At 46.3% G+C, this 72,089-nt stretch overlaps 1 long non-coding RNA gene across 1 annotated transcript; it reads right to left on the reverse strand.

The window, feature by feature from the left end:
- Positions 1-14,812: 14,812 nt before the first annotated feature.
- On the reverse strand, positions 14,813-52,340 carry LOC142803396 (uncharacterized). The gene is made up of 3 exons (XR_012894092.1): positions 52,241-52,340; positions 52,070-52,171; positions 14,813-15,665 (listed from the first exon to the last, which is right to left on the reverse strand). It is a non-coding gene; the product is annotated as an uncharacterized LOC142803396 (long non-coding RNA).
- Positions 52,341-72,089: the final 19,749 nt, after the last annotated feature.

The following is a 72,089-nucleotide window of genomic DNA, read 5'->3' on the forward strand; positions in this document are numbered from 1 at the left end:
AGGATAGTGGTCACTTCCAAAAGAATTATTGCGACATTGCAGTAGAGTAGGGGAAGGAGTGATGGAGATATAACTTAATTTGATTGACGTATAGGTATTGTTAGCGAGGCCATAATATGTTGCCTCTTTCCCATTGAGGAGGCAGGCGCCAGAGGAGAAAAGGAACTGTTCAATCACACGATCAAGCGCATCGCAGCGCAAGTCACCCCACAGACTGCTATGTGCATTAAAATCTCTAAGAAGAAGATACGGTTCTGAAAGTTCGTCAATTATTGCCCGAATTTCTCGTTCATTCGGTTGGTGCTTATGAGGTACCGTATGTACTCATGTAATCCTCGCACTCGCATGTTTCTCACACCCCCGACATGGCCTGACAAAAATATGTTTTCTTTTTTTTTCCTCGAGTAATTATCACACCCCCGAAAATTGGCGCAATAATGTCGTCTGCTTGTTCCAGCCACTGATGATGATAGCGTGCACCGTCTGCCGCCATGTTGTAAGCATAAAGCGTAGTACTATTGCACCAAAATTCAATCCAATCCAATGCAAGCCAAAGTGGCAAGTGTGCATTGCGGCGCGATTTGTATGTTGTGGACAACATGAAAGTGTGCACGGGATGCAGCTGTCGTTCATTTCCTTCTATTTTTGGTGGCAACAAGTGCTGTAAAGACACAGGACGTGTGGAAGCACGTAAATTGTTGTGGGCTGTCCCAGCGAAGCCTGTGCCCACAATGCAAGAGCACAAGAAAAAATCTTCGCCTTCGAGAAAAACGAAGCAGAGCAAAGAATGCAAACGGACAAACCAAGCCTCACCGATTGGTTCGGTCAAGAGCACAAAATTTAAGAAATAAGGTTATCAGAGCCACAGTTTTCCGGAAAAGAACGAAGAAAGAAATTCGTGCTTTGAAGGAGACCTGTCAAAGTTGACTCGTGGCGAAGTAGATAAAGCCATAGAGGTGCTTCCTGAAGCACAACAGCTCACATTCCCTGCAGCGCTGAAAGCTTCAAAAGCAAAGTCAGCAAGAGGAAAGCGCTATGAAGCCGAATGGTCAATGACGTGCCTCCTTTTAAAGATATCAAGCCCTTCTGCATATAGGCTAATGTCCAAGATGAACCTGTTGTTACTGCCCACCCCTTCATGGCAGAAGCAAATTATCAAGCCTTGCGAGTTCGGCTTTAATAAGGTTTCGCTTGCAAGCATTGGTGCATTCATGCAACAAGAGCAAGGGGTCCGCTGCTATGGAACACTCATACTAGATGAGATGAAAGTGCGCCGGACTGTCAAACTTAACAAACAAACCTATAAGGTTGACGGTTTTGTTGATTATGGGGATGATCAAGAGTCAACCACTGTTACAGATCATGCCCTTGTCCTTATGTTTGTTCCCCTCTTTCATCCATGGGTGCAACCGATTGCCAGTTTTGCTACAAAGAATGCTGCTCCAAGTAGAGTCCTGGCAAGAATGGTTCTGGAAGCCATCATACAGCTCCATAAGCAAATTGCAATTTTTTTTATTGAAACATGTTATCAAACGATCTTTTCTTTTCTGTGTGATGTAGCATTTTAACTAGTAGAAGGTGGCATCTTTTTCACTGCCTGTGGAGCTGCTAGTTTAAATGCCATTATTTTCTTACTTGAAATGTATTACTAAATGGTTTTCTGTGATGTTTTATGTATGTGTGTGTGTTGTAGGTTTCTTATCTGCGTAGAAGGGAGTATCTTCTACAACTAGTCTATATACATACAAATTTTTTACTGGCTAAGGTATGTTATTACAGGATTATCTGTGATTCCTTTATATGTTGCAACCTCAACAATAAAGAATTTTTGTGTAAACCAACATTGAACTGCTCAGTTTTGTTCTTCGGACACCTGACAACTATTCAAATTCACTTCGAAATTATTCAACCCCAAAGACTATTCGCTTCGAATCCGTTTCGAACCAAAATATTACTATTCGCACATGTCTAGTTTCTGACATTGGAGGAAGAATTCAAGGAGGGATGCCTCAATTTTCCATCACGGGAGCTTTCCAACATGTCTAGAGTCGTTGAAAGCAAGATCTCTTCTCTGCTGCAAGAAAACAGCCTCTGCATGGACACCTTCTGGGACATCCTGGATTCGCTCAAGTGCTGTGGTGTGCAAGGAGTTGGATGCTGTACACACAAAGACACTCTGACTGCTGAACTTCTGCAGACGTACATAGTGTTGCGCATGCATTTTGCAGCAAAAGACGCATGCAAACAGTTCACTGCTCGTGGCTGCATTGCATCTGTTCGAAAGAAGGTGAAGCTGATGTAGAGTGAAGGGGAATTGACGCCATTAGTAAACAAACGCTGCCATGGCGCCTTAAAGGATGCTGCATGTAAATAAAGTTTGCAAGCAGAAAATGTAATTGTACTGGCTATGCATTATACTTGTACATGTTTGTTTGTGCCTTCTCCTTCACCACTACAATCCTTTTTTTGCAGCGGTAAAGAACGTCTTATTTTAAAGCCAAGATAACTCCCTTCGTGAGGAAAATCTCAAGTAAATGCGGAGATAAAGTTATGCAAGCTTGTTATGAGTTAAATGGTGTATATAAAGCACGACCGGCTTTATAAGTAGCCGGTTGTGATGTAAAACAAGGCATCATGTAAAGCCCATTATCTAATCACATGCGGCATTGATGGACGGCGGCGGTGAATCTGATTCGACCAATATAAAAAGGGTTATATCCTCTGCCACATGGGAATAGCCAGAAAAGGAGCCCCCGAAATAATGAACACAAAAATGCATAATTGACGGTTATCATTATTATTGTAAATTGATATAATTATTTGAGAAACAAATAAAAACATATAAAAGCGCAACGAAAGGTCTCCACATGATCGCAACCCCAACTAAAAGCCACGAAATCTACTCCGATTTGGCTCCTCAAAGCCAAATATCGGGTTGTAAAAAAATTCAAAATTAATATAAGCAGGAGAATATTGCTTAGATATGAGTAGAACGGTATCAGAACTGCTGCACAACTTTTTACTAGTCGACAGTGATGAAATATTCTTTTTAACTTGCCTTAACGGCTTCGCGTTGATTCAGATATGATTTCCTTACACCGTTCAACGCGGAGCAGTAGCAGACGAACCTCGGAGAACCAATCCTAACGCCACCGCCGTACCGCCGCTTCGCGTGATACGGGCTGAGGCCGTTTCCGTGGCGTGGCGAGTGCGCGTTCTTTCCCAACCGACCTAGTGTTGAATTCCAATGGCGGAGTCGGTGCAGCCGACCGACTTCGCGAGCGAGCACTCGACTCTGGCGTAGAGCAAATCCTCCAAATCCGCCATCGGAACACAACCCGCCCTGCTGGAGCAAGGCGGAAGCTGCCGCGTTACCCAGGATACCTTGCGCGTTGTCTCTTCCGCTGTCTGTTTCCAAGGTGGTTTACCAGCATCGCTGCGTCGTTCGTTTGCTTGTTCAGCGCTATTCACCTGTGTGGAATGGATATCACGCCAAGCGTGCAACAGCTATTGTCCACGATGTCTGCGATGGTGACCACACAGTATGCGGAGCAACATGGTAAGTGTCTCCTCAACTTCAACACTGTGCTGTAATTGTAAGTTGAATGCAATACACGTGTTGCGTGGAGCGATTGTCTGCACGCGCTATGTTCATGTTGCAACGTTGCTTTACTGCTGATGCGATCGTGTCACTGAAACGCATCGCATGCATCATACCGTTGTTCATTTGCCTGTGTCCGTGGAGAACGAAAACCTTGGCTGCATTGATTGCACAAACACCGCTGTAAATATACAGCCAAAAGTAAACGTGCGCGCGACGCCGCTGTTCTTGCACGGAACGGCGTCATTAGTAAGAAGCGACTTCCTATCACTTTAGAATGTAGCCACACGAATAGAAACGAACTACGTTGGTGACAAGCGTGTTTGGTATAAGGACGATTTGACCCATCGTCCAAAACAATTTTTTTCTGCCCCCTACTCTGCTCGCGCGGCGAATCTCCTGATTTCAGAAGTCCCTAGGTTGGCAAGTACGCATTTGCGGCGAGAAACCTCCAAATTAACGCTTTTACCGTACAAGCACAATGCAGCGCAAGCGTTTCAGTACTGCACTATTATGTGGCAAGTTCCAGTGCACTCGCCTTTCAGTGGAAGCGGCGCAGAACCAGTTGTCTGCCTTTATATGTCTCAAAGAAACTATAAGCCAGTGTTACGCACCCGAGAATTTGACTCCCAGGAAATTTTAGCTGCAGAGGTAGCAGCGTAAGTGCATGTTCTGCTATCTAATGGGTTGGCAATGTTACGAAGGTCAGGACATTAAGCACATCCAAATTAGGAATCAGTCTCAGTCCACAGAAATTAAGTTGCTTTTCCTGGAGTGTCACTACCTGTTTCAGGCCTGAAAAATCGTGCTTCATTTTGATTAACAGTCAGCTGATCAGAAACTCTGTGCATCATGATGAGAGTGTGTAATTAAATCGAGAATGTGCACAATGTGTTGAGCTACTGTTGAAGAACTTGCATGTCACCATGTATGCTTACGTGAAGTTGTTATTCAAAATTTTGTGTTGTGATGAGATAGCATAGCAAACATAGAGTTACTGTTTTGTGAAGCTGTGTTAGGAAGCCTCACATGGCTTAGCTTAATTGTATACATAGTTGCATGAAATTCACATGGTGCTTTAATGTACAGCAATTTGTGTCACAGAAGACAAATCGTTGGTCGTTATGTCGCTTCATGTATGCCAGTTGTATAAATAACAATGCATTTCGTTTTTCCATTCACAGTGCCAGAACACAGCCAAAAGAGCGAGCAACGCAGTGAGTCCATTTATTTATTTATTTAGAGAATACTAAAGGCCCATTTAGAGGCCCTAGCAGGAGAAGATACAAATGCATGATATATAGAGTTATATCAGTGCAAAGAACACCAAGCACTGTAACGACAAAAATCAAAGTAGATAAATCGATATCAAGACAAACTAAAACAGGTTGGTGTTTATATATGCCTATAAGCTCTACAATTAATACCAACACAGCAGAATACCACAACTCTCTAACACCTGTGTCGGGAGACGTGCAACTGGTAACGTATGGTACAAATGTCTTAAGCGCTTTTTTTTTCAGGTACAGGCTGTGAGTGGACGGAGGGAGAAACAAAGCTGTTGCTCGACTACTACCAACAGTATTTTTCCCAAATAGGGCCAATGAAGAAATTTAAAAACAAAAAGGCAATGTTTGCCAAAATAGCGGCCAACATCACAGAGGCTGTCGGGGTCCCTAAAACAGGGGACCAGTGCTGCAGCCGCTACAAAACAGTCATGCGATGAAAAAGAAGCGCTGCAGCACATAACAACAAATCGGAGAATTCTCCTTGCGACGTTCCCTTTGAAGACGACATAGCCAAAATACGTTGGCTAGATGATAGCCTTGAGCCAGAAGAGCTCGGGGACACCTCTGGAATAATTTCTATTAAAAGACCGCCCAGCCAAGGGTCGACGAGCCAGTCGTTGACAAGCCAAGAATCGAGGAGCCAGGAGCTGACCAGCCAAGGTTCAACTAGCCAGGAGTTGACCAGCCCAACGAAGGAACCTGAGCCCAAAACGCCGAAACTCTCGGCATCTAGAATGCTGGAAATTAATCACTTCTTTGACGAAATGAGCAAAATTCGGGAAGAAAAAAAAAATGAACTGAACGCGAGAATGAAAGAAGGAAGCGTCATGAAGAGAGGCAAGAACAAAAGGAGCGCATTCGGCAAGAAAAAGCAAAACAGCATGAAGAAAAAATGAAGCTTTTGAGCCGCTTTCTTCGCTTAGACACTGAATGATTCCAATGGCCTAACATACAATTAGCATGTTGAAATAAAATGTACAGTGCAAAACATGTGCTTCTGTATATAAAGGGGGCTGCGCATTAGTGCACACACACAGCCTCCCAACTACTGTGCGGAACTAAAGGGCTAGTTCAGACAAAACAGAGAATTATGGTGTTATTTCCCACAATCACTTCGCAGGACCTTAGTCAAGACCTTTGCACGCTTAATTTCGCCAAGCTTGTGCAAAGCTCCCTCCTCATCAGTTTTATCACTGTGGTTATCAGTGCAGTTCTCCCACTGAATAGCATTGGGTGCTCCATCATCATCATTATCATCATCTGGCTCTTCATCACTGTAATCGATGCATAAGTTATGAAGGATACAGCAGCTTATGATAAACTTATTGAGCCAATGGATAGTGTGCAACTCCAGGTACATGAGCTGCCTGAAGCGCTTCTTGAGTGTGCTGAATGCATTTTCAATGAGCACTCGTGTGCCTGAAAACTTAAAATTGAAGCCTTTTCGTTGCTTAATCATTGCATCGTAATCCCTGTATGGTGTCAACAGGTACTCCCGCAGCGGATATGTTGCGTCCCCTAATATATGATAACGGCCCTGACATACTGAAGCTATGTTCTTTGAAAGAAGCGATAAGCTAAACACATGAGAATCGTGCATTTTGCTGGAGGTTCCAATGAACGCATGGAGGAAGGGCCTCTTGTGGTCCTCCAGGTCTGCGGGAAACTTGATCACCGATGGTCCCAGTGTCATCAGGAACTGCGCTACTCTCTGAAGAACTCTGTACACGGTGCTTTCTGACATGTCGAAATGGCTTGCCACGTCTCGCATGCAGGTTTTTTTGGCCGCGTACCTGTGCAGGGGGATTTCAGGTACCCGAAAGAAAAAAAAAACAGCTTCAGATCACACTGAGATTGGCTGCTAGGGGGCCACGGTGTGCGGACGCGCGTCGCATCGGCTCCGCAGATTTTCTATGGTTTTCGGCGATTTCTTTCCAGCCATTCAGTTCAGAGTATTCCCAAGTGACTGCGAAAGTCCTGCGGTCTTTCCCGATACCATTTGTGCAGGTGAGCCCGTGTTTCGGTCACTTTTCGAAGATTGCCCGTACCGCCACGCTGGCACGACAGTCAAGCCAGTAGACAAGGCACGGTAGGCCTGACAAGTCGTCGGAGCAAGCGGGTGCCCATCCGCTGCGCCGGCGCCCGAAATGGAATTCGTGCAAGTCGAAGGGGAAAAGATATCGCCGACGGAGTTCGGAAAAGAGCAGGGATGGTGCGAGATCAAACGAAACACCAAGAAGGCGGGTGGAGACGCCGACCCGGCGAAGAACCAGCAAGCAACGCCAGCGTCTACCGAGAAGGCGGCATTTATACAGAAAGCGACGCAGTACGTGCGGAATATCACCATAACGAGCCGAATGCCCAACCTGCCGACGGATGACTACAAGATCATCGTGCGACCCCAGGATGGCTTCAACGTATCCCACTACCAGAAGGACCGCGTCCACTGCTGCATACGCAACGCTGCAGGGATGGGGCGCGAGGTAGCCGAGGAAGACAGCGTCTGTCTCAATGAGCGACAAAACGTTATTGTGGTAAGCACGCCGTCAGAAGATCGCGCTAGACGATATTGAGGCATTTGCAAGCTGCGAATTGTCGACCGCGAGTTCGAAGCAAGTGCCTACAGAGCGGCTCCGGAGAACACGTCCAAAGGCCTCATCAGGGGCATATCGCTAGACGAAAAGCCAGCGGACGTCGTGAGAAGTCTGGTTAACCACCGCAACCCGAACATCCTGCATGCCAAGCGCATGGGAAACACGACCAACGCGATAATCCTTTTCGACGGCTACTACGTGCCTCGTTACGTGAACTACGGCGGGATGGTGATAAGGTGCACTCTTTACAAGAAACATATCGATATATGCTACGAGTGTGGTCGTCTGGGACACAGGGCCGACGTGTGCCCCAACCCGAACGACAAGAAGTGCCGTGGGTGCGGATGCGGCAACCCGCCCGACGATCATCGGTGCGAGCCGGTGTGCCAACTGTGCGGAAAGGGTCACCTCACCGGAGACCGCAAGTGCAAAGCTAAGTACAAGACACCCTACCTAGTCAAGCGCCGACAGTGGGAGCGCAGAATGCGCGAGAAGGCTGAGGCCGCCTGCAGCAGTAGCAGCACCGTCAACGACGAGGAGGAGGGCTACGGACGACGCGACGCACCGAGACGACGTCGCGACAACAGTCGATCGGCCTCAAGGGAGACCCGCGCGCGGAGCCGCACTCGCTCCCGTACTCGTTCTCGAGCCCGCTCTCGCAGCGTCTCCCGACCCCGTTCAGCGAAGCCTCGCAGCACGTTGACGGCCCGAGCCAACCACACAGCTGCAGCGAAAGGCGGAGGAGAGGTTGACCGCCATAAATTGAGGTGGGTGGACGTCGCCTCCGGACGCGCGCCCAGCACACCGCTAACGCGAACCGAGACTGCCATTGATAGCAACCCAGATGTAGACAGACGCGGCAGCTCTCCTTACAAACGCAACAGCGACCCAGAAAGTCTAGTGCAGAAATGATTGGATCAATTCGAATCAATAATCCAAAAACTACAGCAGGAAAATGCAAGGTTAAGAAACGAAATTGCCACGTTGAAGGGGGAAGCCCCGACAGTTCCCTTTCCTCCTCCTCCTCCAATTAAACCCGTCACAGCCGACGCGGCATCTAGTACAGCCGAGAGTGTGGAGGAAGTCATGGAGGTTCAAGACGCACACCCCGCACCCACCAAACGTAAGGCACTTGACCCGGGACAATTCGACGTCAAATCGCAGAAACGCGAGGAGAAACTCCGCGAACGAGTCGCTAGACTCGACGACAAGGTAGACCCGATGATGACCCAACATGCGCAGCAAAGCGCGCAACTTAACAACGCGATTGCTCAGCAAACCGCACAAACCGAACAGTTGAGCATTGCAATATCTCAGCTCACAAAAATGGTCGCGACGCTGCAAACGCGTATAGACAATATCGAAATGCGACTTCCGGGCGCAGTGGGTCGCCCAGTACGAACGACTGGGAAGTCGTACTTTAGGCCGTTACCCGACGAAGAGGCGCAGGATCAGCTGGACGACAAACCATAACACGTACAGTCACCATGGCTCGACACGAAACCACACAAACACAACGCCCACAACAGCATAACACACGGAACACGTTCACTATCTGGCAGTGGAACTGCAGGGGGTACAGGAGGAAATGGGGGCTTCTCAAACAATTCTTACATAGCCGGCAACGACCGGACGTAATACTATTGCAGGAAACCAATGACCCGGTCAAGCTGGCGGGGTACAGATCTATAGACGAAGCTGTGACCGCGGGAGCCCCACCGGCCGCTGCAACGCTGGTGCGGCGCAACCTCACCGTGGCGCAACGCGAACTTATAAACGTTAGCATACCGCATGTATTCATAAACTCATCTCGACAAAAGGGCGCGACCCCGGCCTGTTTGTGCTAAACGTGTATAGCACACCCAAAGCCAGACACCGCTTTAGCACGTTACTGAGAGAGGCGCGCGAGGCAGCTGCCGACGGGCCCTTGCTCATCGCGGGCGACTTCAACGCGCCCCACGCGGCATGGGGGTACGGCTACGAAACGCCAAAAGGTAAGCGCCTTTGGGACGATGCGCAGAATGAGGGCCTCGAGCTCATCACAGACCTTTCCGCGCCTACGCGCAGGGGCAACAGCGTATGTGCAGACACCTCACCCGACCTCACATTTACCAAGAACGTTGCTAGCGCATAATGGCACAATACACTGGAGGACCTGGGTAGCAATCACTCAGTGATCGAGATCCAGGTCGACGCTGAACCTCACCACCGCGTTCATCGGGAAGGTACCAAGGCAAGAACCACCGGCTGGTAGATTGGAACGCGTTTCGCAAAGTCCGGAAAGAGCAGAATCGTGGCAGTGCGGCTATAGAGGATATAGATAGTTGGACTGCGACGCTCAAGGGGGATTTAGAAACGGCGACGCGGGAGGTTCCGCCAGAAGCACAGCTTGAAGTGGTAGACAGCAAACTCCTACACATGTGGCAAGCCAAGCGCAGCCTGCAAGACAGGTGGAAACGTCAACGCCGCAATCGAACGCTGCGCAGACGCATAGCACGGCTGCGCAGACGGCTAAGCAGGGACATGGAAGAGCACGCGTTACAGGTATGCAAAACGCAATGGGAAGAGATATGCAATGGGATGGAGAACCAGCTGGGACGGGCCAAGACGTGGCATCTCCTCCGGCACCTCTTGGATCCGGAGGAGACAAAAACATCGCACGCACATAAGCTTAACAAGTTGCTGCACGACTACAAAGGCACCCACGTGGACTTTCTAGATGACGTGCGAAGCCATTACTTTCACTCACGTAGCCCCCTCGCACACTCGGCATACGCCTGCGAGGGTGACGGTAACGCGGAGCTAGACGAGGACTTCAGCGTTGCAGAGGTGAGGGCGGTGCTGCACAGGCTCAACACAAAGTCGGCGCCAGGCCCGGACGGGATAACCAACAAAGCGCTACGTAACTTGGACGATGAGTCAATAGAACAACTGACGGCTTACATGAACGAGTGCTGGAATGCGGGCGCTATACCGAACTCATGGAAAACGGCGCGCACAATTACGATCCCCAAACCGGGCAAACAAACGAGTACAGGTTGACAACCTTTGACCGATATCCCTGACGTCCTGCGTTGGTAAGGTCATGGAACATGTGGCCTTGCTAACTACCTCGAGGACCGAAACATGCTCCCACACACAATGCTGTGGTTCCGTCGTAACCTTTACACGCAGGACGTTATGCTTCAACTCAAGCACGATATCGTAGACAATCCCACACGATCCACCAAAGCAATACTCAGGCTTGACCTCAAAAAGGCGATCGACAACGTTAGCCATGCTGCGATACTTGAAAGTATACGAGTGTTGGGACTGGGCGAGAGAACGTACCACTACGTACGGGATTTTCTTAGGGGCCGCCGGGCCCGATTAGCGATCGGCGGACTAGAATCGCAGGACATATACATGGGTAGTACGGGCACGCCGCAGGGCTCTGTAATCTCGCCCATGCTCTTTAACCTTGTGCTTGCCGGATTGCCACGAAAACTCGCTGAGATAGAAGGCCTCCACCATAGCTTGTACGCCGATGATATTATCCTCTGGGTTGCCAAGGAAAATGACGGCCACGTAGAGCAATTGCTGCAGGAAGCCGTCGACGTAGTGCAGGACTACCTTCGTGACACTGGCCTCGAACGTTCCGCCGCTAAATCGAAGCTCCTGCTCTATAGACCCTCGCGCAGGGGCCGTAAACCCAAGAACGCCGATTCCGCATTCGAGTGCGCATATAGAGAAATTAATGTACGCACATCAGACGGCGCTGTCATCTCACAAGTCAATACCATTAGGGTACTGGGCTTGCGCCTGTCCGCCAATGGCCACAACGGCGAAATCGTTCGCAGACTAGAGGGCGCGGTCAATGAAACAATGCGGTTGCTGAAACTAATAACAAATCGGCATAGCGGAATGAAGGAAAGCAATACCATTCGCCTGGTACATGCTTTCGTTATGAACCATATAACGTACGTCGCCTCCTACCTCAAGTGGCAGGCGACTGAACGCACCAAACTAGATTGTCTCATCCGCAAGGCGTACAAACGCGCAATCGAATTACCGGCCAATACCAGCACGAAAAAATTTCTCGAGCTGGAGTTGCACAATACTCTAGATGAGATAATCGAAGCACACAACATCGCCCAGTACGAACGTCTGGCGAAGACCAGAACTGGTGGACCCATCCTCGAGACACTGGGTATCAACTACCGTATGCAGCGCGGCGATAAGGTCGGGATACCCAGACGTATTCGCGAGCGCATCGTCGTTCTGCCGTTGCCTAAGAACATGCACCCGACACATCACATCGGTCGGCGCAACAGGCGCGCCCAAGACCTTGAAAAGAAATTTGGCAATAGCAAAGACACAGTTTACGTGGACGCGGCCCGTTACGACTGCCACCGCGGCTTCGCTGTCGCGATCACGGATCATGTAGGAACTTGCGTCCAGAGTGCGACGATAGGCACGGAAGAGACGGAGGCGGCTGAAGAAGCTGCCATAGCTCTCGCGATAGCCACCACGGACGCCGAGGTGATAATAGGCGACTCGCAGGCGGCGATACACAACTACGCCAGCGGCCGGATCTCCCGCGAAGCGGCCCGCATTCTCCAAATTCACGAACGCAACATCTGCCGCAAAAACGACAGTTTCCTCATATGAACGCCCGCCCACACGGACCCTCCGCTTGCGGGCAACGCAACTGCTCACGCCGCGGCTCGAGGACTTACACGCCGAGCTGCGACGCCTGCCGACAGTCCCGATGTCTCGCACACTTCGACAGCGATGCGGGAATGGACGTGGGGGGATCGCATGACCACTTTCAGAGACATCACGCAACACTACGGACTGAACAGATGCAAATATCCACCACCCCACGCCAAACTAAACAAGAAACAGCAGGTTGCCTGGAGACAACTACAGACACACACGTACCCGAATCCGGTTATCCTTCGTCTCTGCTACCCAGACATTTATACGTCCGACGCGTGTAAGGGGTTCGGAGCCAGAGCGACGCTGCAGCACATGCTGTGGAAGTGTACCGGTAACGCGCAGCAGTCCCCTACGAACCCGGTAGACATGGCAGTCTCGAACCGCGAGGCGCGATGGGAGGCGGCTCTGCTCAGCCACGACCTTGCCGATCAACTGTGGGCCGTCCGGCAAGCCCAGAATGCCGCCTGGGTCCAAGGACTCGAGGCCGTCACCTAGGCCGGGGTGCTTGTAGCCCCACCCCGCTCAATGACGCCGGACATGTTCAAAGTTTTTACTCACTCACTCAGATCACACTGCATTGTAAGCAACGGGCTCATAGTCAAATGCGTTCTTGGAAAGGCATCGTACAAAGAAAAAAAAGGGGTGAAAGTGGGGAGGTGCAATTAACCAGATAAATATCAAGACATGCGTTTCCGTGCATTTCCCTTGAACTCCTCCGTGTGTGCTTGAAGGGCACATTGACGAGACAGCAAACTCCGCGACCAACTTTCAGCCACAGGTTGAGCCAGCCTAAAGTGCCCCCGAAACTGCTCAAGAAAAGAAACAAACGAAAACACCACAACGTGTTAAGCCTTGAGCATAATACTTTCCTTCTTTTTTTCTATTTCTCTACCGCATGGTCAGAGTACTGCCGAACGACGTCCTCGATGAAACCGACGATTTTGGGCCTCTTCGCGGGAATGCGGCATAACTTGTTGAATTCCCGCTCGTAAGCGCAAGCTTTAGCATCGCTGTCACTGTCTGACGAATCACTCCTGTCGGTACTTGAGCTTTCCGACTCAGAGCTGTCGCTACCGAGTAGCGGAAGCATTGCCGCACGCTTTGCCGAGGTAGCCAAGCCGTCCAAGCCGTCCGCCATTATCAACACAACTCGCGCCGCGCCAGCCGCGCCCCCAAGCAGGCAAACGTATTAAACGAAATGCGTCACGATGAGTTCCGGTCCACTCCACCGATTTCGGCGGAGCAGTTTTTCCTGCTCCACGGAGCGACTCCCGCCCTGAATCCCCTCCGGTTCTCTCTTTGAAGCTTTTGACTCCCGCTCTCACTCTGTCATTGGAACACACTTGCTCTGAAAGAAGCAGAAAAACTTGCTCTGACTCTGCCATTGGAATTCAACATAATCTAAAAACGTTGGAGAAAACTAACACTCTACGGCAGTTTTTTTTTTTCGCTTTCTTCGTGCGCGTCATTGAAAGGAGAAGGGTTACGTCGCAGGGAAGGAAGGAAAGGGGGAAGCGCGGCAACGGTGCGTGAGAGACCCTCCCACCGCACTATCTTCGGCAAGGGATGCCGAAGATTGTGCCTTTTTCCTTTCCTTCAACCACACATTCATTCAACCCAGCGATAGCTTTCTTTTTTTCCCTCTCTCTCTTTGCCCACGTTGTTGGAAGGAGAAGGGTCTTTACATGGCAGGGACAGAAAAGGAAGAAGTGTGACACGGGTGCGTCGCAGATCGGCATTTGAGAGAGAGCAAACATTCCACCACAGCCTTTTCTTTCTTTTTCATTTCCTTCGCGGGCAGCGTCGAGGTGTCGGAGGTGCCGCGGCACGATTGGGCGGGGTGCTGAGAGCATTTTCGGAGCATGGTATGTTTGAACTAACCGTCAGAAGTGTTTGGGCGTTCGAATTATCGGGCGTTTTTGCCCATTGGAATACAAATAGCTTTAATGGGACGTCATCGTGAGTTTGGATTAACCAGAAGTTTGAATTAAGCGTGTTCGAAATAATGAGATTAGACTGTACCAAATTTGCTGATATCTAATGTGAGAGGATGACGAAGGTATAGGACTGGTGCAAACATGATAATAATGATATACATGTAATTTAAAAACATGGCTACATACCACGCTCATAATGCGCTCGCAGCTGTTTGACTAGCTTCACATACACCAAACATATTATGTGATGTGGATAGACATTGATGATAGATGACAAGTCCAAACATGATAATCATGACATGCATGTCACCTAAAACATGGCTGCATGCTAGGCTCCTAGCACACTCGCGACCTTTTCGCTAGCTTCACACATACAAAACTTGCTATTACGTTATGTGAATGAACGACTCGGCACAAATGCCTGGCCTCAACATAATAATCATTACATGGAACTCACGTACGGCATAATTTACGTTCGCCTTGAAACATTGGGCCAATTTTAATGTGACAATGCAACTTTCCCGACTCGTGCTTCGCATATCACCGATTTGTGGGATCTACCAATTTTTTATAAATCACTTTTTCATTCAAGCAGTGAATTGTACGGAAAGCCATTCGATTCATAATTAAAAATTTTCAAATATTCACAAATTCATACAACAATGAGATTCACACCCAATTCATCACAGATCTGTGGTAAATAGTGAGACGCCTAACTTTATAAGTCTCAACCAGCCAAGTTTATTGCTGTACACCTCATGAAAGTACATCCATATGCGTAGGCCAACATACCAGCTATCGGCAGTTTTTTGTCAGTATTATATACTACAGTTGGGCCTCTTTATAAGAGACACTGATGTAGGAGACAAATGGGTATAAAAGACACCAGTATGCCTACTTCCAAATAGGTGTTAGCTAAAAAACGCATACAAGGTACGCTGCTTAAAGAGACCTCTTATATAAAAGACAAAAGGTGCTACATTGTGCACGTCTTTTATAAAGGGGTTCTACTCTACCTGTTTAAGCCTCCATTGATTTAACACACTAAAGCAGTGTACTTGTGTTGAAACCCATCTGTACTATTGATCATTCAAACTAACAACGTACACTAGGAAGCTCACCTCCACCTTGAACTTCGTTGAACTTGGACTTTCTCGAGGGGAAAGTACAAACTTTGTGCAATCATCCCCGTAGTAGAAGTCAGCCAAAAATGGTTGTTTCCGCTTCCGGCTTTCGCAACGTGTCGTTGGCGCAGTCAGGGTTGCTTTGCATGATGGCCTGCCAGCGGATTGTTTGGAACACGCAGTGCCTGCTGATTCTTTCGATGGTGATTAAAGAGACTCTGGGGATTTGCGCCCTTTTGCAGCAAAGTCTCTTTACAAAAGTCTTTTGCGGCCAACTTACTGATGCGGGCTCTGCGACCTGGTTCAGTGAAGGCTGTGGCGAGCTCCTCTTCTTGTTGGTATTGGCCCTGTGCCAAGAATGTGTGCTTGTGAGTGGTTGCTTCAGCATCTTCACTTGTGCTTTCATTCTCGTCCGTCATCTGGTAAGAGCCATAAAATCAAACCATCAACATATTGAGTGCCTTCGAATTATGATATGTGAATTTGAAAAGTTCGTAGACAATGCATCATAATTCACACCTGAAAGGGATATTAAGACGCTAGTGGGCGAATCCATGACAGCACCAACAAAAAATGACGAGCACACTCAGTGTTGCCACAGCACCAAGCAGTATGAATATCTTCTATTGGCGCGAAGGAGACAAATTTCGCAATCAAACAGGACTATAAAAAAATGTGATAGCTCAGCTCATGTGGATTCGGAAAGAAGAGCAGTCGCAGGAGTAATAGGGAAAGTGTGCACCCATGCAGAGGCTTTACTTCAAAAGTGAGCAGGCAAGCACTGTTATACTGTCAAATCCCGCTACAACAAAACTGACAGGGCGCGGAAAATTTTCGTTGTAGTGAAATCGAAAAAATATAACTGATCTGAGCAAGCAAAACAAAGGAACTTTATTCTCAAAATTCAAATAATGTCCGCTGCTTCCTATTCTTCCCAGCAGCGTCATGACGTCATTCTCAGTCATGCATAGAGAGCCCATGGTGAAAAGCACGCTGGAACAAGGCCTAAAACCACCTTCGTGAACTAACCAAACAGTTGCATTAACACGTTAACACCACCAGCTGTCCACCGTCAAAACTATCTGACAACGCCGAGATGGAGGCAGAGTATCGTCGAGCGGCGACTTTTGCATTGTTCTACGCCATTCGTATCATCCATCACTCTCGGCTAGCTTATTTTATTGATAATGCGGACAAACAGCCGCTCTGATTACTTACCAAACTGGCCAAGCGTGAACATAATGATAAGCATCAGAATCGCAAAAGGCATCGTTCCGCGGTTGCACCCAGCAGGTGCTGAGCTTCAGCTTCGGATCATCTGCGGCTCAAAGGCAAGCCAGTGGCAAAAGAAGGGCCAGGACAGTCTCAATGCCATCACTATCGAGCAATAGCAGTGCCCATGCTTGCTGAAAAGGGGTGGTATAGCGGTGGTTTCTGGTGGTGCCAACGGGTCGTCAAGGTCTATATTACCTTGACGACGTTATCGTCTTTTCTCCGACCTTTGAGACCCGCATCGACCGCCTATCCTCAATACTGGCTGTTTTTAGCAACGCCGGTCTCAACCTGAACTCGTCAAAGTGCCACTTCGGACGCCAGCAACTAACCATGTTGGGCCACCTTGTAGACTCCTCTGGTGTGTGCCCTGATCTCGATAAAGTGCGAACCGTGCGGAACTTCCCTATTCCCACCTGCACTAAGAAAGTCCGCAGCTTTCTCGGTCTGTGCTCATACCTTCGCCGTTTTGTGAACAACTTTGCAGAAGTAGCCCATTCTCTCACAAACTTACTGAGAAAAGATGTCTCAATCACATGGGGTACTGCGCAGACTACGGCGTTCTTTACACTTATTACATTGCTAACAGAACCACCTGTTCTGGCCCACTTTGACAATGCCGCCCCTGCAGAAGTCCGCGCCGATGCCAGTGGCCACGGCATTGGTGCTGTTTCGGTCCAGCATCAAAGCGGCTGCGCCCGCGTTATTGCGTATGCCAGCCATCTCCTCTCGCAGGCAGAAAAGAACTACTCATTCACCGAAAGGGAATGCCTTGCTCTCGTTTGGACAGTAGCGAAATTTTGGCCCTATTTACATGATTGGTCGATATTTTACTGTCACAACCGATCACCACACACTTTCCTGGCTCGTATCTCTGAAGAACCCCACTGGGCGCCTTGTTCGATGGGCATTAGGACTTTAAGAGTATAACTACTCGGTGTCCTACAAATCTGGCCGCTTACACCTTGACGCTGACTGCCTATCTCGGAATCGACTGGACCCACCTAAGGAGTTCGATGAAGCGCCACAAATCCTGTCTCTCTCCGCTTTAAGCAACATCCGTGAGGAACAGAGCCGAGATCCTGTCTTACGTAACATTATTGAGAAGCTTCATTCTGCGGCACCTGATCCGTCTACTCGATTGTTCGTTCTCAAGAATGGCACAATGTACCAGTACAACGTCCGCCGTGATAGACACGAACTGCTCCTTGTGTTATCTTCCCACTTACGTGCGAGTGCGATCGGCGAGCTCCACGAAGCTCCTACTGCCCGTCACCTCGGACCGTTTCGGTCGTATGAGTGTATAGCGTCGATTTTATTGGCCCAGTCTTTATCGCTCGGCCCGTAGCTATGTCGCCTCACGCGACCAGAGTCAATGCCGAAATAACCTTTTATGAGCCCTGCCAGGTTCTTCTCCAACCACTTGACGTTCCTTTCGATCCCTTCTTTTGACTTGGTCTTGACCTCCTAGGCCCTTTCCCTGCGTCCACTTCTGGGAATAAGTGGATAGCTATTGCGACGCATCACACAACTCGGTAGGCCATTGCACGGGCTCTATCAACCAGCTGTGGCAGGGACATTGCCGATTTTCTTCTACACGACGTCATACTTCATTATGGCGCCCCACGCCAACTCCTCACAGATTGTGGGCGCTATTTCCTTTCCCTAGTTATCGATGACCTGCTTCGCTCCTGTGAGACAAAACATAAATTTACGACAGCCTACCACCCGCAAACTAACGGACTGACTGAGTGATTCAACTGGACTTTAAAGAAGCACTGACATCAAATTTACTCATGTCAAGATATTTACGTCAGCGAATAGCTATAGACCCCGTAGCAGCGATTCGCGAGCTAAAGCGCAACTGAGGAATGAATAACTATCACTTTTATTGATTTATATCACTGGTATCTAGCATTATTTAAAACGGCCGGCAATCCCGCCATTTTTAGCGCTGGGAGCACCAGAAGTGGCGCTACCTCGCGGTCACCTCCAGATCACGCCACAGCTGACCACTTCTCCACAAAAAAGAGTGACGTCAGGCTCAGCTGCTCCGCAAACATTTCGTCTTCTAGGCGGACACACTCAGTCATGCCTTGTCACCTGCATTGCTGTTGTCGCCGTACAAAGTGTCGACTCGGTGTTCATTACGATAGTCTGGAGCTTGGAAACCCCGCGATTCATAACATCACGAATTATTTTCACTTCAATCGACCTTCTGCAAAACAGTGATTACAAAATGGATGCTGTTTTTTTGACATGAAATTGATATGACTTCCACGAGACGGATGCCGTTCAAATTTGGCCAAGAAGACCTATGCATACTAAGCGATCGAATGATGGGCACATCTTAATCAAGAAACTTGATGCAGTGCCTCTTTAACTGATATGCTCGCTATGTACGTATCCTCCAACCACCAAACAAGACTGGGATGTTGCAATGCCCTTCATTAGATTCGCCTATAATTTCTCACGCCACGATGCACCTGGTTTTTGACCTTTCTATCTTGTGTGTGGCCGTGATCCAACTTTACCGTTTGACACCATCTTTCTGACAGCCGTCGACTCGACGACTGCTACGCCCGCGATGCTATCTCCAGAGCTCGAAAAGCATGAGAAGATGCCCGTCAGCGCCTTTTAGCATCGCAAGATCAGCAGCGGCAGCGTTACAACTCCCATCATCGCCAAGTTTCTTTTACTCCTGGTTCTCTTGGCTATTGTGGACTCCAACTAGGCGTGTTGGGCTTTCTGAAGAACTGCTTCTCCGCTACTTGGGATCCTATTGCGTATTACGCCAGGTGACAGATGTGACTACGAGATAGCCCCGCTCAAGTCTTTCTCCTCCTCCCCTTCACTGTTTACAGACATTGTTCATGTATCTCGCCTTAGGCTTTACCACTTGGCAACATCATAGAAAGCCCCGAGACGGTGCTTTAGCACCCGATGTTATGAGACAATGTCCCACTAAAGGGGTTAGATAGGCGCCGAGAAAGACTATGTGATTTTGGTGTAAGGCACAGCTCTTGTTCTCTATCTTGGCTTGCGCATTGGCACTGTGCAAATATATCTTCAAACGCCTGGTTTTTCGTGTGCCTTCATGTAACAATATATAGACGCATATAGCCAACCTCATTCACATCTACGTGCACCCTGTGCAAGGCACAGACTGCAACCTTCGACCACATCCTCTGGGGATGCAACAAGGACGCTCCCACACGAGACCTCCCACGACAGTCACCTTCTTATGAGGCCTGAGAGGGAATCCTCACGACCACAAGCCTAGATGCCCTGCTCCGGGCCATCAAACGCGCTGACGAGGAGGTGACCAGGCATGGCCTGGCAGCCCTTGCCTCCTAGGAAACGGTCAGCTGGCTTAATAAAATTGTTTACTACTATCAAGCTCTAACGTCTAAATTTTTACAGTTGAAACGAAAAAAAGTAGACAGCAGATGATGTCTCGTGTGTAAACCCTTCCATCTCACCCCACGTTTGGTTTCCTTCTTAAAGAGCCTATTCGCAATGAAACCATACTACTTGAAGTGCTGAAAAAATGTGACACACTACAGTGGTAACATTGAACAACTGCTTTTCAGGGCGGGATCAATTTTAAGAGTTCTCATGCAGCCCAGGACCAGAACCATCATCCACTGTCTTGCACACACACGGACATGCAAGCAGCTAAGCTACAGAAAATATCACGTAAGGGATCATGTAAAAAAAATTACCGCATACAACCATGTATATTACGAGATTTTTTTTCCTAATATTAGCCTTCCAAATTTCCGCTTCGTACTATGTGTAGATCAGAACGAAAACTTGCTCGAAAAATGAAGTTGTGCTTGAAATTTCGGTTTCGCAGCTGCCGCTTGGTTACAGCTTCATTTTGTCTACAAGTGGCTACGGCTTGGATGAATGGATGAATGAATGTATCCAGCTATGCCCTTTAGATCGGACGGTGGCTCACGCCACCTAGCCATGAAGTTAGGTACTGTCACTGTGTGTTTTAGGATTTAATTTCACTCGCACCTCAATTGTAGCCACCAATCAGTTAGCCTCCTCCTGGTTATTTCTACCCATATAAAGTCAATTTTGGCTTCATTATCTTCGCGCCCTCGCATGGAAAAAGTGAGCGCTAGTGCCATTTCTTCTTTGTTGTCGAGTTTTTAGAGCGTTTATTTGAACAGCGGACGTGGGAACCTCACTGTGTTCTGTGCCTCACTTCGTAAACATGCAACATGCCAGGGCACCGAAACCAGTACTCAGCTGTCTCAAAGGAGAGGTCATCGCAGCAGCCGAGGAAATCGGCAACAGTGCATTTAAAAGACAGTTCGGAGTCACCGAGGGTAGTGTCTGTGGATGGCGACGACAGAAAGAAGCGCTTTTCGCGTGCAGCGGAAAGCGAGAAAGCTTTCACGACCAAAGAAAAGACCTTCTCAGAGATTGAACTTGCACTGACAGAGTTCGTTTGACTGCAGCGGGCGGCGCACCTGCCAGTCAATATGTAGCTGATGAAGATGAAAGCGAGAGAGCTGGCAAGAGAAAAGGGGATGTTGAGTACATTTTTTTTTTCATTTTGCACCTCTAAAATTTGGCCTTGTATTATATTCGAGTTCGAACTATACACGAGTAATTACGATACTGTTCAGGAAAATCCCTCCAGTGTTACAGTGTCAAGATAAAGCACAGATCGCTTATAACGTAAGTGGCGGGAGACGCAGTGATGTGATCAGCAGAAGCCGTTTTGGAGCAGGTAATAGGAGCAGCCGAAAGTGGGCTTTAGAGCAGGAAAGAAAGTTTTCGGAGCAGCATTTCAGACCACGAAAAAGTGCTTCAGGAGCAACCGAAAGTGTTTTGAGAGCAGAAAAAAGAAAGGGAGCTTGGAAGCCGCTAAAATGCTGCGTAGCCAGAAAGTGACACAACAGGCCCGTGCCCCCCCCAATATATATATATATATATATATATTCCGGCGGCTCTCTGTCGCTCCTTTCTAGTTCCTCTCCTTCTTCTGCTTCTTGTTGTCTGTTGCTACCTTGTTCGCCCGTTTGTCCTTTTTTTTTTTTGGAGGGTCTTTAAACTGTGAGGGTGAACCTCTGCTACGGGAACTTGTATCATTTCACTTACATCCTGCGAAGAAGGCTGGTCCACCAGCCGAAACTGTTAGAATTAAATAAATATTTTATTGTTTTGTTTCCTATACTCCACTATTCTCGAAGTTTATAACTTTTATTACGGTAGCCGGAAGAAACTCTGATCATCTATTTAATCTATTTTATACTCATGGCTACTGCAAGTGCTGCAAGGAAACAGTTAACATGGAAGTTCCCCCGCCATCCCTCAACGACAGCCATCATCGGTGACTCTCAAGCAAAGTATCTCTACAACCATTTTGACCCCCTTCGAACAAACACGCCCGTCTTCGTGACTCAATCTGGACTGATTATGCAGGAAGCACTCTCACTGCTGGACTTTATTCCACGCACAGTGACCACTCTGGTGTTACACGTGGGTACGAATGACATAGTCTCCTCCTCAGCCACTGTGGTGTTTCAAAAATACAAGGACATGGTGAGCCGAATCGTGGAGCAGCGGCCGGAGATTAAGAAGATCTTCACCACATTGGTGCTACCTAGGGCCCCAGACCGCAGGCGCGCGTGCCTCAACCGGCCCTTCGTCGCACGGTTCAACAGAGAAGCGGGCCACTTCAACCACCTCCTTCGATTGCACTGTCGTCGAAGCGGGACTCTCTTCTACATCGATCACGCCTTGGAATGGCTTCCGCCTGGCCGGGTTCTGGCGGCCGATGGTATACACCCAAGTTTTGAGGGTGTTGCCCTCATCGCCAGCCACCTGAGATCGCTGCTTCTGCGAAATATGGTGAGGTCGCCGTCAACCTGGCTTGACCATGCACCATTAGGTCTGCCGGGCCCACCGAGAGAACATTGTCATTCCCGGAGTGAGAACCCTAGCATCCGCGAAGCAAGCGGGATCCCATGCTGACGATCATCACCACGAGCGCGGAGGGGTGTTCCTCATAGATCAAGAAGCAAGAGCCCCTACAACACGACTCGGGGCCACCCAGAGGCTTCCGGTGACAGTGCTTCTCCCCCACGCAGGGACTGACTCAACAACCCGTCAGGTACGGCCCGCTCCAGCACATATTGGTCTCGTGATTTCATGGCCTTAAGAAAGAATGTTGATAAGCGCGTGAGGTTTGAAATGCATGCTTCAAACCTTAAAAAATATTTCATCAGGATTCGCACCAAAGGGTCTCACTGTTCAACTGCAACCCGCAATGAATAACTTCAACAAAAATGAGCAGCGGCAATGGAGCAATATCTTAAAAGATGCATCTATTAGGCTTACACAAGTCGTAATACAACACAGTACACGTAAGGCCGCGGAACTTAAAGAGGAACAAAAGGCGCGACTAAAACAGTCAAGTTTAACGCAGTCAGAAACAGAAGAGCTGGCCAAATACGAAGGAAAAAAAAGATTGACCATTCAGGGCAAGAAGGACAAGAAATTGAGGCGAGACGGTGCGTGGCCGACTTTAAAATACTCCGCCAGCAATCCTCCCACAACGTATACAGATCAACCTGTTACCTCTCATCAATCTCTACTAAAGAGCACCGATGTCACCAATGTGGTTAACCTTTCCGGCAAATCTTTGACACCTGCGCAAACAAAGCTGCTATCAAAGGGTCTAACCTTCTGCCCCGCCTCAGGCAAAATTGATGAGTTTAAACTTTACCAAGATTTGGACAACTTTGCCAGAACCATGCGTCTAAAAGAATATTTTCATGATCGAAGCAGCACGACACAAAATCAATTTTCAGATAAATCTTGGACTCCAGGTGAAGAACGAGACAAATATCTAGACATGTACATTTCAGCCGTCCAGGGTGATATAATCAGGGAATATGAAAAGCACCGACCCATTCGCAACAATCTGTCCAAAGAGGAGCGGGAGGCTTTGCGCAGTTTAAGTGACAGCCAGAGCATCGTTATTAAACCAGCTGATAAGGGTGGTGCTGTGGTTGTACTCGACAGGACTGACTACATCAAAGAAGGGCTTCGCCAACTGGCAGATGAAAATTTCTATAAACAACTCCCTTGTGATCCGACAGAGGAGTATGAAAGTACAATTAAGGCCTCACTAATATCATTACGTAAAAGTGGGAAGATAACCTACCCTATGCTTAAAATGATGTCACCTGGCAAATCGTCTCTCGGGCGTTTCTATTTACTACCCAAAATTCACAAGATTAACAATCCCGGCCGACCCATAGTTTCCAGCAACGGTACTGCTACTGAAAAAATTTCTAGTTTCATTGACTCTCTCATTAGGCACATCCCACAATCATTCCCATCATACATCAAAGATACCAGCCACTTCCTTCGAGAAGTCTCAAAACTTGTGGTACCTCTAGATTGCTATTTGGTCACCATGGATGTCTCATCACTGTACACAAACATTCCCCATACCCAAGGAATCGCCGCCACAGTCGCCGCCTATGGAAAAAGTAAATCGACAAGTGAATTCGACGAAAGCGCTTTAGAGGTGCTCCTAAATCTGGTACTTAAACATAATAACTTTGAATTCGACCAAAACCATTATCTGCAAGTAAACGGAACTGCCATGGGAACCAAAATGGCCCCAAATTACGCAAATATTTTCATGGCCTCTTTGGAGATTCCTTTCCTTGAAAATTCTCCATTCAAACCTATATTATACCGACGCTTCCTCGATGATATATTCTTCGTGTGGGCCGATAGTGAACATAATCTTTCCAAATTCATTTCTGGTTTCAACTCCGTGCATCCTTCGATAACATTCACGCACACGTATTCGCAGAAGAGTGTTCACTTTCTGGATGTCACTGTATCACTCAGTGGCACCACCATATCTACTTCCCTGTATAAAAAACCAACAGACCGCCAACAGTATCTGCATTTCCATAGCAGTCACCCCCATCACTGCAAAACAGGTGTTCCTTACTCTCAAGCCCACAGATACAGAAGAATTTGCTCTGAAATCACGCAATTTGACACCCACGCACAGGAATTGAGAACAGCCTTCTTGCGTCAAAAGTACCCCGAAAAAATAATTGACAATGCAATTGAGCGCGCTCGCTCTTTGGACCGAGAATCAACAATGGGAGAAAAAGGTGGGAATAAAGATGATTTAACTTCAGGGGCAAATTTAATCCTCACATACTGCGCCGCCGCCCCTCGGGTGAATTCTATACTAAACCGCCACTTCAACATACTTAAACAGAGTAGTCGCCTCTCTGCCATTTTTCAGACTCCGCCCAAGGTGGTTTACCGAAGAAATAAAAACCTGAGAGACTTACTCGTCAGGGCGAAAACACACAAATCCGACCACCATCAGGGCTGTAGACCGTGCGGGAAACCTCGCTGCAGGGTGTGCACACACATGGTGACCACAGATACGGCCGAAGCCTCCTGTTCAGACTATGTGTACAAAATTAAAGATGACCTTAACTGTGACTCAGCCAATGTGGTATACAAAATTCGCTGTGAGGTATGCAAACAGGAATATATTGGACACACGGAAACCGCGTTCCGTTTGCGTTTCAACAACCACAGGGCACACGTAAAGGGCCTCCCCAATTTGCCGTTCTCCAAACATATCAATCTTCCTGGTCACTCTTTCGAATGCGTAAGTGTCATACTCCTACAATCCGGCTTCCAGAACACACGGGACCGCGAACAGCGGGAGTCATACTTTATAAAGAAATTCAGATTACTTACCCACGGAATCAACGAGAGCCCTGGGCGACTCACGTGCCTCCGCGATGTTTCGTGAAACACAGAAAGTGAATTACTCAATTAATTTATTTATACATACGTGAAGTCGCACACGAAAGTTGGTCAATATAGCGCGTGAAACTAAACGAAGTCGATGCTACGTGAACCAAACGGCGTGTGTTAGTATTATTAGACTTTATTTTCATTTCTGAGTACTTTTTTAGTATTATTTATTTTTATATATTTTTTGTTTACGTTTTTGTTTGTTCATCCTTTACAAGAATACCCATTTATTTATTTTCAGTATGACTGGTTGTACATTTTTCTGCAAGAGAGGGCAGGTGGAGGGAGGGGGAGAGGGCACATTAGCTTTCCAACGTGGCCATTATTTTCCGAAAGCTGGAGCGGGTCGTATGCTTCTTGTGTGTGTGTGTGTGTGTGTGTGTGTGGCCCGATGCCGCGGGCCAGCCGCCGAACCACGTGAACTTAAACTTGATCCATGTGTGGGATGCGAGTAAGCGGCAACATGTTCCACATATTTTCGTTTTTCTTGGTCGCCTCCGCTGGCGGCGCGTCTTACCTATACCTGCCTATACCCAGTAACAATGCCAGAATTACCCGCTCGTTTCCGCCGGCTCTCCGTCGCTCCTTTCTAGTTCCTCTCCTTCTTTTGCTTCTTGTTGTCTGTTGCTACCTCGTTCGCCCGTTTGTCCTTTTTTTTTTGGAGGGTCTTTAAACTGTGAGGGTGACCCTCTGCTACGGGAACTTGTATCATTTCACTTACATCCTGCGAAGAAGGCTGGTCCACCAGCCGAAACTATTAGGATTAAATAAATATTTTATTGTTTTGTTTCCTATACTGCACTATTCTCGAAGTTTATAACTTTTATTACGGTAGCCGGAAGAAACTCTGATCATCTATTTCATCTATATATATATATATATATATATATATATATATATATATATATATATATATATATATATATCGGTTCCTGCTTCCAGCAAGTTATCTTTTCACCCACTTTTCTTTCTTAACATTTATATTATATATATATATGTGCCACGAAATAAAGAGCCCAAAACAAGAACCAACCACATATTGTGCCTGTTCGGCTAGAGATAAAAATGGTCCCCCTTCCCTCCACCCCCAAAATTATGGCTATGCCTCCATGCTAAAGGCTGATTGCCAAGTGGAAAACTTGAATTAGTGAGGAATAAAACACCTAAATAAACAAAAACTGAGCAACATTTCATAGAGCTTAATGCATGTATATATCTCGGCCTACTTATAGCTTTATCGCTTATAGTGCATGACCACTATAATGCAGTCTTTTCTTACTCCCATTTATTTTTCCCACTCCGTGCATACACATACCCGTGAGATGAGAGATCAGTAATAATGCGGTTCATAATAAGTGATGGTAATGGCTGCACTTCTCAAAAGGTGGATGGATGACGAAGGAAGGTATGTGACTGGTGCAAACATGGTAATCATGAAATGCAGGTCATGTAAAAACTAGACTACATGCCACGCTCATGATGCACCTGCGGTCGTTTCGCTGTCTTCACATAAACCAAATTTGGCATTATGTGACGTGAATGGATGGCGAAGGTATGTGACTGGTGCAAACATGATAACCATTACAGCCGTGTCATGTAAAAACATGACTACATGCCATGCTCAAAATGCACTCGCGGCCGTTTCGCTATCTTAACAAATACCAAATTTGGTATTTCATGACCCGAACGGGTGATGAAAGTAATGACACGTCCAAACATAATAATCATGATATGCATGTCATGTAAAACATGACTACATGCTACAGTCACAGTGTGCTCGCGGCCATTTCACTAGCTTCACATATAGTATTGACATTTCTGTAAAAGAACTTCTTGTTGGGCTGGTTGGTACATTTCAAAAATTAGATCGAGTGCGAACACACGACAGAATCACTCACACACACGCACACCGAGGCACTAAAAACGCATAGCGCTCACTCTCAAATGATTTATTCATAGCTTGAAGGCTTGAATATATATACATAGGACACATATGCGCACTAACACCATAGACGGCTAATGGTATACATTATCAATACATATAGTTTATTATTTCAGAGCCTAAAAACGATAAAATGGAATTTGCTTTGTAACAATGATAGCGAAGGGGCCCTTACACAGTGATTTTTATTTTTTAGAGAGAAAGGAGATCATTTTCCGGGTCACGTGCAGTTGTTGTCCATCGCCGCCGCCGGTGTCCGTAACCATATCAGGCGAAATTACAAAAAAAACCTTGTACCAATGACACAGTGGGGCTTCAACCCGGATCCGCCGCGTGCCAGCCCAATTTCTACCCCTGAGTTACGCCAGTGCTTATAACTTGTTGTGAAACTTGCCTTAGGCAGGCTTGATGTCGGGAAAGCAGTCACGGTATTACAAGTTATAAAGCATTTTAAAACAACGAAAGAACAACCAGTCATCGCACAATACGAATAGCGTAACGAGTGGGCTGTCCAATGCTCCACACCATCACAAAAGCTTGCTCTTGTTCCCCTATTAACTGTAGTGCATACCCACTTCAGCCTTAATTCCTCATCGTCGTCATCCACTGCATAGACAATTGACACAAAATTCCTTGCAAGTGTTTAGCGGATACCACGCTTCTCAGAAGAATGACGAAAGATAGCACAGCGAATGTCGGCCTACTACCCAAAAGTTTTTTATAAATGCCCTAGTGGGTAGCAATTAAGTGTGCTTACAGTAGTTACCCAATGAGTGTTCTGAAAAGGCTCTGAAAGGCTGTTCTTCTAGCGTTCACTGTGATTGCGCTGTCCTACCGTGCAGGCCTGGCACTTTTCAGCGAAAAAGGCCTCTAAGACTTCACGTTCAGTTTTAGTTGCGCTTCTGCCTGGAATCTTGTGAATCATGCATCACAACCATATATGACATGGGCAACCAGGTGTGCATACTTGTCATCTCAGTTTTTAAAATTTTTGGGCGTGTTCCCTTAACCGGTCATTAATACATCGTTCGGTTTGGCCAATGTTCACTTTTACACAGGAGAAGTGTGTGGAGTACACGACCCCATGTACTCCACGTCCCCTGCTACATAGCCCTTGAGAATTAGGCCACAAAGTGTGCCCCCCCCCCCCATATATGCATAAGTTCTTGCACAACCTCAAGAAAGTCGCGGCCAAATACGACGTACCGATGGTGTTTCCGCACTCGAAAAAAATGGAAGACTGTGCCAACGTGTGTGTGATAGCAAAAAGCACAGCTGCGAGAAAAAGCATGAGAGGGCTTTTGTGAAATGTTCCACAGGGATAGTGTATTCCACACCCTTATCCTGCGGAAAAGTGAACATTGGCCAAACCAAACAATGTAATAATGACCGGTTAAGGGAACACGCCAAAAAATTTTAAAAACCAGATGACAAGTTTGCGCACCTGGCTGCGCATGTAATCTCGTGTGGATGTGACGGACGATTTTCTGAGACAAAGATTCTAGGCAGAAGCAAGAAGCGCAAATAAAACTGCATGTGAAATGTTAGAGGCCCTTTTCATTGAAAAAAATAAGGATCACTGTGTAAGCACCCTTAGCTATGATTGTTACCAAGTGAATTCTAGTTTATCGGTTTTAGGCTCTAAAATTGATAAACTGTATGTATTGATAATGTATTCGGTTGGCCTTCTATGGTGTTAGTATGCACATGTGCCCTGTATATATATTCGAGCCTTCGAGCTATGAATAAATCAGCTGGAAGCGAATTCTAGGCCTATTTACTGCCTGGGTGTGTGTGTGTATGAGTGATTGAGTCGTGTGTTCGTGCTCGATTCAATTTTTCGTAATATTTCTACATACTCTGTAGACGTGGTTGGTGGTATCTCAAACCTTAAGGCAGTGTGCCTTTTCTTTCCCGCTTGGTGTTGGTGATAAAAAGCAGCACAATAAGGAATGAAAAAAATCAATCAAGGATTTCACTAAAGCTGGTGACCATGAACTACTTGACAAATTGTGGGAACTGTGTGATAACATGCCAGGCTGTGCCATGACCCTCTGTGATGATGATGATGATGATGATATATGGTGTTTTTTGGCGCAAGGGCCATTTGATGGCCAAAGAGCGCCAGTTCATGAGACAGGAATGTGGACAATGGTTGTGATTAGCGGCTGTATAAGGGCCATAAAATTCCTCGCAGTAAAGCGGGTAAAAACATACAAGTAATAAAATCATGACCATGCCGTGAAAGGTGTGCATGGTGTGAATAGGTGACAAAAGTTGGTGATAATGAAAAACGATGGTGGACATGTATGGCATTAGCACAAGTACCTCACACGTTAGTACCCTTGCGTGCAAGGGCCGTGAGGCAAGTGCTTTCCTGTGTAGCCACCGCAGCAAAAACCTCTCTAGAGAGGTCATGCTACGGGATGCCCGGGTATATGATATGAAAATTATGAATTTCCTTTAAAAACGCTAATAATGATTTGTGACTAAAAAGCGGTTCCCTACCGACGAACATTGCAGGGTGTAAAGGTATATGTTGTCGGTAGGGTAATGGAAAGTGTTGTTTTCTTACAGTGTCCAATTGTTTGCACTCAATTAAAATGTGAAGGACTGTCAATGGTTCACCACATCTGTCACACAATGGTGGATCGCCACCAGACAAAAGGTGTGTGTGTGTCGTGTATGTGTGTCCTATCCTGAGTCTCGTTAGTATTACCTCTGTATAACGCGATTTCGATACGGGCAGCCAATGACCAAGGTGTGGCTTAATAACGTGTAGTTTGTTTTGTGTTTGTGTATCCCACTTGCTCTGCCAGTATACTCTGAGGTTTCGTTTGAGGGATGGTTTAAGATCGAGGGCCGGGATTGATATAGGAGTAGGGGCAGTGCTTTTGTGCACGGATGCAGCGAGCTGATCCGCCCTCACGTTGCCTTGAATCTCACGGTGCCCTGGCACCCAGCACACTACAACATGTTGTTTGAGTGTGTAAAGTGTGCATAAAATGGAGTAAAGTGAGACAAGGACTGAGTTTTTTTGTTTTTTAAGACTGTGCAGAGCCGTTACCACACTTAGGGAGTCTGTATAAATTACTGCTTTTTGTATTTGTAGTTGTTTGATGTGTTTAGCTGCCACAAGTATCGCGTACGCTTCCGCTGTGAAGATACTTGTGCGTGAATGTAGTGGACCAGCATCCGAAAAGGATGGGCCTACAGCAGCGTAGGACACAGAGGAGTTAGTCTTGGAGGCATCTGTGAAGAACTCAGGACATGTGTATTTGTGTTGAAGTTCCAAAAAGTATGTTCGGATATGGGCAACAGGTGCATGTTTTGTAACTTCTAAGAAAGACACATCGCAGTCTATCGTCTGCCATTGCCACGGTGGCGGATATGCTACAGGAGCCATTAAACTGTGTTCTAGTGAGATTCCAGTTTCCTCAGCTAGACTCTTCAGGCGAATAGAGAAGGGCTGCCTCATCGAAGGCCTGTTTTGAAACAAAATTGAGCTCGACAAATCATTAATAGTAGAGTATGAGGGGTGCTTCTTGTCTGCTTTCACCTTAAGGTAATAAACAAAGGACATGTAAGTTCTCTGCAGATGAAGCGACCACTCATTTGACTCAACATAAAGGCTTTCTACGGGGCTGGTGCGAAAAGCACCCGTAGAAAGGCGGATGCCCAAATGGTGCACGGGGTCCAGCATCTTCAAAGCACTTTGAGTCGCAGACTGATAAACAACGACCCCATAATCTAAGCGGGTGCGAATGAGGCTTCTATATAGGTTCATGAGACATTGCCTGTCACTACCCCACCTAGTACGTGACAACACTTTTAAAACATTCATGGCTTTTAAACATTTTGTTTTTAGATACTTGATGTGCGGTACAAAGGTCAACTTGTTGTCCAAGATTAATCCTAAGAATTTATGCTCCGTATTAACAGACAGACGCTGACCGTTCAGTTCAATGTCGGGTTCTGAGTGCATGCCTCTCTTTCTGGAGAACAAGACACACGTGCTTTTTTGTGGGTTCAGTCGGAATCCGTTTTCCTCTGCCCATTTTGAGAGCTTGTTTAAACCTAACTGAACCTGCCGCTCACACATTGCCAGATTGCAAGACCTAAAGCCAAGCTGGACGTCATCGACATATGTACAATAAAACATATTGCGAGGGATGGTCAAGCGCAAGGAATTCATTTTTATGAGAAAAAGTGTGCAGCTAAGTACACCACCTTGTGGAACGCCTGTTTCCTGGACAAATGTTTGGGAATGAACCGTGCCCACTCGGACACGGAATGTCCGGTTTGACAGGTAACTTTTGATTATGTGAAACATTCTTCCGCGCACGCCAAGGTGGGATAGGTCTCTTAGAATTCCAAAACGCCATGTTGTATCATAAGCCTTTTCGATATCGAGGAACACAGAGAGAAAATATTGTTTATGGACGAAGGCGTCTCTGATCTGTGCCTCGATACGAACAAGGTGGTCTGTCGTGGATCTACTCTCTCGAAACCCGCACTGAAATGGGTCGAGCAAATTGTTTGTTTCAAGAAAGTGTACAATTCGGCAGTTTATCATTTTTTCGAAGACTTTGCACAAGCAGCTTGTAAGTGCAATAGGCCTATAACTCGAAGCTAAAGAAGGGTCCCTGCCCTCTTTCAAAATGGGAATAACAATAGCCTTTTTCTAGGAGGTAAGAATAGTGCCAGAAGACCAAATAGCATTGTACAAACAAAGTAAGGTTTTTCGGGTTTTGTTTGGTAGGTTCTTTAACATTTCATACATCACACGGTCAGAACCTGGGGCAGAAGTACTGCAGGAGTTCAGAGATGTTCGGAGCTCAGCAAGACTGAAAGCTTGGTTATATCCCTCGTATCTAGTGGATTTGTGTTCAAGTTTCTGCTTTTCTATTCTTGTTCTGTATTTTTGGAAAGTGTCAGTATAGTGGGACGAGCTGGATACCTGTTCGAAGTGTGCACCGAGGAAGTTTGCCTGATCTTCCAAGGTATCACCCTGAGTGTTTACGAGTGGAAGTGTGTGTACTTGTTTTCCTGCTATCTTACGGACCATGTCCCAGACTTTAGCCTCCTGTGTGTATGAATTAACGCCTGATAAAAACTTCTGCCAGCTTTCTCTTCTGGCCTGCCGACGCGTTCTCCTGCCTTGAGACTTTATTTTCTTGAAGGTTTCAAGATTTTCGGCTGTCGGCGAGTTCCGAAGCAGCCTCCAAGCTCTGTTTTGCTGTTTGCGCGCGTTTCGGCATTCAGAGTTCCACCATGGCACACGTCGTTTTCCAGGGTGTCCATTTGTTTGTGGGATGCATTTTGTTGCAGCATCGATCAAGAACGCTGTGAAGTAGTTCACCGCAACATCAATGTTCAAAGTACAGATGTCATTCGAACCTAGGCTAGCAATAGTATAAAACTGTTCCCAGTCGGCTCTGTTTATAAGCCACTTGGGAACACGTGATGGACACTCAGTTACTGTCGTTGTGCTCAAAACTACGGGGAAGTGGTCACTTCCGTATGGATTACTGACGACTTTCCACTGGAGTATAGACACAAGGGATGGAGATACTATGCTCAGGTCTATGGAGGAGTAGGTGTTATTGGCGAGATTATAATAGGTTGGTTCTTTTCGGTTTAGGAGACACGCGCTCGACGAGAGAAGGAACTGTTCGATCAGTCGACCTCGCGCGTCATACCGAGAGTCACCCCATAGCCTGCTATGCGCATTAAAGTCTCCAAAGAGAACATAAGGTTCCGGAAGTTCATCAATTAAAGAGTGTAAATCACGTTTTTGCAGCTGATAGCTAGGAGGAATGTAAATGGTGCAGATTGTGATCAGTTTATCAAAAAGAACCGCTCGAACAGCCACTGCCTCAAGGGATGTTTGGAGTTGTAATTGTGTGCATGCAATTCTTTGATTCACTATGATGGCAACACCTCCGGATGATGTCATGGCACCATCACGGTCCTTCCGAAAAATAGCGTATTTACGAAGAAAATTTGTGTGTTTTGAATTAAGGTGTGTTTCTTGTACACACAGCACTTTTGGTGAGTGTTCGTGTAGGAGTTGTTGGATGTCGTCAAGGTTTCTGAGAAGGCCCCCGACGTTCCATTGTATAATTTGAGTGTTCATGGTGAATGTAAAATAATGCTGTGTGTACGAAAAGCGAGTGGCTGTTTAGAAGGGAAGTTTGAGTTCACTTAACAGGGCCGTCACCAGGCCCTGTTATTTGCTTTTTTGTTTTCTTGGCGCGCTCCAAGGAGCCACGCCGCTCTTTCGGCACCAAGGGTGCCGACGTATCCATTGCCTCCTCGGAGGCACTGGATGCCCGCACGTGCGGGCTGTTAGTTTGGATTTTGGGCCTCGCCTGGTGAGGGGAGGCCTTGAGACCCGAAGACTCTGGAGTCTCCGCTCTCTGTTTGGGAGTTGGCGGTGTAGCCTGGGCTACAGCCGCCTTGGGGGCAGGTGCCACAGCCGACGGCTCGCTCTGCGCGGGCCGAACGGGTGGCGAGGGTTGGTGCGGCGGTGCCCCCTGACGCGCCGCATCAGCGTATGAAGGTCCATAGAATGGAGCGACTCTTCGCCAAGCTTCCTTAAACGTAATGTTCTCCTTCACCTTCAATGTAATTATTTCTTTTTCTTTTTTCCAGTATGTGCAGGAGCGTGAATATGCGGCATGGTTTCCTTCGCAGTTTACGCAGTGTGGCGGTTCTTTGCAGTTCTCGGACACGTGGCCTAGGACTCCACATTGTGCACAAGTCTGGCGACCACGACAGGTTCTAGAGCCGTGGCCATACCTCTGGCATTGGAAGCAACGACGAGGATTTGGTATATACGGCCTGATAGATGTCTTTGTGTACCCTGCTTGAATGGAATCTGGTAGTTTACTGGATGCAAACGTGAGTATCAAGTGTTTCGTTGGTATTTCCTTATTATCTCTTCTGATGATAATTCTCTGTACATTAGTGACATTTTGGCTCTTCCACCCTTCCAAAAGTTCAGTCTCGGTGAGCTCAAGTAAGTCAGCATCAGATACCACTCCGCGAGTGGTGTTCATGGATCGGTGTGGTGTTACGGTGATCGGTACGTCACCAAACGTTGAGAGGCTGTTTAGCTTTACAAATTGTGCTTTGTCCCGAATTTCTAGAAGAAGGTCTCCGCTCGCCATTTTGGTTACTTTGTATCCAGCCCCGAGAGTTTCCGTAAGACACCTGGCAACTACGAAAGGAGATACGGTCCTGGCTTGCTTTCCGGTTTTTTCACAGTGAATGACGTAGAAGTGGGGAAAAGTTTCTATTGGCTGGTTGAAGAGATGTATGTCGTCGGTGCGTACCCGCTTTAGGCCGGTACGATCAGATAGTAGAGAAAATGCGCTATGCATGCCGGTCTTATTTTTGTTCAGCAGCGTTGGCGGCCACCCACCACGGAGCCCAACAAGGGGACGCTGCAAGTTTACAGGTGCTGAAAGCTTGCAGACGTCAGCCGTACAACACTGCCATAACCCAATGCGCCTAGACCAAGGTAGGCTATTTGCACAGGGTTAACCCTTGCCGCCAGGAAATTTGGAAGTAAACAGAAGAGAGTAGAAGACAGGACAGATTTAAAGACGAGAAAAGACTAAGATGTAGGAAGAGAGAGATAGGAAAAGGCGACTGCCGATTTCCCCTGGGTGGGTCAGCCCAGGGGTGCCGTCTACGTGAAGCCGGGGCCAAAGAGGTGTGTTGCCTCTGCCGGGGGGCCTTCAAGGTCCAATCACCCGGCTTTGGCTCAACCCCCAGGATCCCCTTTTCCCCGGACACGGCAAAGCCACGCACGGCTAGGCGTGGGAGGGAGCCGAAACTCCCCCGTTAGCTCGGGTCCTTGGTGTCGCTACACACCAAACGCCTACTTGCGCAGGCGCCCCTGCGGGGACCCTCTGTGATGCTATGAAAGACACTATTCATTATTGCATTGAAAGGTTTGTCCCCTCCAAATATGTTCGCACTAATAAAAACAACCCATGGATGACAATAGAAAGCATTCATCTACACCTTAGGCTAAAGTGAGCCAAAAAACATAAAAACCCGTGAGTGTAATATCTCAAACGTTAACCTCTCTTCAAAACTAACTCTCTGACGCCAAATTTAGGTATTTCACTCATTCGTTGCCTGATTTCTTGACAAAGAGTCCTAAAAAATTCTGCCGATACTTAAAACAAACTAATGCTGCACCCAGTCTAATAACCATTGATGGTTTCATCGTAAATGATGCATCAAGTGTCACTCATCATTTTAACAAATACTTCAGCTCCGTATTTTCTGCTCTCCAGCATGAATCACCACATAAAAATGTTCTTCCGGGAATGTCTTCCGATTTCATAACTTCTGAGGGGGTATATTTTTATTTGCTGCTGAACCTTGAAACTAGATCGTCAGCTGGTGCAGATAATATCCCTAACATATTCTTGCATAGGTATGCCGAACCCATTACGAACATTTTAACAAGTGTTTTTGCCTCTCCGAAAATTCTTTCGTTCCTGATGATTGGCATACGGCACATGCAGTTTGGCGTTTAAGAAAGGGGATCGTCTCAATGTAACGAACTACAAGCCTATTTTCTCAACTTGTACATCATGTAAGCTATTGGAACACATAGTGAGACATTATATTACCACATTTCTTGAGAAAAATAGCGTGCTATCGCCATCACAGCACGGATTTAGAAAAAAATTATCGACCATGATGAAGATGTAATGGTGTTTTGTGGCGCAGGGCTTCAGGCTGGCCAAAGAGCACCATGTCAATTTATGTTGGGATGTCGATGAATCATGAGTAACAACGTGGAAATGATATCGTGGCTGTAAAAAGGCCTAAAAAAGATATATACAACAAGTGGAAGTTTGGTTCGTTTACTGGGGTGGCCAATGAGCTACATTTCAAAGTGGTAAGAGATTAAAATGGATTAAAATTAGTTGACACAAGATTAAAAATTGCAATGGTGTTTCATGAAAATGGCACTACTGCCTCAACAGGTCCCTAGCTTGACCTCAAGGGCTTGGGGACATGCGCCTGTTAAACCTACTGCAGCAGCAGCCTCTCCTGAGAGGCTGAGTTATGGAACTTTGGGGGCAATAACATGCAATGTTTGAGCTTCATTTAAAAAGCCTAAAATCGAGCCTATGCTGAATAAGGGGCCAAGGAATAGCACTGGGTGTAGTGGTATATTCTGTTTATACGCCAGGGGAAAGTACTTTCTTCTTAGTGTGTCAAGTCTTCGGCATTCCAATAATGTGTAAAGGACTGTTAGTGTCTCGCCACATTCACCACAGATAGGAAGATCATTGCTAAGGAGCAGATAGGTGTGCGTATCGTATGTATGGCCTACTCCAAGTCTGCAGAGCGTGACCTCAATGGCTCGCACTTTACTACAAGGAGGCCATTTCCCTATCTTTGGTTTGATTAGGTGAAGTTTGTTCGAAGCCCTAGTATCCCACAATCGCTGCCAGTAGTCCCTCACCTTTCTATGCACAAATGTTTTAATATATAAGGCAGGAAGACCTATAAAAAGGTTTCTAGATTCCGTTCTTATAGTAGTAGCCATTTTGTCAACAAGCACATTGCCTTCAATGCCCTTATGGCCAGAAACCCAGCATATAACATGTTGTTCTGCTACAGTGGAGTTCACTTATAACGATACCACATATAACGATATATCGGTTATAACGATGGGTCGACTTAACAGTCTCATTTTATGCATTGGGGCTATGGGGAAAAAAACCATATATAACGATATGTTATCCACCGCATATCGGATACAACGATGAAAAGTTTGCCGTGGACGGCATGTTTCATTCAGAATAATCGTAACATTTAAATTGATAAGTTCCTCTGAAACGAACTATGCCGAGACAAGACGAAAAGTTAGCGTGCTGCCGCCACTGCAGCACAGCGCCGGCAGCGCGTCCCGGCCATTCAAAAAGCCGAGGAGAGCATCGCGAGTTGGCGCGACGCGCTACAGATGGCGCGAGCTGTGTCACGTTTTGCGCCTCGCCGCGCGTCGACCGCGGAGAGGCTGAGAGAATTAAAAAAAAAAATGCGAAAAGCAAAGCGCCGCGGCGGCATCGGGGCGGGGCCTCGTTGGCATTCCGGCTGTGTATCTCTGGCTGTGCTTTCTTCCTCCCACTGCTCCCACCCCGCCGTCGGTCAGTCTCTCTTCCTCAGCGATCGCGCGAGCAACGTCTAGAGCGGAGCAGAGACAACCCTCTATGGCGCCGACGAAGCGAAAGGCCGTGTCGCTTGAGACAAAGTCGAATATTTTGCAGGATTCGCGACGCGGTTTTAAAGTGAGCGCCCTCGTAAAAAAATACGAGCTCGCCCAGTCGACGATCTCGACCATCCTCGAAGCCGGAAGCACCGCCCTTTTGAAGGCTGGAACCAGTGGCCATGCCGACGAGCAGAAGAGAGTTCGGGAGCCCTTGTATGCAGACGTCGAAGAGGCACTCTACCAGTGGTTCTTGTCGATCCGTGCCCAGAATGTGCCGATTAGTGGGCCAATACTTGCCACAAAGGTGAAAAACTTGGCCTTTCTGCTTGGTCGGCTAAATTTCGAACCCGGCGGCAGCTGGATACAAAGATTTAAAGAGCGGCACGGCATTGTGTACAAGAACGTGGTGGGAGAAGCGGCCTCTCTCGATTCAGAGGTGAAGCAGCAGTGGCTCCAGACCAACCTGCCCGTACTATTGATGGAGCGCTTCTCAGCCAGAGACATTTACAACTGTGATGAGACTGCCCTTTTCTTTCAAATGACACCATCGAAGACGCATGCTTTGAAGGGCGATCGGTGTCCCGGCGGTAAGCACTCCAAGGTTAGGGTAACCGTATTACTTTGCGTGAATATGGATGGGAGCCATCGGCTCAAGCCCTTCGTGATCGGGCGATCCAAGAAGCCTGTGTGCTTCAGGAATCAGCACATCCGGGTCCGCTATAGGAGCAACAAGAAGGCCTGGATGACCCGTGTCTTGTTCGAGGAGTGGCTGCTCGAGATGGACAGTGTCATCGAAAGTCAGGGGCGGAAGGTGGTGTTGCTGCTTGATAACTGTAGCGCACACAACGTGAGCCCGAAGCTGACATCAATTGAATTGATGTTCCTGCCGCCGAATACGACGGCAGGCTTGCAACCGCTAGACGCCGGCGTGATTGCTAACTTTAAAGCGTTGTACCGGCGACGCATGCTCGAGTGGCTCGTGTTAACGATTGACCGCTCGGCTCCCGGTACGTCGGGCAATGCAGGCGGGCCCTCTGATGCCCCTGATCTGAAGATTAGCCTTCTAAAGGCCGTGCGCTTCGTTTACGGCGCGTGGTACGAGGTGAGGCAGACCACCTTTCAGAACTGCTTCAGGAAGGCAGGCTTTGTGCGCCAGGACCAGCCTCCCTCGTCTAGCGATAGCGACAGCGAGACCGGCACGGAAACTGCGGATCTGACGGAGCTCTGGGAGCACGTCGCTACTGTTGATGCAGATACTAGCGGGTGTGTCGCGTCGGTTGAGGACTTCCTGACGGCAGACAGTGCTGCTTCGTTCTGCGATGAACTCACCGACGAGGCAATCGTCACGGATGTGTTGTCGCGACAGGCGGCGGCGTTGTGCGACGGCAGCGACAGTAGTGATGAGGAGGTTGACAGCGCCTCTACGACCCCGTCGATGACGACGCAAGGTGCACTGATGTCTATCGACTCCCTGATTGACTTTATGCACATCAAAGGAATGCCGCCAGAGTTTTCGCAGCAGCTGGAAGCTATGCGCACCGCGGTTGTGAAGCTGAAGCTTCCGCGGAAGCAACTTCAGATTTCGGACTACTTCAGCGTGCCGAACCCGTGATGCGTTCTTCGGAGTAAGAAATAAAGTCTTGTTTTTGACATCCTACTATCTACAATATTTATTAATTGGTGAAAATAGCGAAATGAAGCCTGGAGCTACAAAAGGTACGTCCGGCGACGATTTTTTGGCGGCAGTCCAGATATAACGATCACCGGTTATAACGATCATATTTTTAGGTTTTCTCGATATCGTTATAAGTGGACTGCACTGTAGATACGCTTTGCACAGAGCTGTAAAGACTTTGACAAGAATTGGATTTTTGTCTGTTTTTAGTGATTTCAAAGCTTTGACAACACTGAGCAAGTCTGTATAGATAACCGCCTTCTGGTGCTTCATACTATAAATATACCTAACAGCAGAAAGGAGTGCACATGCCTCAGCTGTAAAAATACTCGTCTGTGGGTGCAACCTCTAGCATTCTGAGAACAACGGGCCCACAGGGGCATAGGACACGCCGGCCTTGGATTTTGATGCGTCTGTGAAAAATTCAGAGCATTAGTACTTAAGATTTTAGTTCTCGGTAGTGCATTTGTATGTGTATTTCTGAGGCGTGCTTAGTTACCTCCACAAAAGACGTGTCACACGCTAATACCTGCGACTGCCATGGTGGCAAAAAGCCTCGCAGGGGGCCGTAAAACATGCTGAAGGGGGGCATTCATTTCTTCACTTAGGTTTCTCACCCGTAATGAGAACGCCTGCTGCACTGCAGGTCGGTGTGCATACAGCGTGGATGAGCTCACATAATTTAGAGTGGCGTAAGTGGGATGCTGTGGATCGGATAGTATTTTAAAAAAGTACATAAAGCTTAAATATGACCTTTGCAAGTGAAGCGACCATTCGTCACATTGTAGATAAAGGCTCTCTACTGTACTTGTCCTGAATGCTGCAGTTGCCAGCCGGATACCGAGATTATGTACTGGATCGAGCATTTTCAAAGGCCTTGGAGCGGCAGAACGGTAAGTCACAGAGCTATAGTCTAAGCGTGTGCGTATGAGGCTTTTGTAAAGTTTTACAAGGCATTCTCTATCACTGCCCCATGTCGCGTGTGATTGTATTTTAAGAATATTCATTGTTTTAAGACATTCAGGTATTTTATGTGGGATATAAAAGTCAGCTTTGAGTCTAAGATCACACCAAAAAATTTTTGTTCTTTGTTCAAGGGAATGTAGTGCCCTTGTATATAAACATCAGGGGGACGAATTAGGCCTCTCTTTCTTCATAAAAGAATGCAGGAGCTTTTCTGAGGGTTTAATTTGGACCCATTCTCATTGGCCCAGGTCGACAGCTTATTGAGAACTAACTGTATCTGCCGCTCACATACTGCAATATTACAGGATCTAAAGCCTATCAAAACATCATCACTGTAGACTGAATAAAACATGTTTCTTAGAATGAATGACCTTAGAGAGGTCCTTTTTACTATGGAAAGGGTACAGCTTAGTACTCCGCCCTACAGTACACCAGTCTCTTGGATGAATGACTTAGACAGGGCATTGCCTATTCTGACGCGGAAGGTGCGATCACATAGGTAGCTTTCTATTGCGCTTAACATGTTGCCTCGAATACCAAATTCTGAGAGGTCTCGCAAGATTCCAAATCGCCAAGTAGTGTCATGTGCCTTCTCCATATCAAGAAACACAGAGAGGAAAAATTGCTTGTGGATGAAGGCATCCCGAATGTAGGCCTCAATATGCACTAGATGGTCGGTTGTGGAGCGGCCCTGTCTGAAACAACAGTGATACATATCAAGAAGTTCACTAGTTTAGAAAGTACAAAAGCCGGCGGTTTATCACCTTTTCGCATAGCTTACAAAGACAGCTTGTCAGGGCTATAGGTCGGTAACTTGCTACACGAAATGGTTCTTTGCCCTGTTTCAGGATGGGGATTACGATAGCCTTTTTCCATGCTAAAGGAATACACCCCGCGGTCCAGATCTTGTTGTAGAGACTCAAAAGCACCACTTGCGCATCGGGATGTAGATTCTTTAACATTGTGTACATGATCTTATCGGCTCCCAGAGAAGAGTTGCGACAAGTGTTCAAGAAAGCCATAAACTCAGCCATGCCAAAGAGACGATTGTACTGTTCATTTCTATTGGACTTACAGTTCAGTGGTTTCTTTTCTGCTATTTCCTTGTATTTACGGAGACTTGCTGAGTAGTTTGAAGAGCTAGACACAAGCTCGAAATGTTTACAAAGTGCATTTGCCTGGTCTTCAAGGCTGTTGCCCTGCTTGTCAACAAAAGGTAGAGCGTGGAACTGCTTATCGGATAATTTTTTTAACCTATTTCACACTTTTACTTCTTGTGTGTATGAGTTGATGCTCGAGTGAGACAGTTCACCCAGCTATCTCTTTTAGCACTACGATGAGTGCGCCTGCCCACGGATTTTACTTGTTTAAAGTTTTCAAGATTTTCTGCCGTCGAATGTTGGCGTAGCAAACGCCATGCCTTATTTTGCTTTTTCCACGCATTTTTGCACTGGTCATTCCACCATGGAACACGCTTTTTTCTTTTGGCCCCGTTTGTCATGGGAATACACTCTAGTGCAGCATCAACTATAAAAGTGGTAAAATGTGCAATAGCATCGTTTATGTCAAATTCATTAAAGCATTCCTAGGTATACAAGTTATACGAGATAACTTTTGCCAATCTGCACATGCTAATTTACACTGAGGGTTATGTGGTACAGACAATTCCTCTGTGGTCTTGAGGCAGATAGGGAAGTGGTCACTGCCGTAGGGGTTTTGAACAACCTCCCAATCTAGACAGGGTAAAAGAGTGGCTGAGAAGATTGTTAGGTCTATCGCAGAATAAGTGTTGTGTGTGGTGCTGTAATATGTTGGTTGTTTTTTGTGAGAAGGCATGAGCCAGAGTTCAAGAGATACAGCTTTATCAAGCGGCCCCGTGCATCACATCGAGAGTCTCCCCAGAGTGAGTTGTGTGCATTGAAATCGCCAGTTAAAATAAATGGCTCTGGGAGCTGGTTAAGGACGGACAAGGGCTTTAGAACTCTCTCGTTTATTTTTGAACTAAATGTGACAAAAGTTGGCATGCTTACTCAGTTTGTTCTTCAGATTCTAAATATGTAGTTATTTTTTCTATAGCTTCATTAGTTGTTTATTTAATTAGGATAACAATATCTATTGTGCCTACCACAATAGAAAAGTAACCACCAGTCCAAAATTTACAAATGGCATAGGGATCAACACTAGAAAGCACAAGCTACACAACATAGGAAGCACTTTTTTGATTGGGTGATTATTTTTTACTTCACAGTACACTATTACTTTACAGTACACTAAGTAAGTTCATAGCTCTGAATGTGGCCATTGTGTGGTCACACAAAAGACTAATTTAAAAACTTGCATCAAGAGTAATCAAAATCTGCTTCCTATGTTGTGTGCTCAGAACATGTAGCTTCATGCTGCAAAAAAAAAAATTTTTGCTATCTGTAATAGTTTCCGATATATTGCAGAAATTTTTATGCAGGGTGTACAAAATTGCCATTTTGATAAATCAAAAAACAAAGAATTCTAACATTTTTAAACGTAACAATGTATGTACTTAGAATTACATAGTCATTAACATATATATGGATATTAGAAAGCTTAACGAATGCAATGCTGCAAGATGATTGATAATTGAACGAGTACTTTTCGAATTACAGCACAATAAAGTTCATAGCATGTAACCAAAAACAAAAATTTTTATAATAAATTAAAAGAAATGAAGCTGCCCTTTAAATATAGTCTCTCGGCATTATTTTTTGTGCACATTTAGCTACTAGTGCAAAAACAATTACAGCTCTAGCTGCCCTAGGTCGACTTTTACCGAACAAGCGAAAGAAAGTGGTCAAAATCTCTGCTTCGAGAATAATGGTGCTAAAACTTTGTTTCGCCGTTCAGAGTGAAAAATATCATGGCACACATACTTTGTCAGTTATTATGCACCAGGAATGTAATATGACTGATTGTGTGCATGAGTTTGTTGTTTTTTCTAGTCCTGTAGCGAGTTGTCACCGTGTGCTCGTCTGCCGCAAGGCCGCTTATCAGTTTGGCGACTCTACTGACGGCGATGTGCGACGAATGTGCGCGCTTCATCCACGATCCGTCGTATAACAGGGCGATGTTTTCCAGCTCGTCCAGATCGAGTTACTTGTAAATGTGGCGAACCAAACTTGCTCCCTCGCTCATCAATTTCGAGGCTACACGAGTGCCGAGGGGTTGGTTTCCTTTTTCATGCAAGACTGCCACATTTTCGAGCTGAGACCACGACAACGTTGCGAACACATCATTAAAAGCAGTCTAGTCGTTGCCAGTAGCCTCTATTGCGCGGGCGGCGAGCACGTTTACCGCGAACGGATTGACTTTCTGTTCTTCGTCGACGTGGCGCTTACTCTATGCTGATGACCATTCGCGCAGTTCAAGGTCCTTTCGTCGGGCGGGGGGAACTGCGGCATCGGCGCGTTCAGCGATAAGACTGCACTTCCGTTCCATCACTACAAAGATTGATATCTTTTGTAGCTTCACTTTTGCTTTTTACCTGCCGTCCTCTAACTGATGAGGCTGCAACACAGTAGGGTTGTCGGCAACCAACGGGATCATACGTGAGTTAGGCCTATACCAGTGACTCTGCGACCGCCGTTGACCGCGGCGAGTTTGTTATCCTCGTTGTCCTGTGCCATAGCGAGGCTCATTCTGAAGTTCACAGCAAACAAACAATCGCCACACCCGCTTCACAAATTACTGTATCACGGAACTTCTTTACTGCCGCAGGCAGTCAGTAGCACCATAACAAAATGGCGCATGTCCGTGTGCGTCACGATGGTGAAGCAGACGCCGGAAACGCCGCTTGGCCAATCGGATGCTTAGGTTTTGTCCCGTGCCCCAAGCAGCCAATAGAATCGCGTGCTAGTGCTTTTTGATGATGCGTTTTTGTTGAAAAACCAATGAGCAAGACGAGCCAGAGGTGGTGGGAAATTGAAGACGAAAAACGACCCTTCCAAACGAGACCAAGATGAACACGATAGCTCGTGTGTAACGGCAACAGTTCGGCGTGGAAAAAGCGCGATTTTAGCATCAATTTGCACTTACGTTCATCTCACAGGATGTTATAAATTCACTTTGCGCCAAAACTAATGACGGGAGAAGCTTGAAACTTCTCAGCTAGGTGCAAAAATAGGTGCAGATTCCAAAAATGTCAGCTTCAAACAGTCGATTTTTTTGCGATTTTTGGCCTTCTAAGACCCTAGGCCTTCAAAATCAGCCCCGCTAAGCACTTGATCCGGGGGAATATATAGAGAGCAGATAGTTATGGTTCTATTAAGCAAGATGGCTCGAATGGCCACTGCCTACAAAGAAGTTTGAAGTTGTAACTGCTTGCTTGCAATGGACCTTACTGCAATGATAGCTACCCCATCTGACAAGGCGGCAAGGGGGTCGCTACGGTCCATACGAAAAATCACATATTGATGTAAGAATCTTGTGTTTTTTGGCTGTAGGTGTGTTTCCTGTATACAGAGTACTTTAGGATTAAAGGTGCTAATTACTTCTCACACGTCATCTAGGTTATGTAAAAGGCCTCTTAACATTCCACTGCAGGATCTCTGCAGCCATTATTACCTAGGAGGGGGAAGTACTCTGTACATCAGGACTTGTTTCATGGCAGACCCTCTTTTGGAGGAACTGTTATACGTTGTTATACGTTACCGGTGTCGAGGTGATTGGTAATGTATCGATCGCCTCACTGGGGACGCTGGATGAACGCATAGTGTGCGCAGACTGTTGTTTCAGCCTTGGCTCGCGAGACGAGGCCTTGGAGGCCACTGAGCCACTAGGCTGTTGGTTTTTAGTTGAAGGCAGAGCAGCAGCAGGTGCTGCATCTGCCTGGGGGGCGGGTGGCCTAGCCGCTACATCCCTGCGTGAGGTCTGAGCGGAAGCCACTGGCCGTTGTGACACTGTCCCCTCGCCTGTCACACTGGCATATGTAGTGTGCTGTACTATTGAGAACCGCTTTCGCGCTTCCTTGAACGATACATTTTTATGAATTTGAAAGTTATAATGTCTTTTTTCTTTTTCCATGCAGGGCATGATCAGGAGTAAGAAGGGTGTTCACCATCGCAGTTCGCACAGTGGGGTGTGTTATTACAATCATCCGAGGAGTGTTCATGCTCACCACATTTGGCACATGTTTGCCGTTCTCGGCAACTGAAAGATCCCTGGCCATACCTCTGGCACCAGAAACATCGTCTGGGATTAGGTATGTACGCTCTGACTCGAACTTTCTTATACACTGTTTCAATATGTTCTGCAAGCCTGCTCGAGTCGAATGTAAGGATAAGGTGCTTGGTTGGTATTTCTTTGTTATCCCTGCGTATCTTTATTTCCTTAACATCAATCACATTTTTCTTTTTCCATCCGTCCAATAATTCTGCCTCAGTCAGTGTAATCAGGTCATTGTCTGTCGCTACACCATGAACCATGTTCATTGATTTGTGTGCTGTCACAGTTATGAGGATATCTCCGAATTTCTCAAGGCTGGCATGTTTCTCATGTTGGAACTTACAAAATATCTCGAGAGGGAGATCTCCGCTTGGCATTTTACTGATCTTATATCCTGGTCCTAGTTTTTTTTTGGAGGCATTTGGCAACAAGGAAAGGTGAGACACCTCTCACTGGCTTGTTCGTTTGCTCGCTGTGGATTACATGATACCGGGGGAAATTGTCTTCGTATGTTGCAAAAAAAGCTCGATGTCACTTTGGTGCGTGCTCTTTTGAGAGAGCGATTAGAAAGTGGAGGGAAGGAGGTAGCCATGAAATGTTTTATGATTCAGCAGCTATGGTAGTCACCCACCATCGAGTCGAACAAGGGGACGCTACAATACTTGGGTAACACATGTAGACGCCAGCTATACATAGCTGCTTATACCCAATATAATATTGACGCGTGTCTACATGTGGACGAAAACAATGATGGGGGATTCAGTGGACACGAGGTAGTGGGCCTCTAGCTTCACTCGAGACCGAAAAAGACGATCTTGTGGCTCAGCTGTTGAAAACACGCTGCTTTCGTTGCCTCCAGGTGTACCCGTGTTTTATTTGCGTTGTACCGCGACACTGCTGGAGGAGCTGGGCCGCAACTTTGTATGATGCTCCACACGCCCGTTGGGAGCCGTTCATCGAGTCCAGAATCATTGTCACCGGTAGCAACTCCGGTGCATCGCTCCAGTCGACGGTTGCGAGGCCTTGCGCCAGAGCTCACTCACTCGCCAGAACCTCCTAGGCACCGTACACCTCAACCAATGGCCAACGAAGCCCACAACAGGTGCCCCAAGGCAGCTTTCCGACACTCCCATCTCAGGTGACCATCTTTCAACCCCTCGTTCCCGATCGCTTTAGTGGCGGTGCCCATGAAGACGTCCAGGACTGGCTTGACAACTACGAGCGTGTTGCCAAGGTCAATCAGTGGTCGAACAAGAAAAGCTTTCTCGCGTCTATTTCTACCTTGACGACGGTGCTCGTACTTGGTATGAAAATAGAGAAGGCAATTTGTCAGCTTGGCCTGACTTTCGACAGAAGTTCGTCGATACCTTCGCCAATGTCGATAGAAGGGACCGTGCGCAGCAGTTATTGAAGATACGGGTTCGAAAACCCAACGAAACCATTGCAATGTTTGCCGAGGACATGACTCGTCTCTTTCATCGAGCTAACCCGCACATGACGGAAGATAAAAAGTTGAGTTACCTCATGCGCGGTGTCAAGGAACAGCTTTTCGCCGGGCTACTGCGCAACCCTCCAAGTACCGTGGTTGACTTCATTAAGAAAGCTACGACGATCGAGTGGGCCCTTCAACAACCCTGCAGGCAATATGACCGCATGTCCTGCAATGTCCCAATCAACGCTAACGCCATGACGTCTGAGAATCAGACCTCCTTACGAGAGTTGATTAGGGAGATAGTTCGCGAAGAACTGCAGAGGTTACGGACTCCGGTTGCTGAAAATCCCATCACGTGTGCTGAAATCGTACGCGACGAAATTCACCAAGCATTGTCTACGACTGGTCCGGATACTCAGCAGCGTCCTATGAGCTACGCTACCGCTCTTCGATGTCCACCACACGCTATGCCGACGCACTACCACCAGGTGCTCATGGTCCCTTGGTCTCCACTGCAAAAGCAGACACTGCATCAACCACCCACGCTACGGTCATACAACCAGCCGTCCACAGCCACCCCATGGGCAGCGACGCCAGGGGAGATGCTCGGACGTCCACCGACCCGGAAAATTGATGGATGGCACACAGTGGATAGACGTCCACTATGCTTTCACTGCGGAGGTGCAGGCCATATTGCCCATCATTGCTGGCATCGAGGTGATTCATTCCGTCCTCATTGACCTTGGTTTGACGGTCGACGTACCAACGACGAATACACACCACGCCGTGGCGACACCCCTTTCTATGGAGCCCGTTCTCACTTTGAAAATGGCTGTACCACTGCAGAGGAGGCAATTCCTACTTGCCCTCCTAGTCTGAGACGTCAATCCCGCTCTCCGTTCCCCACGCGTTCGCCTTTGTCGCAACGCCGCACATACGCGGATCTTTATACAAGAAGGTGACCTAGCTCGCGACGGGGAAACTGAGGACGGCGACCTCCGGAGGCAAGGTTGCAGGCCATAAATATGACGACAAGAAGCCCCCACAGCATGACGTCGTACAGCCGATAAGCCGTGAAAACGATGAAATTGTGACTGCCAACCTTAGTGTTCTTCTTGACGGTCAAAAAGTGACAGCTTTAGTTGACACTGGTGCCCACTTCTCTATTATCAGTCACGACCTCGCCGACAGCCTCAGAAAAGTGAAGACGCCGTGGACGGGCCCTCACATAAGAACAGCAGGGGGCCAGTTACTGATGCCCTCTGGAAGATATACCGCAAGAGTTGACATCAGAGGTTCTCCTTTTACTGCGTCGTTCGTCGTTATCGCTGCATGCAGCAGAGATGTAATTCTTGGCATGGATTTAATGAGGAATATGGCGCCGTCATCAACATACCAGAGAGCTTTATTACGTTTTGCAACAGTTCAGGCTTACCCAATTCTCCAGAGGCGCGACCAAACCAACTGCGTATTACTGATGACGACGTGGTTCTCCCTCCTAGGTCATGCACGCTTGTTTCGGTGGCCGCCGCTGCTCAATTTGACGCCGAAGGAGTTGCAGACCAAATAAGCTCGCTGCTCTTCACCCACGGTATTTCCGTCGCACGAGGTATCATCAGAGTTGCTGCTGGACGCACGGACTTGCTGCTGACCAATTTCAATGCTGAGCGCCGGCACCTTCCTAAAGGCACGGCTATCGCTTATTTCGACGATGTCGTAGATGCCGAAGGCTACTTGGGGGTAGTCGATGAGTCGCTAAATCTTGATTCAGCGCCTGTTCTGGACATTAGCACTACTTTGTCGAAAGACGATCGACGCAGACTCCTTGAGCTACTGGCCAAACTTTAAGACTGCTTTTCGACAACATCAAAAGTTGGCCGCATGCCTCTAACCAGGCATCAAATAATTACCGATGAAACGGCGAGACCTATTCACCAAAACACTTATCGCGTGGCTCCAAAAGAATGTGACGCGATACAACAGCAGGTAGACAGAATGCTTGAAGATGACGTCATTCAGCATTCACAGAGCCCCTGGGCGTCACCTGCAGTCCTCGTTAAGAAAAAGAACGGCAGCCTGCGCTTTTGTGTGGATTACCGCAAGCTAAATCAGGTGAACAAGAAAGACGTATATCCACTACCGCGTATAGACGACTCTCTCGACAGACTTCGACACGCTCGATACTTCTCTTCAATGAATTTGCGGAGTGGATATTGGCAAATCGAGGTGGACCCGAGAGACCGCGAGAAGACCGCTTTTGTAACACCACATGGGTTGTATGAATTTAAGGTCTTTACATTCGGTTTGTGCTCAGCGCCTGCTACCTTTCAAAGACTCATGGACACTGTGCTTTCTGGGTTAAAGTGGAAAACATGCTTAGTATATCTGGACGACGTCATAGTGTTCTCCGCAACGTTTGACGAGCACCTTGAGAGACTTGAGGTGGTCTTACGAGCAATACAGTTCGCGGGTCTGACGCTGAAGCCTGAGAAGTGCCACTTTTGCTACGAAGAGCTGCGATATCTTGGTCATGTCGTCAGTTATGCAGGTGTTCGTCCCGATCCTGAAAAAAATCGCAGTCGTAGAACAGTTCCCTTTGGCGATGGATAAAAAGGCTGTCAGACGCTTTCCCGGCCTCTGTGCATATTATCGTTAGTTTATCGCAGACTTCGCATGCATAGCATCACCGTTGACTCGCCTCACGAAAGAAGGCGTCACCTTTGAGTGGAATAACAAAGAGGAAGCTGCTTTTAACGATCTTCGCCAGCGACTACAAACACCTCAAGTCCTTGCCCACATCGACGAGAGCCCCTACGATGCTTCACACTGATGCTAGCAATGTTGGTCTGGGAGCTGTGCTTGTGCAGCAGCAAGAAGGTACAGAAAGGGTAATCACTTACGCAAGCAGAACGTTAACACGCGCAGAGGCTAATTACTCCACGACTGAGAAGGAATGTCTCGCCGTGGTATGGGCGGTTACAAAATTTCGTCCATATTTATATAGTCGCCCCTTCAAAGTAATTAGCGATCACCACTCACTGTTTTGGTTAACAAATCTTAAAGACCCTACCGGCCGATTAGCGCACTGGAGTCTTAGGCTGCAGGTATTCGATAAGGCAATCGTACATAAGTCACGGAAGCGGCATATCGACGCCGACTGTTTGTCCTGTTCACCCATTGAGCCGGCGACCCTACCCAAAAAGGAGAAAACATCATTTCTCGGTGTCCTCGACACGACCACCATTGCGCAGCAACAACGTGACGACGCTGAGTTGCTTGACTACCTACTTGGATGGCAGTTCTGGGAAGACGCCAAGAGTTTTCGCAAGAGTGTTGTCATCGTTTTGTTTAAGGGGCGGAGTACTCTACAAAAGAAACTTTTCGTCGACGGGATCCGCCTATCTACTCGTCATCCCAGGAGCCCTGCGCACCGAAGTACTGAAAGCATGCCACAACGAGGTTACCTCTGGCCACTTGGGTTACACAAGAACGTTGGCTAGGGTACAGCAAAGGTATTACTGGCCAAGACTAACCACAGCCGTGAAGAACCACGTCCGTACCTGTCTCGACTGCCAGCGACGCAAGTCACCACCAACTAAACCAGCTGGCCTCCTGCAACCCGTACAGGTCCCAATGACTCCATTCCACCAGATTGGCATGGACATTTTGGGCCCACTCCCTACTTCTACTGCAGGCAACCGATGGGTTATGGTCGTTACAGATTATCTGACCCGTCATGCCGAGACAAAGGCTATCCAGAGAGGTACAGCAGCGGAGGTGGCAAGATTTTTCATTGAGAATATTGTACTGAGGCATGGTGCACCAACCGTCGTAATCACAGACAGAGGTGCCGCATTTACGGCAGCTCTTTTGGACCATGTCTTGATGCTGAGTGGAACAAAGCATCGTAAGACCATCGCCTACCACCCGTAAAAGAACGGGCTGACAGAGCGTCTAAACAAAACCATTAAAGACATGCTTTCAATGTATGCAGACGGTAAACACAAAAATTGGGATCAAATCTTGCCATACATAACGTTCCTATTCAACACAACCAAGCAAGAAACGACCCGCATGACACCGTTCAGCCTCGTTTATGGACGGCAAGTACGAACCATGTTAGATGCAATGTTACCGCACGAAGGCGACGACATCGTCCCGGATGCCGACACGTTTACCGAACGCGCGGAAGAAGCTAGGCAACTTGCACGTTTACGCATCAGGCAGCAGCAAGAGTATGATGCAGGCCGTTACAATGCTCACCGCAGAACAGTCGTCTACCAAACTGGCGACAAAGTATGGGTTTGGACGCCGGTACGGAAACGAGGACTTTTCGAAAAGCTCTTAAGAAGATACTTTGGACCGTACCTAGTGCTGAGAAGACTGAGTGACATCACTTACGAAGTTGTTCCCAACAGTTCGCATAGTACAAGGCGTTACCAGCACCATCCTGAACTCGTCCACATAGTCCGCATAAAGCCTTACGTCAGCGAGTGATGCGAGACTTTTCTTGTGAAAAAAAAACTTCCTTATAGACTTTGCATCGGGGCGATGCTCTCTGAGAGGGAGGCAAATGACGCGTGTCTACATGTGGACAAAAACAATGATGGGGGATTTAGTGTACACGAGGTAGTGGGTCTCTAGCTTCACTCGAGACCAAAGAAGACGATCTTGTGGCTCAGCTGTTGAAAACACGCTGCTTTCGTTGCCTCAATGTGTACCTGTGTTTTATTCGCGTTGTACTGCGACAATATATCCAAGGCTGGATATAGAACACAAGGTTAACCCAGACCACCTACGAAAACTAGGAAGCAACTGAAAGGATTAGAAGACAGGACAGTAAGAAAAGAAGATAGGAAAGGAAAAGGTAGGAGAGGGTAGATAGGAAAAGGCAACCACCGATTTCTCCTGGCTGGTTCAGCCCAGGGATGCCGTCTACGTGAAGCAGGGGCCAAAGGGGTGTGTTGCCTCTGCCAGAGGGCCTTAAAAATCCGAGCACCCAGCGTCACCTCAACCCCCAGGATCCCCTTTTCCCGGACACGGCTCAGCCATGCACGGCTGCGCGCGGGAGGTAGTCGAAACCCCCCTGTTAGCTCGGGTCGGTGGTGTCACTACACACCAAACGCCTGCTCGCGGAGACGCCCCTGCCGGGAATTATCGACCATAGAGCAACTAGTCAAAACAATTCATGAGTTCACGTTGTCGCTTGATACGGGGAATCAAATTGATATGGCATTTTTTTTAGAGCAGGGACATCACCTCTGACTTTATGCTGAAGATCTGCTGTTGTCTTCATGTCTTCCTCCATCATAGCAGCACCCAGGTCTTAAGCAGTCACTGTTACCGGATACTTGACACTACCTGCATAATGAAACAAGATATTCAGAGCACTTCACATGACCCATGTGAGGTTGGACAATAATACGGCACCTTCAATGAAGTCTCCAGGGTGGAAGTACCATGAACAGCCATAGTAGACCATTAAACTGCAGGACATTCTGCATTGCAGCACTGGCTGGAGCAATGCCTGTAATGCAGAACACCTAAAAAAAAAAGGAATAGCACTGTACTTTTTTCAGCTGTTAACAAAACACCTACACTCTGTTCCAGAAGTTCCGTGCAGCAGAGTCAAGGCTACACGACCCTTGAGCGCATGTTGTTGCGAAACGAGATGTAGTGCCCCATATACGCTGCCCATTGTTTATCCTCACGACTTTTCCAAGCGGTCTTGTCGGAAGATTTTTACTTGAAGGCTTCTCTGCCTGTTGTAGCTGTAATTTGTATGACGATTTTCTCTCATTTTCTGTATAAAACAATTTTTGTGGCTCCATGATACTGAAGAAGTTCTTGCTTGTACATGTTATAACATGCAAATGATGAAAGAAATAAAGCTGTTGTGGCTCGTATGTGTCATGCTTTTACTTATAAAGTACGAAGGAATGAAAAGACATTGTCTGAACTTTTATGAGTAGTCCACACAGCCCGAGCATCCTCAGGGCCGCGGAGAACAAAGTCTTGAGTTGCGACTAGTGCACGGTAACAGATTTGATCACTCCTTTCAAAATAGCAGTGCCTGGTTCACGTGTGCGACATCGTTCTTGGATTAGCTTTTTCGGCAAGAGAGCGAAGCAGTTGGCTCTGAATGCGTTCAGGACAGTTCATAAAGAAAATGTGTTCAGGACAGTTCGGCAGAAATGCAAGCATGAGCTCTCTCATTAAGAAAAGGCTACGTACACCAACGACAGCAAGCATGTGCTGTACAAGTGGGTAGCGGAGCACGATAAGCACCAAGACGCTGTCTCGCAGTGGCAGGGGGAGTGATCGAGAGCAGCTGCTGGACAACTTCAACCGTGGTGTGATGCGCAGAGTCATACACGGTTTCTATAAACGGCTGGAAATTCCGACAGTGTGCAAGCTCGCCGCATACTTCAAAGATGATGACTCGCTGCCGTCCATGTCCGCGACAACTATTCACAGGATGCTGCTCAAGATAGGCTTCCGCTTTAAGGAGCGTTCCTGAAATTCGCTTCTGATCGAGGCCACTCACATCATCCTAAGGCGACGCAAGTACAACATGTCGCTGTTGACTGCGGCAACATTTTGAGGACGTGGTGTACTCCCACTCACGACTGCCGTGCCCTTCGCCGGCTACATCTACCACTCCCAGTGCTGTGTGTTTTAATGCCATCAATGTTGTAGCGGGAGCTTCGAAGCTGAAGCTTCGAAGTGCAGACAGTACTGTGCTATTTATTTACTTGAAAGTCATCCCTTGTAGCCCCTGTGTTTTTTGTGTGTCTTGCGGTTGCTGTGCCTCAGGGCAGCTACAGGTGCAGATCCCAGTGTTGTGTGTTTTAATGCCATCGATGGCAAAACAGCAACTTTAAAGCTGAAGTGTGGAAGTGCAGGCAGTGCTTTGCTTTTTACTTGAAAGCCATCTCTTGTCGCCCCTGAATCTTTTATGTGTCATATGGTTGCTGTTCCTTTCGTGTATCATACGTCAGAAGTAGTTTATCATCGGGTTGCACTGTGAAATGTATGAACTTCTGTCAAAAAAGCGAAACCGATTTATGTGTAAAAAGTGGTTCCCTATCGATGAACATTGCAGGATGAAGTGGAATCTGCTGTCGGTAGGGAAATGGAATGTTGTCTTCTTAGCATGTCTAATTCTTTACATTGCATCAGAATGTGAAGTACGGTGAGCGCTTTTTCACATCTACCACACAGAGTTGGATCGCCACCAGACAAAAGAAATAAAGGTGTAGTGTATGTATGTCCAGTTCTTAACCTCGTACGTATTACTTCTGTGTAGCGTGATTTTGATATAGGTGGCCAGTGACCAAGTTGCGGCTTGATGACATGCAATTTATTACCTGTGTGTGTCCCATGCCCTCTACCAATAACCCCCGAGCTTTCGCTTTCGAAAAGATTTCAAGTGAAGCGTAGGAATTGGTATCAATGTATTGGTAGCAGTTTTGTTGACGGATGCAGCTAGCTGGTTCACCAGAACGTTGCCTTGTATTTCGCGGCGTCATGGCACCCAACAGACTACAACATCCTGCTTGGATGAGTAGGCCGTGCATAAGAGTGAATAAAGCGAGACAAGGACAGGGTTTTTGTGCTTCTCAAGAGTTTTCAGAGCTTTTAAGGGCTCATTTTCTTGGTTGTTTGATAGAGACTTCTAAAGATGAAAATTTTGGAGACGATGCAGATGGTGTGACTGGAGTAATGTTTAGCTGAGAATAAGTAGAATGGCCTCTGGGTGCTCATGTCTTAGCTGGATGAATGACTGAACTAGTTGCCTTACAATGTTGCCACAAAATAAAAAGCCTGAAGGTGCAAACATGTATGTACTGATACACTTGGGGGCACTAAATATGTGAATTCAATCTTCTCACAACATCTAATTCAATTGAAGCACAGAATGTGCTTTTGTTGAGCTTTAAATCTGATGTATAAAAAAGCCTCAGCTATTTAATGCGTTCCGTGCCCACTGTGTATCAGAACAGTGGTACCATTGAAAAACTTCATGTATGCAAACACAGGCGTGACAGCAGCTAGGTAAATGAGAGAGGGGGGAGCCTTTAATGAAGTGTGGCTTTCTTTCAGGTGTACATTGATACACCGACTGATATGGGCTATTGGCACATTTCGACACAACTAAGTGGAACTTCATGCGCAGTGCCACTACCACATGACAAGAGTGAACCTTGAGTTTGAAACAGCGAGCAAAAGTGAGACAATAATGTACGACATACAGGCTTAGCAATGGCACAGTTTAAATAAGAAGTGCGATTTAGGTGATGTTGCATGTTTGTTCTTTGCTGTTTATTGCTGGTTAAACGATAATGAAGACTCACTTGTTAGTTAGAGCTATATCTGTATTCTACTTTACTGTCCTGTTTTTCATGATGTTTCACACTAGGATGTACACCAAATGGCTCGCATACACTCAGTAAACCTTGAATTGTGCTTGGTCTGACGGTCAGTGTTCTGAAAATCAAGCCTCCCTCTGAATACTTGATTGTTTACTAGTTTATATTTTGTTAATGAAAGAACATTCTTGTTTTATCTAAGAGGCGAGTGATGCAGCCTATTCAGACACATTGTCCACAAATGTGACCACTACATCTTTGTGGATGTTCACCCGAAAAGTTGCCGTGAAAGAAGAAGAAACACTGAGATGTGATTAATTTAACCGATTTGTTGTCATTGTGCTGTCACTTTGCTTTACCGTGCACAGTATTCCTGCAAAAAATAAGTTTTTCGAAGGCATTACCATATTTGGCAAGTTACTCCACGTGTTACATTCTGGAAACGATGCAAAAAATACAATCTTCGTTAGCTTACAGTGAATACAACCAGTCACAAATTGCACACATACTTCATCTTACTTGTGATTATTTTTATGACAAAATAGGTCATGAGTGACTTCACAGTAACTTGTAATTATTAAGGATCGGTACAATTTTGTGATCTTGATATCTGCAGCTAGGGCTGACGTCGAAAGTGACGTATTTTCTGCAAGTCACTTTCGACGTCTGACCTACCTGCATGTTGAAAGATCGCAAAAATTGTACCGATCCGTAAGTTAAGAGACACTTATGTACCATCCAACCACAGACAGATTTCTATTACCAGCACATCTTGCAAAATTTTGGAGCACATTGTACTCAAGAAATTAACCACATATTTCGAAGAAAACATTCTGGTTGACGTTCGACATGGTTTTAGAAGAGGCATATTGATAGTCACTCCGCTTACAGAGGTGGTTCATGATCTCGCATTCAGTATTAACAATCATATGTTGAATTCCAATGGCGGAGTCGGTGCAGCCGACCGACTTCGCGAGCGAGCACTCGACTTTGGCGTAGAGCAAATCCTCCAAATCCGCCATCGGAACACAACCCGCCCTGCTGGAGCAAGGCGGAAGATGCCGCGTTACCCAGGATACCTTGCGCGTGGTCTTTTCCGCTGTCTGTTTCCCACGTGGTTTACCAGCATCGCCGCATCGTTCGTTTGCTTGTTCAGCGCTATTCACTTGTGTGGAATGGATATCATGCCAAGCGTGCAACAGCTATTGTCCACGATGTCTGCTGTCGCTATCGAGTAGCAGAAGCATTGCCGCACGCTTTGCCGAGGTAGCCGAGCCGTCCATGTTGTCCGCCATTATCAACACAAGTCGCGCCGCGCCAGCCACGCCCCCAAGCAGGCAAACGTGTTAAAGGAAATACGTCACGCTGAGTTCCGGTCCACTCCACCGATTTCGACGGAGCAGTTTTTCCTGCTCCACGGAGGGACTCCCGCTCTGAATCCCCTCCGGCTCTCTCATTGGAACTTTTGTCTCTCGCTCTCACTCTGTCATTGGAACACACTTGCGCTGAAAGGAGCAGAAAAACTTGCTCCGACTCCGCCATTGGAATTCAACAATAATCAAACAGACGCACTTCTATTAGACTTCTGTAAAGCATTTGACTGTATGTGCCAGACCAAACTGATTGACAAAATTACTGCTGTGATTGGTGACGGTTCCATCACTACGTGGATAAAGAGCTTTTTACCTTACCGATCCCAATTTGTCATTACCGAAAAAATTTTATCTGCTCCTGTGCCTGTGATTTCAGGCATTCCACAGGGCTCAGTAATAAGCCCGCTGTGATTTTTGATATTCATTTATTACATTAGAATGTGCATTGATTATAAAGTTAAACTTTTTGCAGACGATTCTATAGTATATCAGGAAATACACAACAGTGAAGACCACGTTTTACTGAATATCAACCTGACGAAAATAACTGATTGGTTTGACAGGTGGCAAAAAAACCTTAATACAAAAAAATTCATTTTTAAATGAGCTTTCATAATATGTAATGTATTGTGTAATGTGTTGATTGTAGCTATAAACAAATTTAAACTAAAACAATTGTCAACCGGGGCTTATTTGCATCTATGTGTCTGCTGTCTTCGTCTGAGTTGTGCTGTCTGTATACAAACATGAAACAACTCGGTCCAATTCCAAGAGCTAAAGTTCCTATTACAGAGGATTCACGCAGCTTACGAGAATAAAGAGTACCACTTTAGAAGCTTCTGTAGTACTGGAATAGCAAGCACTCCACCATGGGTTTTTGAAAATGTGAGCCTAAGGCGGCAGATGGACATCATTTTCTTGAATTGCTGCAGTTAAAACACTTATTTCCTAGATGCCGTGCAGAGCAAGTTACAAACCTTATTTATTTAACAGACACATCTCTACCAAACCTCACCACTTAAGCTTTATGGCACTGCCCACATGCAAGTGACTGCTTATAATATTTAAATGGATTTAGCTGTCTCGTAGCAATGCATGAATCTGCACTATTTGGTAACACAGTACACACTTTACACGTATATTATAAAACTCAGCACATCTATTTTCAAGCAAGTATTTCAAGTGACAAGTGCAGTATTAACTGCACACAGCTAGAGACAATCAGTGTTGCACTGCATATCGAGCAGGTTGCTTTCATTGTATAGCCGTCTAGCCTGATTACTCAGGATGAATCGCAATCGCAAATGCACCGCGCCCCATGTTAACGCTACAGGTACCGGCACTACACACGCTACACGTCCTTTATTCGTAGTGTAGCGAATGCATGAGGTCTACGTATAGATGCAGCATTACACTGCGCCATTCTGCACTCCGCTCTCTAAGTGGTTATCAAAAGGAAATGAAAAGAAAAGTGCCGACCCGTAACTGTCTCTCCTTACGAGGACACCTCAAAGAGTCGGCAGATGGATGGGGTGCGAGAAGAAGAGTGAAAGAGATAGGAAGATAATAGAGGATGATAATAAGAAGATAACCCACACAGAGAAGTAAAGAAGAGCTAGGAAAGATGGAAACAGTCAGACGACATCAAAGACGGGGTGCGCCGATCTGGCGAGAGCTACACAGCACCAAAGATTACGGACAACACACTGATCGGTTAGGGCTACGAGGCACAGTCAATTGAGACGACTCATGGCACTAAGAGGTCGCAGGCGATGAGCCGATCGATGAGATCCTAACGGACAGAAGATCACAATCGACGCAAAACTGTTGAGCTTGTGTTCCTCAGAGAGAATCCTGCATGCCTAGCGGGAAATCCGCAACGTATTAGAACGCGATGTGTGCACAAGTACGTCTTGCATACTGTTACGCCGCGCTGAGACTGACAAGTAAAGCACCGGGAATAGAGCCATCGTCGTATTGAACGCAAGCGGCACTTCGCATGCGTATACGAAATCTGATGAAGCGTGGTGCTTTCATATTTAATTTGGCTAGTGAGGCGCTTTGCACCGAACATGAGCCACTGAACCCTGTCTTTCTAACGCCTACGCGCAAGTATTTCGAAGGCGCGCGCCTTTACGGTGCCAATGAGAACATTTAACCGCTTTCACAATTACAGCTCATCTCACTGCACACTTGCACAGTGTCTCGAGACGCTGTTGCCGCGTTCGCTGCAGCGCTCGCTGCCAGCAGAGGACAAGGTGCGGAAGAATACACTTGGATGTGCTCGCCCTCCTGATTGGCTGCGAAGGCCTGTAGCTTCCACAGTGCTCTACGCAACTTCAGGAACAGAGTATACATAAACAGCAAAATAGATAACATAATAACTGAAGTTAACCTAATTCATATGAACTAGTAGAAAACATAAATATTCATAGCATGCAAGCAGAGAAGTGTGGCATTACGCTAGTTGGTTTCGCATGATGCACTTTCGTCCACTTCGTAATGTGTGTCCTTTCTAACTTCTTATTTCCCAGTGACTATAGTGCAGGATTTCATTGTGCAACCAAAGGTATCATTAATCTAACGAAATATAAAACAAAAATGATGCCACTAGCATATAGAAATAGTAATTCAGGAGGCAAATACATAACATTAACTGCAAAAAAAATATGGAGAAAGAGAAAGAAAATAAATTAAACACAGTTAGACTGGCAGATAACGCAATCTCTGGTTTCAAGAGCTGTATCCTCACGGCCTGGTCAAAACTGCAGTAACAGTAATACTCTTTACGCATCTCTGATTGCAGCTGTTCCCCATCAGGGCTTCAGTGAATCCCTCTGCAGAGAGCTCATTCATTTGCTCCGTGAACACCTGAAGAATTAAAGTCAAATTGGGGTGCTTCGTGCCGTACCAAAATAAAGCGCAAATAACAGTGCTCCAGCGAATGTGCAGTGGCAGCTCGTTGATGGTCAAGTGCACCGAATAGTTCAAGACTGAATAGTTCGACAATTTAAAGTCAAGACTTTAGCCCGTATTCACAGCTAATGTGATTTTTTTGTTTTTTGCAGCCAAGTGCCTGTCGCTGCTTCTGGTAGAAGGCATCATCCGTAATGTCTGTTATCACGTCGTCATTTTCTTTGTGTTTGCTGGCACTCACAAACTCAAAGTTCCTGCCTCAAGGTATCGCCAGCAAGTACAGAAGCAAACTGTTTTTTTCAGTGGCAAGCTCACTAAAAAACAACTTTTAGCTGATAATTGGCGACCAGTGTAGTGCTTTCCACAACATGTAGCAGACATTCTGTTGTGCTCTTCTAATTTCTCCAATATCTTTGCCAACGAACAATGAAAATCTGGACAGTACAAGAAGAAATGCATCTGTACTGGTGAAGCTCCAGAAAACTTCCTGAAGAGGTATTTACTGTCCGGTAACATATTAGCTCCCAAGAGTTGGTTGCCATACCTAAGGAGGTCCTCAATACCAGTCCATGTGAGGCCGTGCTTTATAGCGAAGTCAATAGCTAGCACAACAGCGTCTCCGACACACCCCTACCAGCAGAATGACCGATGATTTGAAACAGCTTGGATTCCCATCGGCTTTCTTTATCATTGGCCAATGCCCGGACAGCGTGACAGAAAAGGGCATGGCCTGCGAGCAAAATATGGGCGAGACGCTAGCAAATGCCTCAAATGTTTTTTTAAAAGTGATGGTTTCTCTTAGTTGTCTGCCCTTCTCAATAACTAGCATAAAATGAAAGTTTTCGAAAATACCTGTGATATTTAACATGGAGGCCAAGGGCTTTCCTAACACATACCCTGGTTGCTGGCCAATGCTCACAGAATTAGCCTGTTCATCAAGCTTACTTACTTTTGTGTATTATATACTATTCGGCAAAAATTCCTGGCATGCAAGCATATACAAGCGGTAAGGAAGTAAAGCGGTTAGAGTGGATGTGTTCGTTTCTGTAGTCACTTTGTCGTGAAGTCAAACCAACAGCTACCGAATAGCCACGAACGCTCATTTGTTCCAGTCATTAATTCAGTTTGCACTGGCTTCTCCACAGAATACCTTTTTTTTTTCTTTTCATCTAAAAGAACGGAAAGTACCAGCAAGTGCACAGTATGGCGTTTAAACTGCACACTTCTTATTGCGCGCACGCCGTTTGGCCCATGCACAGCCCTACTGCGCTTAGGAAAAATAGTTCGCCAAAGCATTCAGACAGGCAATTTTCAGAAGCCCACAAACTGAAATGGCTTTAAACCACTAACATAATAGTACAAAATTAATCAAACATGCTGCAATTCATTACGCTTTAAACCAGTTTTCACGCAGGCACCGTTTATGCTCGCTTCCACATTCCACCACGTGTTACATGTATGACTGCGCGCCGTTTGCACCTCGTTCGCACGTTGGTTGGATGTCACGGCCGTCACAGCTGTGCAGCGACGAGCTGTTTATTCAAGTTGAAATAGGAGGTGAGTAAATATCAGCAGTACTTGTATTTGCCCTTGTTCTCTCAGTGTATATGCGAATTGGCGGTGAAGTTTACAGGGCGAAAGAGGGCATGTGCTAAGAAGCAGGCGCTATGTAGTCTTAGCTGTTTATTCAAGTTGAAATAGGAGATGAGTAAATATCAGCAGTACTTGTATTTGCCCTTGTTCTCTCACTGTATATGCGAATTGGCGGTGAAGTTTACGGGGCGAAAGAGGGCATGTGCTAAGAAGCAGGCACTGCGTAGCCCTAGCTGTAGTTCAAGCTAGTCTCGGCGAGATTTCACATGGTGTAGTTACAGTTTCTTGTTACAAGTAAAACCAGACATAGTCGAAACATTCTTCGATACAGTGTTCGAGCCCCGATTTAATTTGGCATGTTGTTTGAATTAGCAATACACTGTTTTTGTGGAAAACTTGAAATTAATTGAAACGACCCGATCCAAAGGACAGGCACCCAGCCGCCGGTTTGTTTATGTTGACGTGTAGTGCGCGGCCATTTTTTGTTCGCTTCTGGCGGGACTACCTGTTTCTGACGACGAGTGCATCTTGCTAATATGCCATACAAGTTAGGGTTGATGCCAGTGCTTTATTAATTAATTTGAAATTACCGTATTTATTCGAATATAAGGCGAGGTTTTTTTCCAAAATGCGTAGTCTCAAAGTCATACCCCGCCTCATATTCGAAGCTCGGTATACCAATATGCCGATTTTGGTGTGACAGTTTTGGTTTCCACTTTTCAACCATTTCCAAGCTTCCAAAAGAGCCCGACAACACTGTTGGAAATGTAACAAACAGATTTCAGAATAAAATGCATAAAATTTTACACAAACGCAGGTTGCAAATAGTAAATACAGAGTTTCGGTATTGAATAGCTCGCGATACAGCAGAGGCCATGGCAGCGGACGCCTTCGACCATGTGAACATGCTGAGCCAGCAGTAGCCACTCCAAGCCAGTAGTAGCCACAGCCGCAAAGCTTGTAAAAAAGCCAGGACACCATTTTGCATTTTTTGTTGGAGTGCTGGAGTCCCTGCTGCAAGATTTTCTTTCTCAGTGCTTGTTTCTTATTTATGCGACCAGCGCAATGGCGAGTCTTCGTTGCCACTACGATGCGGCCTTCAAAAGCAAAGTCATAGCAGAGGCGGAAGCCACTGGAAACTGCGCGGCGGGTCGGAAGTTCAACGTTCCGGAAAACAACGTGCGTCGTTGGCGCAAACAGAAGACGGCGCTCTTAGCATGCGCCGCTACGAGGAAGGCTTTCCATGGCCCGCGAAAGGGAGCGTTTCCTGAAATGGAAGAAGTGCTGACGGACTCTGTCAAAGAGAGAAGATGCCGCGGTTTGGCCGTTACTGCCGGCATCGTGCAGATGAAGGCGCGCGAAATCGCGAGAGAGCGTGGCGTCCCCGCTCTCAAGTTCAAAGCCAGCCGGGGCTGGGTGAAGAAGTACATGAAGAGGGCCGGGTTTTCGTTGCGAAGGCGAACCTCCGTGATGCAGAAGTTGCCAGAAGACTACGAAGAAAGAATAATTTCTTTTCAAAGATGTGTTATCGGCCTGCGACGCGACCACAACTTCCTACTCGGGCAGATTGGAAATGCCGACGAAACTCCAATTTTTTTCGACATGCAGTCGGCCCAGACAATTCACCAAAAAGGTGATTGCCAAGTGATCCTGCGCACTACAGGCAACGAGAAGGCTCCGATAACCGTGATGTTAGCCTGCACCGCCGATGGGCGGAAGTTGCCCCCCTACATCATCCTGAACAGAAAGACCATGCCGAAGAACGAGGTGTTTCCGCAGAACGTCCACATTCTTTGCCAGGCGAAGGAGTGGATGACGGAAGAGCTTGTTCTGGACTGGTAAAGTCGGTGTGGTGCCGAAGACCTGGGGCACTGCTCGCCCGGAGGTCAATGCTGGTCCTCGACGCATTCCGCGGGCACCTCATGGAAGGTGTGAAGAAGAAGCTCATCGACAACCGGACGGAGCTGGTCGTCATCCCGGGAGGCCTGACAAGCCAACTACAGCCGCTTGACGTTTGCCTTAACAAGCCCTTTAAGGCACACGTCAGACGGCTGTACAATGAATGGATGGCGACTGACACTGTGGCCCTGACGCCGTCGGGACGTCTAAAGCGGGTGTCCCCATCCATGCTTGCCCAGTGGGTGGTCGACGCTTGGGCAGCGATCCCCGAAGCTATGATTGCGGCATCATTCCGCAAGTGCTGCATTTCAAATGCTCTTGACGACACCGAGGACGATGACCTCTTTGAGTGTGCAAGTGATAAGGATGATTCCGATACCACCACCTCTGAAGATAGTTTCTAAGTTGCACTTTCGTTTCGCTACAAATAAATATCTTTGTGTGTTTCTAAGTTGCACTTTCGTCTCGCTCCGAATAAATATTTTTGTGTACAGATAGTTCATGAATATTTGGTGTCTGCTTTGCTGAAAGGTAAGGAATTTAGTTGCCTTTTTTCTTTTGTTTCTTTCGCCCTATATTAGTGTGCAAACTTTCTTCTTTTTCTTGGGTCCTTCAACTTCCCCCTCGCCTCATAATCGTGACCGCATTATATTCGAATAACTACGGCATAAACTTGTGCGTGTGGTCATACTTGAAAGGTAAAATAGATATGAAGGCTGGTACCGAATGCGAGGAAGTCATGGGTCATCTACCATCCAAATTCAGCCGCGCCAGTATTATTCTTTCTTTTATGTAATGTTTTGACGCAATAAGGTCCCTTGGTATTGTTGGGTCTACTTTAGTGGAATTCTACTTTTTAAAGAAAATGTTATGACAAAAATTGAGCTTCAGCAAATTCAGGATTTCATTTATCGATAATGAGAAAGTTGTTATTTCAGATGTTGGCACAGTTTGAAAGTTGTGGCTAGTCAATAAGTATGTAATGTTGGCGAGCGATGCTATTCTGAATATAATGAATTTCTTCAGAATTTGCATTGTATATTATGTCGTAAATAATCTACCATCAGCTAAATGTATTATTAGTTACGTATATCTGTTCTATTTTCTTGCATGGAGTGAGTGCCACTTGTCAGACTATTCATAAATTACACAAAAACACACGATTCTTCCAGTTGTCAACAGAAACTTTATAAAATTTACACCAAGAAATGCTGTTTACAAGAAATAATCGGGCCCAGATACTTACCGAGTTTTGTGAATTTCAATCACAATTTTCTACAACGAAGGCATACTTTTGCCAGTCCCACCAGTACTTCGTAGAATGTGCAATGAATATTTTGATGAATTGATGCTGTTTTGTTGTGGGCAAGATTACCTTTTGTTGGCACCACAACCACTACATATAGTAGAGACTTTTTCAAAGCTTCTAAACATGTGTTAGATTAATCAACTTTCTAATTTATGTATTGCTTTTTTTTTACAGGTCAGCTATTTGTTCCTAGAAAATGTCAGCAGTGCTGAATACACTGTGAACAAAAAGCTCCATCATATTGTACTAATGTGGTTACAAAGAAGTACTGCTGGGACGCTGAGAACAATTTTCCATTTAAAAGCCTGCAAATGTGCTGCTGCTTCTGCTTGGTGAGCATCAAGAGAAAACAAAATAGTCCCTTGGTTTGGTTTTTATTGGCAACATCCTCATGAGTTTTTGTTATGTAGACTTCTCCATGCTGTGAAATTTTGGTTGCCGTTCTTGATTTGATAGATATGTGGGGTTTAACGTCCCAAAACCACCATATGATTATGAGAGACGCCATAGTGGAGGGCTCCGGAAATTTCGACCACCTGGAGTTCTCTAACGTGCGCCCAAATCTGAGCACACGGGCCTACATTTCCGCCTCCATCGGAAATGCAGCCGCCGCAGCTGGGATTCGATCCCCCGACATGCGGGTTAGCAGCCGAGTACCTTAGCCACTAGACCACCCCGGCGGGGGGTTGCCGTTCTTTACAAAATGTTTCACTAGCACTAGAATATCGCACGTACAGCATCACTGATGTTTGTTTGGAAACTTGACCTACTAATACAATTTTTTTTTCAGTTTATATATGCTGCCCTCCTGAAAAAGCTAACTTCTGCCATCTGGAGCAAGATTAAGCATTGAAACAGTTTCACTGCCACCATATTCACCACTTATATGATGTATACAGTCAAATCTCCTTACTACGAACACCGAATTAACGATTTTTTCAGATTTACGAATATTTTGAAAATCCCCGCCAGATTGCCTATATATTTTCAATGTAAAAATATTTCAGAACAACGAATTTCAGTACAATGTATATTTCAGAATAACGTGCATAATTTATTTGCTCGCCTATACGCAAGGAACATCAGTATTACGAATTTAGTTAAAAGTAGCAGCACCGCAACTCTCACGTAGCGCAGTAGCCGCTGTTTTTTTCCATGCACGGAAGCTATCATCATCACCGTGTTGAGAGCCGACTGCTAGCGCCACCACACAGGTATGGTTTGATGTGTGGCAGCTTAGCAGGCCTAGCCTCGTTGCCTCGTCCTTCGTCGTGCATCCTTCGTGCCACGCACGTGTGAAGTCTGCTGCGTTTTGTTGTCGTTCTTTTTTTCTTAGCTTTCTGCAAAGTGTTTGGAGACCCGACGATGAATGCACCAGGTGACAGCGCTAAGAAGAGGCGAAAGCAGATTTCCCTGCAAGAAAAGGTGGATTTGTTGAGGGAACTTGACTCGGGCAAAAAGCAAATCGACCTCTGCAGGGAGCGTGGCATTGCCCCGTCGACTGTCGCGACCATTTGGAAAGACAGAGAAAAGATTCTGAAGCTTCACCGAGAGTCACAACTTGCACCTACGAGGAAACGGTTGCGCCTGGGAAATTTTCAAGATGTCGACCAAGCTGTGCTGACCTGGTTTAAAGATGCCCGGCTGCAAAACATCCCAGTGTCTGGCCCAATGCTTCAAGAAAAAGCCCGCGAGTTCGCCGACGCACTTGAAGTAACTGGGTTTGATGCAAGTGCGGGTTGGCTTTTTCGTTTTCGCCAGAGAAACGGCATAACCTGGCAGGTAGTCTCAGGTGAAGAAAAGGCTGCGGACAAAGAGGGTGCAGATTCCTGGCGGAACGATCGTTTCCGAGAGGTGGCAGAGTCGTACTCCGAAGACGACATTTTCAACTCGGACGAGACCGCGTGCTTCTACCAGCTCTTGCCAGATCGGACGATGCACTTCAAAGGTCAGCAGTGTAAAGGAGGCAAGAAGTCGCATCTCCGCGTGATGGTCTTGCTCTGCTGCAATGCGTCGGGCACGAAGAAAATCAAGCCGCTTGTCATTGGAAAATACGCAAAGCCTCGCTGCATGAAGAACGACGTATCCCTACCGTTCGACTATTGTGCGAACAAGCGTGCCTGGATGACAAGAGAATTGTTTTCGCAGTGGCTCATCAAACTCGACGAACAAATGAGGAAAGAAAATAGAAAATTTCTTTTGATCGTCGACAACTGTTCAGCCCACATTGTGAATGTTCGCTTGACGCACGTTCGCCTGGAGTTTCTGCCACCGAACAACACGTCGTTGCTGCAACCACTAGATCAAGGCATCATAAAGAGTGTTAAGGCGGAATTTCGCAAGCGCCTTGTGCAGCGTTTTATTATAAATCTACGCTTAAAGCAGCCGACATCAGTCAACGTTCGTCAAGCGGCGGAAATGCTGACGGGAGCTTGGTGGAACGTGAAGACGTCAACAATCCGTAACTGTTGGCGAAAAGCAGGCCTAATCAAGGCGCCTGCCCAAGTTGAAGACAACCTGGAAGAGGACCACAGCAACCCAGGAGACCTGTGGACAGAGGTTGAGGAACTGTTGCCCGACGTCTCTTCCTTTGTCGACTACGTGGAGAGCGACAGCGCAGCACTAACGTCGGCGGACATGACAACCGAGGAGATTGTCAACAGCGTTCGCGACGTCTCCAGTGACGACGACGACGACGACCCGAAGGAAGAGAACTCTGTATCACCGAACACTGAAGAGGATGAGACCATATCGCACTCGGATGTTTTAGTGCACATGAACAAAGTCCGCACCTACATTGGTCGGTGCAGTGATGTGCCCGATGAGGTGCTACGTAAGGTGGAAGGTGTTGAGGCGTACTTAATCAGCCGTTTGTGCTCCACGCGTCAGAAGAAAATCACAGATTTCTTCAAATAAAGAACGTTTGAAGTGTGTGTACATTTTTTTTTGTGTTTGCTTGTCGGCGCACACGGCAACTGCCAAGGTACGTCATGTTCGCTCCTAGATTTGACCTCTTGCTTACAATTCGAAGTTTTTCATTACAACGATATTTCAAAATAACGTACGAGTTGCGGCGGTCCCACTTAATTCGTTATATTGAGATTTGACTGTAATCTCATTTCCTGTTCTATCAGCTTGCCAATTTGTGGGAGCTGGAAGCCAGAACACATAACCAATTTCATCGTTTAAACTGTCAGCTGCACGACTAAGCGGCAGGACTGCTCAATAATGAGAATTGAAATAAAATCAACCATTGACAAGAGAAGCTACACGACAAAAATAATCTTCATAAATAAAGGTGCATTGACTACCTCAGTAATGTTTATAAATATTGATTAAAAGTATCAGAAGTCGCCGTACAACGTGAACAAAGCACAGGTACGCCTTAAGACAGCGAAAGCAGTGTGTTCTCAACAGCTGAGCCTTGTTTGTTTGTATCCTCTAATCCATGGCTCGTACCCACTCTGGGGGATTGGCCAAGAGAACAAATAGTTTCATATAAACGATAACTGCATTATTGCTTACAACGAGAAAAAAAAAGGGGGGGGGAGTTGTATAGTTAAGACAGTATGTTGGAAAAAAAAAAGAAATAAACCAAAGATTCAGATAGTGAGAAAAAAATCAATTACAAAGTAGACACTAATAGCTACAACTTGATTTTGGGAGCCGACCAGACAGCTGGTTTTGCCAAACCCGATTAATTTGGTATGTCACGGATTTATCCAGAATAGAAAATTACTTTTCGACCAGTTTTTTTTTTTAGTATTTGTTAACGAGGGCTTTATGTTGAAAAACGTTTAGAGTCTTGAATAAATTTCACACCGCATCGAATGCATCTCTGTGGCAATTTCCCAAAACAGAGGCACCAAAACTTAGAACATTTTCTGCGGTTAAATTTAAACCTAGCTTCGCAAATGGAATATCTAAAGGTCGTTTCCTAATTAATGCATAGTTACGACATGAGCCAAAATAATGTTCAATAGTTTCTGATTCTTCGCAGAACGGACAAAGGGGGGAAAGTGTCAGACCAGCTCTGTGTAAATAAAAATTTAATGGGGGGACACGGCACCAGAATCTAGAAATTATAATTTCAAGTTTTTTTGACGGACTCCACTGGGCTTTCCAGGGAAATTTGAGGTGCTGATAATCTGTCCATTGTGTGATATTTTCTAAACTATCTGTAAAAATCGCGAATTTCCTATATCTAACCCCTGATAAGTATTCTAACTCGGGAAGTACTGAAATTACTGGTCCATCCAGTGATGCTCGTGCCAAAGCATCTGCCAATTCATTTAATTGTAATCCGCAGTGACCTGGGACCCACACTAATTTGAGGAGTTTTAAATGCGGCGGTGCTAATGTGTGGAACGCTGCTAGGGCACGAGATTGTTCAGAGTTTGTCAGAGCTGCACACACCGAAAGTGAGTCTGTTAGGATGATTGCACTGGTCTCTGTCGTAGGAATTCTACGAAAGGCTAAAATAATAGCTACTAGCTCAGCTTCAAATATTGGAGTAAAATCTGGAAGCCTTACTGAAAAAGACCAGCCGAGGGAATCAGACGCAATTCCTACACCTGCCTTTTCATTGTTGACAGAAGCATCTGTAGCTATTACATTTTTTGTTTCTGCATGTACCAAGTAATCGTTTAATGTAGTGGTCAAAAATCTCAGAGATTGCAACTTGGCTTGTGGGGGGAAGATTTCATCGTACTCTATTCTAACGTTGATGGTAGAAAAATTAGTTTCAATTACTGTGCTAATGTCTACATTTATGCAATCCAGTTTCTTTTTAGCGAAAATTATCTGAGGGGTATGAAATCGAGGCCAATGTGCAAGAAAGAAAGAGTCAGGGTCGCTGATAAATGCGTACTCTGATCTTCGCGCCGGTAAACTGTAGAACTTTAAGAAGGTTTGAACCGTTAGAATGCGGAATCGACAGAGGAGAGTTGGCAATCGCGCTTCTTGATACAATACACTGTTCGCCACGAACCTGGGAAGTCCCAGGCATATTCGCAGAGCTTCTCGCTCTAACAATACTAGTGGTTTAATTTTATAATCAGTGGCCCCCGAGAATAATACACACCCAAATTCCAATATTGGTCGCACATACATTTTATATATCATTAACATCGTGTGTCTGCGCAGCCCGTATTTTCTGTTGCTTAACCTGCGTAATAAACCTAACGCCCGTTGTGCCTTTGCTGTTATATATTCAATGTGTGGGCTCCAATCTAGTTTATCATTATAAATCATTCCTAAGTACTTGACTGAATCTACTTGTGGAATAGGTTCCCGATTATACAATACAGAAATTGAAACTGTATCTGCTATAGGAAACACCAAGAGCGCACTTTTACTGATGTTCAATGACAATGAAATGGATTGCAACCAAGTTTCTAGTGTATTAATATATCTTTGCAGTTTTTTATGTAGTGAGTAAATGTCGCTCTCTGCAGCGAAGAACGCGATATCATCTGCATAAATGTAGACAGTGACATCCTGAACAATTGGAATAGAGCTCATCAGTATATTGAATAATGCTGGAGATAGGACGGACCCTTGTGGAACACCACGTTTCTGTTTGAATTTATGCGAACAACAGCCATCCTTCACGCAATACAATTCCCTTGATTTTAGGAATTCTGCTATCCACTCAGTAATATACTGAGGAAACTTTAGACTCTGCAAGGTGGTCAGTAGAATAGAGTGCTCGACACTGTCGTACGCTTTAGCTATGTCGAGAGTTACTAATGCGGCGTACTGTTTCCTTTTACGAGCAAGCTGTATTCGACTCTCTAAATCCGCATGGGCGCACCAAATTGAGCATTCACAACGAAAACCAATTTGATTTGGCTTTAATATGACCTTATTCGTCATCCAGGAGTTTATTCGGTCCTTTAGAACCCTCTCTATGAGTTTCACCATGTTCGAAGTTAGCGAGATGGGTCTGATATTTTCTATGGTAAAACCTGCTCCTTGCTTTTTTATTAATGGGATTACCTTAGATATTTTCCAGTCATACGGTATCCAGGCATTCTTTAAAGAGTAGTTTATGAGATTAATGACGTCGCCGGGGGATAGCTTGAATAAAATTTTAATCATAGGAACTGTGATTCCATCTGGACCAGGAGCTGACGATGGTAGATCTCGAATGACTTTTGATGCTTCAGACAGCGTTACGTTTTCGAAGTCAGTGCTTATGCTAGACTTTTGCCAGTTGAAAGCCATAATCGAAGAAAATCTCATTTCTAGACCTCTGCCAATTGACTCTAAAGAGTTCTTCGTTTCTTCCAATGATAGTTTTTCATAATTAGTATTTAATGTAGACGGCAGGATTTTGCGAGATCGCATATATTGAAATAAAGCTTTCTTATTTTTGGATTTCGAGAGAAAATCGAAATGTCTTTTATCATACTCTTCTTTAGCTTGGGCCACCGTGTGTTTAAATACAGCGGCAAGAAATTCGTAATCTGCCCAGTTCTTAGGGGACTGATTATGTATTAGCTTCTTCCAAGCTGCCTGTCTTCGTCTGTGATCTCGTGAACAGTTGGAATTCCACCAGGGGCTATAGGGTATTCTCTTCGGCGATTTAACAGTAAATTCAGCGTTTTTGTATGCCCTTTTAATTACTGCGCTTATTTTCATAGCTTTAGTGTCATCTCCATCTTGAGAAGGAGCATCTAAAGCAGTTTTTAGGTCGTGTTGAAATTTTGCATAATTTATATAGGTTCGGGCATGGAAGCATGATGGTTTGACGGGGCAAGCGATCTCGAACATTATTGGAAAGTGGTCACTGTTGGAGGCGCAATCAAGGGCCGTCCACGATGTACTAGCAATGGCCGAGCTTACAAAGCTTAAATCTAAGGCGGAGCGTGATTGACCTCGAATAAATGTGGGAGTTCTAGCGTTAAGGCACAATAAGTTGTTGTCTACCGACCAGTCCCACAACCGTTGTCCACACTGATCAGTTCTAAAACCCCAGCAGGTATGGTGAGAGTTGAAGTCACCGACTATAATTTTTTCTTTACAGGCTGAATTAGCAGCCATATCTAACAGTCTCGTGTCTTGAACGCCTACAGGAAAGTAGACGTTTATTAGCGAGAAAGGCAAGTATCCTGACAAGGTAATATCTAACGCGAAAATTTCGCATTCAGAAGACATACATTTGTATGAGTTTTTGACTTTTAAACTAATTTTATTGTTTATAAAGAAAGCTAAACCTCCTCCTTTGGATGGACGGTCTAGACGAAAGGTTTGGAAGTTGGGTAGATGAAATACATGATGTGTAGATAGCCAAGTTTCTTGTAATGCAATAATAGCCGGATCGAATTTGGAAGACAGGTATAACAGATCTGTTATGGCTGAGTGAAGAGATCGGCAATTCCAATGTATAATTTTAAGAGACCCTATGATTTCGTTAAAATGGTTTCGGCAATCACCTTTTCTAAAGTACTTTCTTTTAGAAAATCGGTTTTTGAAAGGTTGTCTTTCTGGTATTTCTTGCTTTTTACATGTTTCGGCGAGCTAGGTTTTTTCGATGCAGGGGATCTAGAACGCTTTAGGCATTTGAGATCTATGTCCATATCTTGTGTGTCCTGAGAAGTTTCCTGTGCACCCTCGCTTTGCCTCTGAACGCCTTCTCCAGAAGGCTCTGTAGACTGTGCATCTGGTGGAGTTATCTCAGATTCTGCCTCACTTGCCGGGTGTGCAGACTCAGCATTTTTTACAGCCGTACTTATATCTATATGCGCTCCATAGACTTGTGCGATTTGGTTATTCACCATGTGCGACAGCGACTCACATAAGGTGGTAGCAAG

The sequence above is a fragment of the Rhipicephalus microplus genome, chromosome 3, assembly GCF_043290135.1.
Source record: "Rhipicephalus microplus isolate Deutch F79 chromosome 3, USDA_Rmic, whole genome shotgun sequence".
Taxonomy (NCBI): domain Eukaryota; kingdom Metazoa; phylum Arthropoda; class Arachnida; order Ixodida; family Ixodidae; genus Rhipicephalus; species Rhipicephalus microplus.